Source organism: Gorilla gorilla, chromosome 1 (genome assembly GCF_029281585.2).
Source record: "Gorilla gorilla gorilla isolate KB3781 chromosome 1, NHGRI_mGorGor1-v2.1_pri, whole genome shotgun sequence".
Lineage (NCBI taxonomy): Eukaryota > Metazoa > Chordata > Mammalia > Primates > Hominidae > Gorilla > Gorilla gorilla.
Window position 1 is genome coordinate 153,472,572 of NC_073224.2, and position 60,948 is coordinate 153,533,519.

The window sequence follows — 60,948 nt, forward strand, 5'->3', positions numbered from 1 at the left end:
CCTCTCCATGATACTGTCTCCTTTATACTCCTATATTTATATGACATTATATTACACCACATTACATTACTTTGTTGCTTTATCTGTATCCCCTACTAAATTGTAAACTACTGGAAAACAGGGATCACCTGGTCCCAGCCTCCAGCACAGTGCTTGCCATGTGGTACAGATTGTTCTCCATGAATAGATGAATCCGAGACAACAAATACTATGTCTCAGGTGCTAGACGGTGTTAGACTCAGACCAAGAGGTAAGAAACAAAAATTTAGGAAATAGGTTCTGCATACAAAGGTTACAATAAATGATGTAGTTAGCTCAAAAAGGAAATTAACATAAACAAGTTATTTTCTGAAATTTAATTGTACTGTATGAGTATTATACTTAGGCAGCACTCTCATGGTGGCATGTGAAAGAAAACCAACTCAAATGAGTTAGTTAAATGTACGGTATATGTAAAAAATATTGGGCTTGTCTCAAATAGCATTGTAAAGGTGAGGCTGCCCCTACAGCTCAGGTTCAAAGGGAACCGGGAAAACTGGGGACATGAATGTAGCCAGCGTTCTGACCGTCTCTTGGTCTACTGGCCTCACCTCTTATATCAGCTTCCCTCTTTCAGCGGGAAAAATGGGCAGAGAGGAGCCCCGAGCCTTACAACACATAGTTTTTCTGTCAGAGACATTGATCATCTTCACTGGTTCCTGTTTAATAAGTCTTGGAGAAGAGCTCTGATAAGTCTTCTGAGTCAGGTACCCACCCAGGGTGAATCGGTGATAGCTAGGAGGGAAGGGGCAGATAGCCAAAGTTATGAGAAGTGGAGCAGTCTCAATTCTTGACATGCAAAATGAGGTCCTCCAGCATCATCTGGAGCTTATTAGACATAAAGAATCTTGGGCTCCTGAACTTACTGAACCAAAATCTGCATTTTAACTAGCTCCCAAGTGATTCATGTACACACTCAAGTTTAAGAGGCATAGAACACATTAACCAGGAATGACAGTTCTCTATTTTTTCTGAGACTGGGAAAATTAGTACTGGTTTTAAGTTGTAGCAAGAGGTGTTTCAAGGAAATGTTTGCGAGATAATCTTGTGTTTAAAACAGAATACAACAGTATCTTGAAAAGTTTTGGAATTTTCTTTTGGTAGAAATTTTACAGAGAAATATTCACTATTTTTCTCTGGAATAGTTTGTCATATATGCAAAGAAATAGACATTCAAACTTACTTTACTCTCCCATCATTTCTATAATAAATTTTATCTATTTTTTTTTAAACAAATTCACCCCAGAGACTAAATACTGGCACCTGGAAATACCTATTTCCATACCAGTGACTTATTTCCTCTTTGGGCCTCACACTAATTACGTTTTCTCCACATGATATTGAGACTCCATCTCAAATAAATAAATAAATAAATAAATAAATAAATAAATAAAGAAATAAAGTTAGTAACAGGTTTCTTAAATTTACCAATCCTTTTTTCTAGCTTATTCCAGGTGAAGTCTAGAAAATGCTTTTTGACAGTAAAGAATTTGTTCTTTGGTTGAGTGGAGCAAAAAACATTTTCAAGAATCAACCATTCTTTTTATCTTCTCTGCATATCAGAGCTTTAAAAAATCAGATTATGTCTTTGCTATTAGTCAAAACGAAGGTTGATTACAACATATTCCCAAAGGATTAAAGGACAGTTCCAAAGAATATTGACTTTTTACACAGAATTGTTTATGTCACTTATTGTTGATGAATTAAATTAAAACACGATAGATATTTTTTCTATAGTAGCTTTTTTGTGGTTAATGGTTTAAATCATTTCAGGTGGTGATTTTTTTTTTTCTTTTCAAACAGAGAACGGGCTGGGTAAGGTGGCTTACACTTGTAGTCACAGCATTTTGGGAAGCTGAGGTGGGAGAATCACTTGAGGCCAGGAGTTTGAGACCAGCCTGGGGCAACATAGCAAGATCCCTGTCTCTGTTATTTAAAAAAAAGAAAAAAGATAGAAAAGTGGTAAGAATTTAAAGCATCTAAAACCACTTTTGGGATTCTGATTCAAAGTCTCACTAGGTTCTCAAACCATCTAGCCCACAGTGACAAAGATTAGCAAGATGTCAGTTCTCCTGATTTAAGAATCTATTCAGCAGTAAAACAGAACAACAAAACAAAAAACTCCAACTAACTAGACAACTATGTTATGTTAAATTGGCAAATTTGGTTGACACACATTATCCAATGTTAAAACAGAAAAACAAAACAGACAAGCAAGCTAGGCCATTTAACTACATACTTTAAGTTAGTAAATGTGATGGACGCACAGTCATAAAAATTCCAAAGTCAATAGCTATGTTGAGAATAGTCCCTTGTAATAGTTCTTCCCTGAATCCATAGGAATTTCCCCTTATTTCCTGGTTAGTGGAAATATAGATAAGGAAGGCACACAGGACATTGAATTAAATACAAAATATTTCCTGCATATGGGACCTTGACTACACAATAAAAAATTAGACCTATAATGAAAGCATTTAAAATTCCTTTCTGAAAAGTACAATGCAAGAAAAAAATGGCTAATGTTAGATGTTCATCAGATAAACTAAAATGTTCCTGAAGTTACTTGTACTATTACTCTAGAAATATTTACGGATTATCTTGTCTGGGTCAATTGCTTTAGTTCTACCTGCCTGCAAATAGAGCTCACTAACACAGTATGACCTTACTCAACTTGTTGAACCACTCTTTGCCTCAGCTTCCTGATTTGTAAATATGGATAATAATGTTATTGACCTAGGGTTTCTGTGAAGAAAAATGAGATAATATAGCAGAAGCTCTTAGAGTAGTGCTTGACACATGGAAAGTGCTTAGTAAATAGTAGCAGTTCTTAGTATTATTACTAAGCTATAATAAGTATTTTGTTATTCTAATTTTGTTATTATTATTCTTGGTTTTAATAAGTATTCTGTTACTGCTATGAGGAAAGTAGTTTTCCACTTCTTTCTTCGTCCAGCAAATAATGTCTTGTGAATAGCATTAATATAATTGCGATTGTATTTCTGGAGTGAGCCTGCCAATGAATTAACCCGAAAATGCTTCTTGGCTATAGGGACTAAAGCTGTTGAACATCTGAGGCTTGTACAGTGTTGGCTCAGTTCATGCAACTAAGCTTCTTTCAAAAGGAAATATAATAAACTGATGAAAGAGATTGGCTTCCAGAGTCAGACTAACTGTGATTTACATACTGCTTAAGTCACTTACCAAGTGAGGTTGCAGGCAGATCATTTAGCTCTCAGTCTTAGTTGTCCATCTACACAGCCTTTTGATAAGACATTTCTTCCCCTTAGTGGGCCCAGGGTGAGTTTCAAGGGCATGAGAGACCTGTGTAGTCACTTATGGCCCTGCACTCAAGGGGTCCTGTGCTTGGTTTAATCCTCTGCTTCAGTTGTCTTAAAATTCTTCATAATTTTATCTTTGAACTTATGTTTTATAAGGGAAGCCTGACGGGACAATAGAGAACGTGTGTAACTAGTGGAGATAGGTGTGATTACGTGTATCTGCCATTCCTTACTGTGCCATTTGCATACAGGTTCCTGATGGCTCATGCACAAAGAATTTGGGTAGGCCTAGAATGCTTGGAAAGTCAGTGAGACTCAAAATGCCAGATAAGCATGCCATTTCTAGGACTGAGTAAGCAGGTGCCCTGACATCTTGAGACCACACTTGTAGTTCAAACCAGAACTTTCTTCAAACACAGAAGGCAAAGACATTCTAAGAAACATAAAAGACCACGCGATTCTGCCTATCCTTTTTTATTTGTGTTACTTGCCTGTATTTGCCAATTACTTGTGCTGAAAATGATGACATAGAAGGAGGAGAAAGATGAGGCAGCCCATAGTTCCTTTTCCTTTCAGTCTTTTCTTATTCATCAGTTAGCTGAAGGTAGAGGGTGTTGGTAGAATGTGAACATATTAAGTGAAATAAAAACACTTGAGCCAGTTTTATGCAGTATTTTCATTGTTTTGACAAAACAAAGTACGTATGCATGTACAAGCTACAAAATACAAATTGTGTATTCAATATACAAGTTAAAAGTTCTTACATTTGTGTTTAAAACTGGCACCACAAAATGTAGGTGCATTATGTGGTGAAATTCATGTGGTGAAATTCATATGAATACTTTAGAATTATAATTTTTCTGTACTTAGAACATTAAATGACAAAAAACAAACAAACAAAAAAACACCGTGACAAGCTGAGATGCACTATGGAAGAAAGAAAAAAGCTTTATATTTTAGTGACTTTAAATACACTTTTTTCCTGATGTTTGAATAAGGCCTTGGTCCTGCATTTTCATTTTGTACTGGGTCCCCAAAATTATGTAATGTGTCCTGTCCTCTTCCGATGGAGTGTAGAGTCCACAGGACCAAGGGGTTGTGACACCCAGTGTGTGTCCTCCCACAGCCCCACATTTCTAGAACATGCATAACATACCCAACATGAAATTCCCTGACAAATGACTCATCCTCCTTCCATGGTCTGTGTGTGCCACAACTGACTTGGAGTTCTTCCTAGGGAAGATTGTGACAAAGATATGTATACTTCCAGGTTGGAAAGATGGACAAAGGGTAGCTATTGATGTGGTGTATGGGCTGATGAGGCCACACCCATATGCATGAGGCCTGTTGGGGTTTGGACTGTGGAGTGGAGAAAGATAGGAAGATGGTGAATCATGGCCCATCTGTTCCTGAGGTGTCATGTCCCACCATCACACTAAGAGGTTTCCAAGAATTTTAAATTTGAACCTGGACTTCCAAATCCTTATGAAGGTATATTTGTGAAGACCAGAGATAACACATTGTAACAGCTTGTAGGCCTGATTTATAATGTTTACATATTTAGACACATGGTGTCTGGATCTACATTTGTCCTCTTGCCTCAGGACACTCAAATATTAGTGGAGGACCTAGACGTGAAGGTGTGAAGCACTTAGTGCCTGGCACTCAGTAAAACAAGACAAAACAAAACAAAAAACCCAGGAAACAGTAGCTGTTATCATTATCAGATAAAATAATTAATGATAATGATAATAATATCACACCATTTTCTTCTCTGTCAAGGTCCTGAGTTTGCTCACCTCTACCTCCCCCTGCACTTTCCCCCCCGAGTTGGTGTGATGATGGTGGTAGTATTTTGCTTTCCAAACCTCAGATTAGTGTCTGAGGAGGGAGACTTTTCTCTACATGGACTGGTTGCCTTGATCCTTAAAGTGCTGCCTGGGGTCCCACTTCCATGCCCTACCAGTAGAAGTAGTGCATTCCTGTGCCTGCCTGAATCACACGTGAACTCAGTGCGCCCTCTGGAGTTTGATTTGTGCTGTCCATTGTACAGGTCATCACTAATTTTTAGTCTCCCCTCCCCCTTAAGAATTCTGAGCTTCTTTGAAATTCAGGAAAAGCTTTATCTCTAGAAACAGCTAAAATAGGTTAGGAAGAACCATTTAACATGTTTTCCTTTTGGCATGTGGGTTCAGGAACTGAGTTAAATAGATTTTTCTCAATTACAATAACTTTGCATTGCTTGGGCTTTTTTAAATTGAATGACTTTCTTGTCCTCTTTATTTAGTTCTTACCTGGGTTGTTAGATTTGACTGTCTATGTGAAATTTTACTGTAAGTCTCCTTGAACACTGCTTTGTTGATTTGTCTTCTCTTTCTTAGTTTAATGAATCACTCTAACAGATTTTTTTGGGAAAGATTTTGGCGTTTCTTTAAAAGTCTGAAACCATGTAGAATTACTTGGAGGCAATGAAAATCTATTGAGGCCATATGTCAGGTGTATTTTTAAAGTATAATTTAAAGATTATAGTGTTTATATTTTCTTTATTTTTGATATTGTTCTGGGCAATGATTTTTTTGGATTCAACTCCAAACCTCAGGCAACAAAACCAAAAATAGACAAATGGTATTACATCAAACAAAAAAGCTCCTGCACAGCAAAGGAAACAAATAACAGAGTGAACAGGCAACCTGTGAAATGGGAGGAAATATTTGCAAGGCGATACATCCAATAAAGAGGGAATATCTAAAATATTTAAGGAACTCAAACAACTCAATAACAAGGAAACGACCTGATTAAAAAATAAGCAAAGGGCCTAAACAGACATTTCTCAAAAGAGGATGTATTAGTCAGGGTTCTCTAGAGGGACAGAATTAATGGAATATATAAAGGGGAATTTTTTAAGTATTAACTCACATGATCACAAGGTCCCACAATAGGCCATCTGCAGGCTGAGTAGCAAGGAGAGCCAGTCTGATTTCCAAAACTGAAGAACTTTGAGTCTGATGTTCAAGGGCAGGAAGCATCCAGCACGGGAGAAAGATGTAGGCTGGGAGGCTAGGCCAGTCTTTCTTTTTACATTTTTCTGCCTGTTTATATTCTAGCTGCACTGAGAGCTGATTAGATTGTGCCCACCCAGATTAAGGGTGGGTCTGCCTTTCCCAGCCCACTGACTCAAATGTTAATTCCCTTTGGCAACACCCTCAAGGGGGGCACACCCAGGATCAATACTTTGTATCCTTCAACTGAATCAAGTTGACCCTCAGTATTAGCCATCCCTTGTCAACTTGAAGCCATACACATCTCCTAAGATCACACATAATCTTCAAATAAAGACAATAATAAGGTCATAATTACGCTTAACATAATACAACTATCCTTCATACAACCAAAGTGCACCAATCCCCAACCCAAATACATAAAGTTAACGATACTTAAATGCTAATGTGAAGTCAATAAATCTTATGTCACATGATAAAGGAGAAAGGAAAAAAATGAAGATATTTTCTTGGTACAAGTGTGTACATGTACAAACATGTTTTTAACAAAAGAAGGAGGAAATACTCATGACAATTACAGTCCTCGTTTCTACAGCTGGTCCTGTCGTGGTTGCTGATACCAATGACTACCTTGTTCTACTACCCATTTTGTATCCCATTCGCCTTCAGCAAGCACCTCAGGCGGCCATGTTTTTCCCTGTTGGAGTGACCCAACCCTTCATTCCTGAAGGGCCTAGATCATTCGTAGTCCTGCCTGGATTGGGCTGTTGTAGTTTCCCATTACCTTAATCACAGGGCACGGTAATACTAAGAGACACCCTAATGGATCTCCTGTATTCCATTCATATTCTTCCTTACCACCATTGTGGAGTAGTAGACTAATTTTATCTTGATAGTCCGGGTCAATCACCCCAGCCAACACTGTAATTCTGTTCTTAGCCTGTTGACTTAAAGGGAGGAGAAGCCCAAAGTGTCCAGGTGGCAATCTTAACTTCCAGTATAATGGATCGTTGTGTCTCCTGGTGGCAGCATTCCTCCCTCTGGAACTAAGACCTCCAGGCAAGCAGAACATAATGTCATGGGACGAGGAAGCAAAAATTTTGCTAGTGAATCACTAGGGGTGATGGTGAGTGGTGCTACTTCTACTTCCACCCCTTGATTCCTGGACCCATGAATCCTGGCTATGGGAGAAACAGTGCCATACACTGGACGCTGATTCAGAGCATCCATGGCCTTCTGGAGAACTGTGCCTCAGCCCTGCAAAGTATTGTCACCTAGTTGGCTTTGTAATTGTGACTTCAAAAGGCCATTCCACCGTTCTATCAATCCAGCTGCTTCAGAATGTTGGGGAACATGGTAAGACCAGTGAATTTCATGAGCATGAGCCCACTGCCACACTTCTTTGGCCATAAAATGAGTGCCTTCGTCAGAGGCAATGCTGTGTGGAATCCATGATGGTAAATAAGGCATTCTGTGAGTCCACGGATGTAGTCTTGGCAAAAGCAGTTCGTGTAGGATAGGCAAACCCATATCCAGAGTAAGTGTCTATTCCGGATAGACACTTATTCTATCCAGTGAGGAAAAACCTCTGCTCTTTCCATGATAAAAGAGGTCCAATATAATCAATCTGCCACCAGGTAGCTGGCTGATCACCCCAAGGAATGGTGCCATATGGAGGGCTCAGTGTGGGTCTCTTCTGCTGGCAAATTGGGCACTCAGCCATGGCCATAGCCAGGTCAGCCTTGGTGAATGGAAGTCCATGTTGCTGAGCCCATGAGTAACCTCCATCCCTGCCACCATGGCCACTTTGTTCATGGATCCATTGGGCAATGACAGGTGGCTGGGGAAAGAGGCTGAGTGGTGTCCACAGAATGGGTCACCTGGTCCATTCGATTATTAAAATCCTCCTCTGCAGAGGTCACCCGTTGGTGAGCACTCACATGGGATACAAATACCTTCACAGTTTTTGACCACTCAGCTCCATCCACATGCCTCTTCCCCAAATTTCTTTGTCACCAATTTTCCAATCATGCTTCTTCCAAGTCCCTGACCATCCAGCCAAACCACTGGCTACAGCCCATGAATCAGTATATAATTGCACATCTGGCCATTTCTAATTTCATGCAAAGTGCACAACCAGGTGCACTGCCGGAAGTTCTGCCTGCTGGGAAGATTTCCCTTCATTGCTGTCTTTCAAGGATGTCCTAGAAAGGGGCTGTATTGCTGCAGCTGTCCACTTTTGGGTGGTTTCTGTGTATCGTGCAGAACCATCTGTGAACCAGGCCCTAGTCTTCTCTTCCTCTGTAAGTTGACCATAGGGAACTCCCCATGAGGCCATCAGTGCAGGCTGAAGAAGAGAAGGCAGGGTGGCAGGAGCAGAGACCATGGGCATTTGAGCCACTTCCTCATGTAACTTACTTGTGCCTTCAGGACCTGCTTGAGCCAGATCACATTATATACCACTTCCATTTGATGATGGAATGCTGCTGTGCACAACCCACTTTATAACTAGATGGATCAGAAAGCACCCAGGTCATGATAGGCAGTTCAGGGAGCATGGTGACTTCATGACCCATAGTCAAATATTCAGTTTCCACCAAAGCCCAGTAACAGGCCAAGAGCTGTCTCTCAAAAGGAGAGTAGTTATCTGCAGAAGATGGCAGGGCCTTGCTCCAAAATCCTAGCTGTGATTCACCTATGGGGACCTGCCAAAGGCTCCAAACAGTATCCCTATCTGCCACTGACACCTCAGGCACCATTGGATTTGCTGGGTCATATGGCCCAAGTGGCAGAGCAGCTTGCACAGCAACCTGGATTTGTTGCAGAGCCTTCTGTTCTGGACCCCCCTCAAAACTGGCAGTCCTTTGGGTCACTCGATAAATGGGCTGGAGCAACACAGAAGACATACAAATAGTCAATAATACATGAAAAAAATGTTCAACATTACTAATTACTGGGGAAATGCAAATTAAAACCACAATGAGATATAACTTAACACCTATCAGAATGGCAATTATAATAAAGACAAAAAATAGTTGTTGGCAAGGATGTAGAGAACAGGGAACCTAGTATACTGTTGGTGGGAATGTAAGCTAAGACAGCCATTATGGAAAACAGTATAGAGGTCTCTCAAAAGACTAAATTACCATATAATCCACAAATCCTCTTCTGGGTATATATCCAAAAGTTTTAAAATCACTATGTTGAAGAAATATTTGTACTTCCATGTTCATTACAGCATCAGTCACAATAGCCAAGTTATGGAATCAATCTTAGTGTCCATCCATATATGGAACATTTTCTTTATCCATCTGTTTGGATGAATGTATGTGCATCTGTATATGCATACATATACAGGTGTGTGTATATATATATATAATATACACACACACACACACACACACACACCCCACGTATCTATATATTCACACAATAGAATACTATTCAGCCTTAAAAAAATAGATTATGTTGTGACATGGATGAACCAGAAGGACATTTTTCTAAGTGAAATAAGCCAGATACAAAAGACAAATGCCATATGTTCTCACTTATATGTGGAAGCTAAAAAAATTGAATACATAGAAGCAGAGAGTAGAATGGGGACTAACAGAGGCTGGAGAGTTAGGGGAATGGGGAGATGTTGGTCAAAGTATATAATGTTTCAGCCAGACAGGAGGCATAAATGATAAGAATTTGAGGTGATGGATTTCTTAATTAACTGGATTCAATCATTCCATATTGTGTGTAAATATATATATATAAGAATCATTTTGTACCTCATAAAATATATACAATTATAACTTGCCAATATCCAACAAAAAATTAATTAAAAATAATTCAATCCCTAGAGGAATTCCAGAGTATACCTGGAAGTAGATTTTGCCCAGCATGACTAATTCTGAGATGTAGTAATATTTGGAGAAACAGAGGTTCGATTAGGGTTATTTTGCTTCATTTCTTTCTCTGGCTTTTCTCTTCTCTTCTTATTTTATACATATACCCAGACATCATGAAAGTAAAAGGATCACTTTCTCTGGCAGATACCACATGTGGATTAGGTATGCAAAGCGTGAGTTCCTATAATATGTGCTTCCCCTGAAATAGACCCTACATACTGTGCATTGCTTTGTTTGTTTGTTTGTTTTTAACTTTTATTTTAGGTTTGGGGGTACATGTGAAGGTTTGTTACATAGGTAAACTTGTGTCATGAGGATTTGTTGTACAGATTATTTCATCACCCAGGTATAAAGACCAGAGGACAATAGTTATTTTTTCTTCTCCTCTCCCTCCTCCCACCCTCCATCCTCAAGTAGACCACAGTGTTTGTTGTTCTCTACTTTATGTTCATGAGTTCTCATCATTTAGCTCCCACTTATAAGTGGGAGCATGTGGTCTTTGGTTTTCTGTTCCTGCATTAGTTTGCTAAGGATAATAGCCTCCAACTCCATCCATGTTCCCACAAAAGACAGGATCTTGTTCTTTTTTATGGCTGCATAGTATTCCATGGTGTATATGCACCACATTTTCTTTATCCAATCTATAATTGATGGGAATTTAGGTGGATTCCATGTCTTTGGTATTGTGAATAGTGATGCAGTTAACATTCATATGCGTGTGTCTCTATGGTAGAATGATTTCTATTTCTCTGAGTAAATACCCAGTAATGGGTTTGCTGGGTCAAATGTAGTTCTGCTTTTAGCTCTTTGAGGAATCACCATACTGCTTTCCACAATGGTTGAACTAATTTACACTCCCACCAACAGTGTGTAAGTGTCCCCTTTCCTCTGCAACTTTGCCAGCATCTGTTATTTTTTGACTTTTTAAAAATAGCCATTCTGACTGGTGTGAGGTGGTATCTCATTGTGGTTTTGATTTACGTTTCTCTAATAATTAGTGATGTTGGACATTTTTTCATGTGCTTGTTGGCTGCATGTATGTCTTCTTTTGAGAAGTGTCTGTTTATGTTCTTTGCCCTCTTTTTAATGGGGTTGTTTTTGTCTTGTAAATTTAAGTTCCTTATAGATCTGCGCATTGTTAAGTGCCTGTTTGCTTGATTGTACTTTAGTTGGCAGAAACCATGTAGCTCATTACCCATTGTAATCTTAGTGTCTAACATGGAACTTGGGATACAATGTGGGTACTTTAAAAATACTTGCTGAATAGATAAATGAATGTCTCAAGCACACAGACAACATGCTTAATGCAAAGCTAAAGGATTTCAGGGCAGGTGTGTTAAGAGGTGGAAGTTGAAGGAATTGTCAAAGGAGGACTTGAAGTGACATCCCAAGGCATATAGGGGCCATATAAAGAAAAAGATAATGGACCAGGTAAAAAGAAACAATCAAGTGATGAGAGTCATCATGAAATTACAACGTCAGTTCAGTGGGATAGGAAGTGAACAGCACAGAGGGTTAGGAAGTTGTGTCCAGAATAGGATACTGGATTTTAAGATTTCACGGGTGCGGTTGTTTCAGGTCATTACTAGGTCAAAATGTGGCCTTAGCAAGACTTGCTCAAACCATATGCAATTGCCAATATTCGAATTTTTTACTTATAAAAATACACTTTTATTATTCAAACCAATAGTTTGCTAAATTTTAGTGGAGGTGGGGTGACGATCAAGGAATTTTGAGGCTGAGATATGAATTGACTCATTCATATAGATTCTGAGACCACTCAGAGTGATTTTAAGAGGTGAGGGGGGAAGAGTGTTGTGCCTAACTTGGGTGAGGGTGGTAGATAACAGTGAAGAGAAGGGATAAAAAACAGCATAGATCAATGACATAGGATGGAAGCTTTAAACAAACCACATTAGATCATAGGGGTAACAGCCTAGTTTGGAAGTTGCAAAGGGGAGCTTGGAGAATATTTCTCCCTACCCTCTTTTGATGCTGGATACTTGGATATTAAGAGAAGTACCAACATCTGGAACAGATTTACCAGATTTACTCACTCACTTAATTGACTTATCAGAAGCTAAGGCCATTGTGGGTCAATGATGGCATAAGGCAAAAATTTGGCTGATTTTCTCACCTATGACAATACAGATCCATTTCGCAATAAACTTTCCTATAACCCAGAGTACATAAGAATGTTTTTTCTTTGTTGCTGTCTACTTTCTATCTTATCTACATGTTAACATTTACCTCTTCTTCTCCAAAGTCACATGGTATGCATCTCTGGTTTACTACCATATCCCATGCTACATTTTACTGAGTTCACCCAAATGGGAAATTAAAATCTCAGTGAGTGACTTATTGAAAAATTTCCAGGCGAAATCCATGGCAACCATGTTCTACGAAGTTGGGACCTCAGTCTCATTTGTCACAAAGCGGCCTTCTCATCAGCTAAGTGCTTGGTTTGGTTTTGTAACATTCAGAAAAGGACTCCAAACTGACCCTTGCAGAGCTTATAGCTTGCAGTGAACGCCAAGAATGAGTTCTCAGACGATTCTAGCTGAGCGGAGCGGGGGACCACTCTTCTGAGAGAGAGTGTCACCCCAGAATCCATCCGCCAAGTATTTATTGAAAGGGCTTGTTAAACTACAAACATCCACTAGATGGCCTCTTGAGGTCGGGTCGTGAGGCACTTACGGCCTTGTAAAAGCACTCAAACCACATTCTCAGGAGGCTGTTTTCAGCCTTCGTTATGACACACTCCACTCCTTGTCCTGTTTTCAGGGTCAAGGAGTTACATTTCCATGCACAAATAACATACACACAGTGCCTCCGTCTTTTTCCATGCCCCTACCTCAAATGCCTTGTACACAAGCTTGAATGTGTTGCCATGCACCCCCGACGTCTCCCCCTTCTTTAATTCTTAGAGCGTGCTGGTCATCCAATGCAAGGTAAACTTCTATCGTTCTTCCCTGGTCGTCGATGCGCTGGGTAGCAGCACAGAGCCATCTGCAGATGTCTAGCAAACAGATACAAGAAAGAATAACTATAGCGGCCATCACCCAGATGCGCATGTTTAACCCAGACAACCAAATGTTTGGGTTTAACCATTGAAAGCCTTCTTGAAATTGCTGAAGGGTACTTGTTTGTGATTGCTGTGACCATTCTTCAAGCTGTTTCTTCAACTCACACTTAGGAGTAGAAACTTGAGAAGACAAATGGTCGCGATAAGCCCCTTGCAGATGTGTGTTCACTCTCTCCCAAGCATATTGGGAGCTATTATACGGCAGAAGTGTGACACAGATAGAATTATATTGCCAATCAGAATGTAAATTTTGGCAGGTAATGAATGCCTGCTGCTGATTCCCTAGCTATTTAACAGTGGCTTTAAGAGCCTCCAGGTGAGACAGAATAGTTTTATCAATATTTACCTGTTCTTGAAATTCATGGGTTATATTATATACAATGTGGTTCACCACTGAGGCTGTGTGAATAGATTCTGTCAAAGAAACAGCCACAGTAGTGGCAGTTGCTAATATAATAATAGCTGAGACTAAAAAGGCAATTAAAGTGGCCAGAAATCTTTTTTTCTGAGTATGAGACAGTGCTTTTCTAAATAGCTGCAGAGTGGAATCTCCTTCCCAGCTCCTGGTTAAATTTATGGGCAGCCACAATTCTGCACGTCATTTTACAATCATGACATAGGTTATATTCAACTGTGTAATGTTTTGATGAGACAAGCATGTAGCATACCAACTACTGGAAGAGACTTTAATACTATAAAAGGATTGATTCTGCTCTATGTTAGGAACACCTTGCCCAAACAAAAGTATATAGGGGTGCATAGTACAAATCAGGACTGTGTCAGTAACATTATTATGCAAAGAGAGGGTATAGTTGCCACCACTAGTAATATACTCACCATGTGAAAGAACCCATTCAATAAAAGGAAGTCCTAGTCTCCAAATTTCGGTATGAGCAGGGCTTAAAGCCTGTTTCCCTGTTAGTTATAATATTGGTTCTGAAAGCCCATACTCTGACCAGGTGACAAAACTATTGGAAGGACTCCAAATCCAATAGTCTGATTGGCACACATAAGATTACCATGGGGACCCCATTATCAAACAGAGGCCCTTGATGTGGCGCAGGCTGTCTGCGCAGCGAATACTGGACGACATCAAACTTACGTTGCCAGTCTCTACTCAGACGGCATATAGGAAGATCAGGCCCTTGTGTAGCTTCATTAGAGACCTCAGTAAGATTAGTGGTAACAGCAGAAATAAAGGTCAAGTTTGCAAGCTCAGTATCCCTTTTGGACTGATGGTAAAGATACTCCTGAAGATTGAGAATGACACACTTATCATGTGCTATTGTGGAAAAACAAACAGGGGGATTGCTAGACAATAAAATCAAGGAGTAATTAAGTTTAATCCATCCTAAATTTTCAGTTAAGGGGTAAGACAAGAGCATCCATCGACCTCCTATCCAAGAAGTGTCATTAGATGACAAAGGCGGGTCAGCATCCCACCATGTAATAACATTAAAAACACAGGGATTTAGAACATGACTCCAATAAACATGTTCTTGAGTTGATCCCACTTGGCAAAGTATAAGAATTAGCAGCCACCCCAACATCCATGTCTGTCTTACTTTCTCAGAAGTTTCCCCAGTTGCCACAGATACATAAGAAACCGATTCTCTGCAGTTGCATGGGCTTCCATGGCTGCAAGCAGGATAGATGCCTGTTGATCCAATCTCTAGCTGTCCCCAGGTAATGTTAGGTGACTTCTGAGTCATCATTGTCATTATTGGTTGATTCTCCGACAGGTCCTAGTCTCGAGAACAGAGCCCCATATTCCCCTTTTTTGTTTATTAAGATATATTTTAAGAGTTTGATGAGCTTATTTAACAATGGCCTCACTGGCTGAGTTAGAAGGAATACCAGTTTTGTGTTGTATGTGCCAAAGTTGCAATGCATATGCAAATTGAGCACTAAGATAGTAAGGTCCATTATCAGTTATTATAGTGTGTGGAAAGCTTAGAGTCATAATAGAATTAAACAAATTAGCAAATGCATCTTTAGTTTTTTTCTCCCGTCTGGGGGGTAGCATGTATCAGGCCTGTATAAGTGTCCATGGTAACGTGGAGAAATTTAAAACTTCCAAAGGATGGATACTGAGTAACATCAGTTTGCCAGATAGTATTAGGCACCAGACCTCGTAGGTTGGCACCAAGCCCTAAGGAAAAAGGGGAAAGAGAATGCTGTTGGCAATCAGGACAGTTTTAATAATCATGTGAGCTTAAGCAAGTGTCAAATGAAACTTGTTTAAGACTGCAGGCGTTCTGATGAAAAACAGCATGATCAGCTTGAGCTCGCAAAAAAGCAGGAGAATCTGCAAACCACATCTGTGGTCGTACCAGAGCATCAGCTCAAGCATTCCTTTCTGACAAGGGACCAGATAGCCCAGAATGAGAGCGAATATGTGTGATGTAAAGAGGGTGATGACTGGCAAGGAGGAGTCTTGCGCTGCAAGAGACAAAGCTAGTAGGGGTTCATTAGTAATGCCCTTCACATGTGCAAGATCTAAATGAGTAATACTATACACCACATAAGTGGAATCACTAAGTATATTTATGTCTTGGTGAGGAAAATTTGTAAGGCCAATATCAAGGCACCTAACTCTGCCTGTTGTGTAGTTTTTAAAATGCTCCTGGATTCTGTACTGCCAGTTTTGCATGGCATCTTGCCACACTATAGCTGCTTTTCCAGTTTTTCCTGAACCATCTGTAAAGAGAGTGATGGCATGAAGTAAAGGCTCAGAGACAACAATAGATACAAATTTCACAGGCATAGTTTGTAAAAAGTTCAGGAGCTTACAGGCTGGTAAATTGAAGCTGATATTACGAATAAAGTCAGCCATTGCTACTTGCCAATCAAGATCACGAGCTAAGAGAGTATGAAATTGTTCCTTGCTTAAAGGTAGGAAAGAGTAGCAGGGTCATATCCTGACAGCTGGACGCAACGTTGGCGTCCCTTTATGAGAAGAGAAGCTATTAAATCTGTTGTCTTTTGTGTATGTTTAGAGGGATTATGAGACAGGTACATAACAGATGTAAAATACAGAAATGGCAAAAGATAAAGCCTACCTGTTAAACTAAGGCATGGAAGCGATGGATATTTTAAATGATTTTTACTATATTTTGGCCCTTGAAAGTCATTAGAATGTGACTGCAAGTCGCCAGGATAATAAACCTGCATTGAGTTAGCTTAAGTATGTAAAAAAAAAAAAAAAAAAAAACCCCAAAAAACTTTTTAAAATGTCCTTTGGTGTTGGCCATTTTCCTGCATCAGCCTTTAGATGGAATGTCTTAGAAGTGAGCTTGGGAAAGTAGGGCTGTGGCCAGTTTCTTTTATTCGGTCTGGGCTCCTTAGGCAGCTTATGTTTTTAACAGCTTGCCACTTGTTGCTGCCCTTACTCTGAAAGAAAGGAAGGAAGACTACAAGTGGCAGTAAGAGGCCAAAGAATGACCGGGTGGTAAAGTGCGTGTGTAAGCGCAGAGGCTGGAGGGAAGAAGGTAACCGGCTGGGAGAAAACCACTCCGCTTATCTTCTAGGCCACCTACGCCTGAAGCCAACCCTGTTAGGTAAGGTACTGAAAATAGACTGCGCTTTTTATTATTTTTACCACCCTCAAGCAGAGAGGCTCAGGGGAGGAGCAGACAGGCAGCGCAGCGTCTGCTTTGAAGTTTCTTAGCCCCAGTGTTTTTAAACATTTTATAAAAAAGCGAAACAAACATTCCTTACTGCTGCGTCTATCTTCTGACGATGACAGCAGCTGGCAGAGCTCATCCGCCTCAGCCTAGGTAGCATTGAGCATATGGCTACCAGAGAGCGTCCCTTATTAGCGGGCTCCTCCCCCAGGGCTCTGTACTCTAGGCTCCTCCGCCCTACTTTGCTCACCTTAGGCTAGTAAGGTCGGGATGCACATGGACTGTTTCTTAGCCCTTTCCCTAGGGGGCCAGGGAAGACAAGGAATTGCTTGTCAACTGAGACATGCGAGGGGTGGCAGGGAAGGGCAGAAGTAGGAAAAGCAGCAGCACAGCAAGCAGCAGGCCACTTCCCGGGCACGGTTACTAAGGCACGTGACCATGGTGAGGCGGATCCTCAGGACCCGGCTGAAGCTGCCTGCAGCCACCCGGGGACTCGGTCTGTGCCTCTTGACCTGCCCTCCATCACCACAAACCCAGAAAGGGGCAACCTGCCCAGACTGCAAGTGACTAAATGGGCACTCCATGGCATCTTAGCAACTCTCCTGCCCCAGGCCTCTGTGGGCAGCAAGAAAGCAGAGCTATCTAGGATAAAACCCGGGAGGCAGCATGTATGTTCCCCTTATACTCCAGGGAAACAGAAAACCGACAAGGCCAGAAAGGCTGATGCTGGAAGTAGGAAATGAGAACTTGCGTATTAGGAAGACAATCATACTCAGCCACTTTCCTTTCCTCTTGGAGGCACCCCTCCAGCAGGGAAGTTTGTCAAGGAGAAGCGGACACCCGATCATACAGATGTTCGCTGACCGGGGGTCTTATCCAAGAACCGTCCCTTGGGCAGTCTCCAGTCTCCTTAAGGGGGATGGGAGGCGCTGTTGGCTGAACGGGGCCAACAAATGCAGGTCCCTTTAAGGGTGGAGAAAAGGAGGGCAATGGCTTTTCTATAGGGGGAGGAAGAGGCTCTGGTCCGTCCTTATCCTCACTAGAAAAAATATCCTGCTCATGTCCTGCGGAAGGGAATGAAGTAGAGAGAGGAGCACCCGCCTGCTGCTCTGGTTCCTGTTTTTCCTCACTGGAAAAAATCTCTTCTTTATTCCCCATAGAAGGGAATGAAGAGGGGAGAGGAATCTCTCCCTTTAAGTCTTCTGAATTCCTTTCAGGTGGAGATAATGGGCCGTCTGACTCACCGCAATCTGGCAGATAAAGAGGGTACAATGCAGAGCGTACCAGCGCCCAGGTGGTCAAAATAGTAACATTTGCTCATATCCTCTTTTCAGGCAGCGACCTACCTGCTCCCATAACTCTAAATCTAAGGTTCCTTGATCAGGAAACCAAGGGCATCCCTGCCGAATTAAAAGCATAAGCTTGTGTAGAGCTCCAGGCGCTACAGTGCACTGGATAGCCTTAAGTAGCTGTTGCACTGTTTTAAAAAATACTTTCTGTTCTTTGGTCATTTCCTGACCCATGATGACCCAACCCCTGGTATTTTACGCGTGGGTCCCGTCCTCCTAATGGGAATCAGGACTGTCCCTTACTGGGATTCCCCAAAAATTAAGGAGTTTTCCTCCTTCACCTGCAACTTCAAGGCGATCACTTCGGGCGCACCACTTGTAGAGTTTATAGCTTGCAGTGAACGCCAAGAATGAGTTCTCAGACAATTCCAGCTGAGCGGAGCGGCGGACCACTCTTCTGAGAGAGAGTGTCACTCCAGAATCCATCCGCCAAGTATTTATTGAAAGGGCTTGTTAAACTACAAACATCCACTAGATGGCCTCTTGAGGTCGGGTCGTGACACACCTGTGGCCTTGTAAAAGCATTCAAACCACATTCTCAGGAGGCTGTTTTCAGCGTTCCTCATGACACACTCCACTCCTTGTCCTGTTTTCAGGGTCAAGGAGTTACATTTCCATGCACAAATAACATACACACAGTGCCTCCGTCTTTTTCCATGCCCCGACCTCAAATGCCTTGTACACAAGCTTGAATTTGTTGCCACGCACCCCCAACAATCCTCTGCCCATTTGGCTGGCAAAGCAACTGGTTGTGCCCTCAATAAACAGTACTGACTTTGGGAACATCAGGGTCTTCCTACTGAACTCTCTACTGTTCAGTTTTTATAACAAATTTATATGTAAGAAATACGGGTCCTAGGAAACAGCCTGAAGGACATGCAATCCATTCACTCCAAATTTTACCTCTGGGGCAAGCTCAAGAGCTAATTGCTAGGCCCGGATTTTTTGGGTCCCTGTATAATTACCTTTCCTGAACAATGCTGTGGTGTTACTCCTTTGGCTTACAGTGAAGGAAGTAATTAGCCCTATATTAAACTTGTTGTTACGATTACCATACCGTTGCTGCTTTGGCTGCAGCCCTTAACATCACAGTGCCCTAATAAACTGAGGATCCACAGATAAAACTACTTGTGGGTCTCACGACTAGGAAAAGCCATGCTTCTCCTGAGCATGCTTGCTTTTCACTATAGACTCTGTTAATCGTGTTACTATATACACTTCATTTGTCCTACCTACTTGTCACAAAGTGAAATATGTGACTTGGCTGTAGCAATTGTACAGAACATTATATTATGCATTTGATGTGGTGGTTTTCCCTCTAGTTTTTTTTTCCCCCCATGTATTCTTTATAGGTTTATACCTGAGCACTTCTTCTAGTTTTTATTATATACTTTATTTCTTTATTTTTATGTTTATTGCATGTATCACTAAGATGGCTCAAATCTGGTTTTGAAATAAGAAAGGTCTACAAATAAAGAAATTTTGGGTCTACACAGAAATGATATGCTAGATATTTTGTTTTCAATCATAAAGAGAGCCACCCACATCTTGAACTCATTGTACTAATAAGTGGGAACTCGAAACAATTTTCACAGGAATATCTACACCTGCAGGCACTGGAAACTGTGACTAGTCCTTCACGAGGACCGCCATAGTGCTAGGCCTACACTTGCAACCCTTTTTCCTCTTCTTCTCCTTCCCCTTTCATTTGTTATGCTGCTGGTCTTTCTCACACTTATTAAGGCCTTCGTGTGGTTCTTAAAGACCCCCTTCTCAAGCATATCTCTGAGCATATCTGCCTCCTGATTTCAAAAATAAATCCTCAAATGCTCTTTTTAGTGTACAGGAAAAAGGCCAATGCTTACTCATCTTTCTATCCTTAGAACCTAGCATTGGCCTGGAAAATAATAAGCAGCTGGTGAACATTTGTTGAAAGAACTGAATTACATTAAATAAACTAATGCATATAAGGCATTAGTTGGGCCCTTGGACAAAGTACACAATAAATGTTTATTTCTCAATCACTTTCCCTTCACACCTGGCCTGAAGCTACCTTTCCCACCTTATCCCCACTGCCATGGCTTAAAGCATCACTAACTCTTGTAATTTCATGCACATAACGTTCATTTCTGTGCCTAGGGAATTTTCATTGTGCTGTTCTTTCTTTCTTCAATGCCATTTCTTCCTTAAATGCACCATCATTGCTCAAATTTAGAGAAAATAAGACATATTCCTAGTGATGCTGGTCCAAAACTCCTATAAAACAAGTCGTGTCTTTTATATTTAAATAATTTAGATTGGCTTTTCTTCACCAAAAGAAATCAAACAACTTTTAGCAACTCTGTTAGATTTCTACAATTGCATGTTGTTTGTAACTGGCAAAGCTCCTTAAAACAAATAAAAACATACTTCCATTTATTGATGCAAGCCCTGTTTCTTTCTAGTATTCAAATTCATTAATAAAAAACTCAATGATTATTAAATTTTTGGATTTGAATGGATAGTTTTGATGCATGTATACCCAGTTGTTTAGCATTTTATTTTATCGCCCCCTACAGGAAGTCTAAAATACATTTAGTATATCGCCCCCTACAGGAATACATTTAGTATAAATGTACTATATACATTTGGTATATCGCCCCCTACAGGAAGTCTAAAATACATTTTAGAAAATTTTATAATCAAAAAAAAAGGATGAATGATTTATTTTATTTATCTCACAAAAATTCAGCCCTAGGCTATTGACAGCTGCAGTTCTCCTATCCACTTCCACATAATTTTTAAAATGTGAATGCCAGGAATGGTGCTGTTGATGTGAATATTAGGACAAGGAGCAGACGTTTCATCAGGACTAGGTGTCTCTGGCGGAGTCTGTGGAGGAATAAACAGAGATACTCGTGCAATGTTGGATATTTCTGATTTCAGATCGACCTTATCAACAGCCTGAATAGCAATGAAAAGATCTGTGCCATTTTCAAAAGTAATGTTTTCTGGTTTAAACAAAAAGACTTCCTCAGAGTTGGCTTCCTTTGGGATGAGAGCAGTAGTATTCACTTGAAGAGATTCATTGAACTTGTCTCTGAGATCAAGAATACTTGTACTTATTCGAATGATATACTTGTGAGCTAAAAAGAAAAAAGAAGAATGTGACTTTAATTCTGAAATCTTAAAGAAACTTCTTAAGCAGTAGAGCTTTAAAAAATATTTAAAAAGCTTTAAAAGTCTATGAGAAATTATATCATCACCCCATAAGGTTCCCAAATAAATGAACTGATGGTCCTATTTACAAGGGTTACTATCTCTTTTACATTCTTGTTTGTATATAATGACACAGTGATAAGCGTAAAACTGGATTGGGCATGACGTAAAGCCTTGGTCAGCATTTCTAGGCATAGTGCCCGGCAGAAAGAAGAGACTGTTTAACAACTGTTTATTGTTTTATTATTTATAGAGGCAGTTTGCACCAATGCTTCTCAAACTGTAATGTGTGTACAAATCACCCAGGGATCTGAAAATGCAGATCTGAAAACACTTTCTAACAAGTGTTCATGGTATCTACATGCTGCAGTCCACAGACCTCACTTTAAGAGAGAAAGTCTGGTAGGACCTGAGGTTCCTTCCAAAAGAGCTCTGCTCTGCAGACATCTATGCTCTATTTCCAGTTCTTCCCCAGGAGTCACTGCTACCCAGAAAATGGAGTTCGTCAAAGGACAGTTTGGCAAGATTTCAGAAACCTTTCCTGGCTGAAACCTCTTACTCCCAAAGTATACCAGTTTTTCAGGTTTTAAATCTCTCTTCTTTAAATACATTTATCCCTCATTTCAAAGGACCAGCAAGATCCCTCCTGCCTTCTGCCCCCTAAGTATCAGAACACGGCTGCCTGCCTCACCCGCTTCTGCTCTTCTACTTGGCTGGTAAACTCCTTTACAGGGTCCACACCAGGTTCAGCTTACCTGTTCCATGGTCATAATCATCCCCAGGAGCTGTCCAAGTCAGATTAATGAGACTGCCCCCGTGAATTTCCGCCTTCAGGTCGGTGATTTGGCCAGGTGGGAAGAGATCAGGTATGGGAGCATTTGGGACATCAGAAGCCACAAATGAGCCTCCCGAGGATGTTCTGCTGAAACACACTTGCTTGTGTTGAACATCATCCTTATTAATTTCAGGTCTTGGTGGATTCCATTGTATTTCATCTGCATTAAAAAAAAATACTCAAAATATGGTAAGCAACACCACTAAATGGTGATACCTCCGTCTGTTTTCTTATCAGATCATCCTCTTCCTGTTCCCCACTTCTGCTTCTTTCCTTCCACACACACAATTAATTTTAAATATTTGGAGACAAGACTGCAAATACGGTTTCATCAGAGGGAAAAGAGAAAACAGAGAATCACAGTTTTTTTTTTTTATCTCTTAGATATTTCCTGGATATTTAGTGGAATAACCTTTTGGAATTTATTTTCATGACATTTGTCCTGAAATTGCTTATTTTCCCATCTTTTTGCCCATCCTGATCTTGTCTTTCCACAAGGTCAGTTTAAATACTACATCTTTTTTTTCCTTCCTTCCTTCCTTCCTTCCTTCCTTCCTTCCTTTCTTTGTTTTTGTTTTTGAGATGGAGTTTCGCTCTTGTCATCCAGGCTGGTGTGGCGCGATCTTGGCTCACTACAACCTCCGCCTCCTGGGTTCAGGTGATTCTCCTGCCTCAGCCTCCCGAGTAGCTGGGATTACAGGCATGTGCCACCACACCGAGCTAATTTTTGTATTTTTAGTAGAGATGGGGTTTCACCATGTTGGCCAGCCTGGTCTCGCACTCCTAACCTCAGGTGATCCACCTGCCTCAGCCTCCCAAAGTGCTGGGATTACAGGAGTGAGCCACTGTGCCGGGCCTAAAGACTAACTCTGTTTTAAACCTCAGACTGCCTGAAGAAATGTATTCCTCCTAAATAATAGTGTGAGTTTCATTATCTTTCCTATTTATTTGGCAACTAATCAACTGGACCTTCAAGAATGCCTTGATTGTTTATGCATATTTCTTTCACTTTCTCGATGTTTGTATTTCATTTTTCTTATTAAATTTCAGTTTTTAATGAAATGTTTTATGTTAGGGTTCCAAAATTTTGTGCTTTTGAAAGACTTCTCATTTTCTCAGTGAATGCATGGGAATCTAGTTCTTGTAGTGATCCCAATTTCATTCACATTCTTGTTGAAGACATGTATAAAAGTAATCCTGGAATTTAAAAAATACCCTGGTCTGTTCAATCTGCAGAGTTCTCAGGTTCTCTTTTCTTCAATAAAAATATCTCATAAGATCCTAACATGGCATTACTTAGAATTTGTTTTCTCATAAACTCTACCTCTTTATAGAATTTTTATCTGTTAAAGACCGTTTAATCTTCATAGCCATTAATCTGGTCTTGGCAAAGATGAAGTGAATGCTCTAGCAGGTTCAGGGTTCATGTTGAAAGCACCGGTAGAGACTGCCATTAAGGCTTATCGAGGGATAGAGGGAAGAACATGGCCTTCTACTGTTATGCCAGGCACTAACACTATTAGTTATATGAACCCATAAGCTCTCTAGCTTCTGTTTCCCCATCTTTAAAAAGGGATACTTGGCCGGGCGCGGTGGCTCACGCCTGTAATCCCAGCACTTTGGGAGGCCAAGGCGGGCGGATCACGAGGTCAGGAGATCGAGACCATCCTGGCTAACATGGTGAAACCCCGTCTCTACTAAAAATACAAAAAATTAGCCGGGCGTGGTGGCGGGCGCCTGTAGTCCCAGCTACTCGGGAGGCTGAGGCAGGAGAATGGCGTGAATCCGGGAGGCGGAGCTTGCAGTGAGCTGAGATTGCGCCACTGCACTCCAGCCTGGGCGACAGAGCCAGACTCCGTCTCAAAAAAAAATAAAATAAAAAAAAAAAAATAAAAAGGGATACTTACAAGAATGAAATATATTACTGTAAGTAAAATGCTGCGATAAGGCTAGACTTAGCCACTAAACCAGTCCTCTTCTGCCTCCTTCCCCTAACTCAAAAAGCAGTGGCATGGGCTGGGCACGGTGGCTCACGCCTGTAATCCCAGCACTTTGGGAGGCCGAGGCGGGCAGATCACAAGGTCAAGAGATCGAGACCATCCTGGCCAACATGGTGAAACCCTGTCTCTACTAAAAATACAAAACTTAGCTGGGCATGGTGGCACGTGCCTGTAGTCCCAGCTACTCCGGAGGCTGAGGCAGGAGAATCACTTGAACCCGGGAGGTGGAGGTTGCAGTGAGCTGAGATTGCGCCACTGCACTCCAGACTGGTGACAGAGCAAGACTGTCTAAAAAAAAAAAGAAATGCAGTGGCATCTTTTAAAACATTTCCCTCTATTATCACCTTTGCATGAGGGACACCATGTGTCTCTGAATCCTCTCTTCACTAAGCACACACCCAAGTAAAGATGACAGTGGGAAGGTTCTCAAAGGAGCTCTTCTCCTTCCCGCCCACCAACCTCAGGAAAAAGCCTGCCCAGGACAGGGTGGAGATTGATGGAAAACTAGTCCTGGAACCCATTGGGACACAAACTTGGTCTCAATTCCTTCTCTAGTCCAGGGCAAGTGTTTGTAACCAAAAGTGGTATGGGACTGTCTGTTTCATGGACATAATTTTCCCACCTGCTTACACGTGGGCTCAGTGTGCTGACCCGCATGAAATTCATCTACTGTGCTCCCTGGCCTGAGCAGGAGGAGAAAAGAGGAAAGACAGACAGTGGACTTGGATAATGATATTGATGTAGATAACAAACCCTAAATTATTACTTTTTTATTTTGTGGAACAGATTCATTAGGATAAATTAGAAATGCTTCAATGGAAAGAACTTCATTAGAAGTGTTTTTAAAATAATGATAAAACCTTTATTAAGCACTATTTACCAGGAACAGTTTGTTAGATGTGTTTAGTTATTTATTCTGTGTGACCATCCTATGAGGTAGCTGCCATTATTATCCTTATTTTACAACAGAGGAGAGTGAAGTACAAAAAGATTACACAAAATACTGTATTTGATAGAGGCCTGGGCTTTGAAGTAAGGCAGTCAAAAGCTATGTTCTATCCAGTGATTTTCAGCTGGAGGCTAGTTTGCCCCCCTAAGGGATAGTGGACCACATATGGAGACATTTTTGATTGCCATGACTAGGGAATTGCTATTGACAAATAATGGATAGAGGTTAAGGATGCTGCTAAACATGCCACAATGTGCAGGATAGCCCTCCACAACAAAGGATTGTCTGGCTCAAAATCTTAATAGTGCCAAGGTTGAGAAACCCTGATTTAATCATGCACCATTCTGCCCCACAGGCTTAATAGTTTCCTCTTGAAACCAATGCTTTTGCACAAGCCAGGTGTGTTATTACAAATTACTTACCATTCTCAATCCAGCCAGGTATGTACAGTGCTCCACTCTGCTGGGGTATCACTCTCTGTCTGGCTGCGTTAACTCCTCCCAGAGCCCGCACTTTTACACTGTATCTACCATTCGTGTCATAAGTTGTGAAATACCTTGAGTAGACACCGTCATCCTTAGTAGCATCAGCACCTTGATAAAGAATGAAGGAATTAATAAATATCCTAAAGGTAACGGGGAGGGTATTTGTATATTTCCAACTCACATGTAGGCTATGAATTTTCAAAGCAACAAGAAATTCAGCATTAGCTCCAAGAGACCTTAAGATTTTGGTGTGTTGAGGGTAAGGCTTACTTCTTTTATCACTGTGTGTGGTTTTATGTATACATTCTGTCTTCTTGAATTGTTGACTTTCTTTTTGAAATCTAAGATGGTATCGCTTCTGTGTTACACCCAATGTAGCACAAGGTAACTACTCAATAAGTAGCTGTTGAACTAAATTAAACTGCTATATGCAACTGTGGAAGAAAAAAATGTTGTATGATTATTTAATAAAATTCATGACTTCTCCCCAGGATAGATTTAGGTGGGAAATTCATTCACAGGATTCATTCTATTAAGGTTACTTGCTTCACAGTAAGCAGACATGTTTTGTTTTTTTTTTTTTAAACTGTAGAATTCTCTTTCTCTCTCTCCCTGATAGACTTCTTAAAGACAAGAATAATGGGCAGAATTTTCACTTTTGGGGCAAGCTAATATAGAGTCTGCATAGATACAGGAATCATATAGGACTGTGCTTGAATCTATCTCTGCTGCTTTCTAAATGTGAAAGCCTCAGTGAAGATATTATAAAAACAAAGGTTATATATGTCTTTGTATATATGTATTTGTGTATACACACACACTCATATGTGTGTATGTATGTATGTGTATATACAAAGCACCTAACACAATATTGTTATTAATTTTCCTCTTTTCCTTTTTTGGGGGTTGTGGAATACCCTACGGCAACTCCCCAGAGACTGAATCTATTGAGCTTGAGCTGTTAATGTGTTTTGGGCCTTGCAGAAGCCTTCATGTTTTCCAGCATTTTGAAATGTAGGAATTGTGGGGAAATGGAGAACTCTCCCAACCAGATCTCAGTGCTGTGCTGCCTTGCCTGTCTAACTGCCCTCACCAGACCATGCGCTCTTGGCATTCCCTGGTTGCTTCTTGGAAAAAGAAATAAATATATTCCAATTTCTTGGGTTATTACCTGCTCCATTATCCAGTAGTTCCAAGGTAACTGTTTTTCCATTCACTGATTCAATCAGGGCTGTGACACTGGCCCTGAGAATTGGGGAGGCTCCTTGGCGAATATTTGCATAAATTATCAGAGGGCTGGGGAATTTGCTGGTGTCCTTGTTCGTTTTGGAAGTCACTGTAATTGGAGGCAGGGTAGCATTGGACGCACGGGACGTGACAGTCAGAGTCAAGGTTTGTGAGCTTGCTTGCAGACTGTATTTCCAAATGCCAACCTGACCAAAACACATGTAAACATTTCCAATGAATAACTTCAGGTGACACAGACCTGATTTCAATGTCACGTACAGGAAAAGCCTCTGATACAAGCATGTTGGAAGCATATCTAAGAAGAGGTGTGCATGTTTGATACTCTGTCAGCCACGGGGAGCTTCAGTGTGTTTGAACTAACTATATCATTCCCATTGTCAAGAAAATTCCACGGCGGGTGGGAGGGGGATGGTGAGGTCTGAAAGCTATATGCTTATTGTTGCCTTGGTTTTATAAGAGACAAGTCTCTGAGATAAAGGAAATAACTTTTATGATCCCAAAATGTCGAGGATCATTTTGCATCTTGATTACTATGTAATTTGAAGGTTCTCCATTTAGTACCTGGACAAAATATCACCTATTTCCTTTGTCTTTACTTGCTGGCATACTGAGTGATTTTCATTGGATGGAGATTTTTTTTCCTCGTTCTCTCTTTGATTCAATACTGACTCTCCTTTTAGCAACCACCAACATTTAAAATGCTACAATTATTCTGTAAAAACTTTATTTTATCTTGTTGAATTATGAGAAAGAAAAAAAGCTGACTCCATACCTTAGCAATGCCTTGGATTTGGAGGTAGGCCATTTTGGTGTTTTTGTCCACTACAAAGCCACCTTGCTTCTGTCCACTGGGATCCCAGAGAAGGATTTGGGGAGGCTGCGTTGTCCAGGTGATAAGAAACAAAGTGTCCTTTCCCACGGTGCTGTCCACGATCACTGTGCCATTCATCCACTGGCTGTTCTGGAGGGTTAATCCCTTACTCTCAAGCTGTTAAGAAAAACAGCTCTTACTTTCTGGAGAATACAGCTCCCATCACATGGTCTTTTCCCTTCTGCCCCTGTCTCCCCAGTGCCCCATTAAAAAGACTTCAGTGATGCCTGAATCCTTGATTTGGTGTTAGGAGCAATTATGATGCAGTTCTAAGTTACCTTTCTAGCCTTAGCTTCCACAATTTTCCTTCCTCCACCCAAACAAGACCACTCCCCAAAAGGTCCTTGTGAATCCCTGAGTCTTTGACTTTATTATCATACTCTTTACTTTTCCTAGAAGGCTTTACATTTGTCGTCTCCATTTATCTAAGCCTTCTTAGTCTTCTCTGTTTGTCTAAGCCTTACCCATCCTTCAAAATTCAAATATTACTTTCTCCATGAAGGTTTCTCTGCTGTCCATCTCATTTACCAGTTGTAAAAAATCTCCCCTTCCTCTGATCTCCTATAGGATTTTATTTCTATCAATCCTTCGACATTCATCATATTGTGCTTCACCCTATATTTATTGGTATATGCAGCTCATCTTATTTATTAGACTATGAACCCTTAAGGGGACTCACTGTGACTTATTTTTTACCCATGCATGGATTGTCTGAATTACCTAATTGCTAAGTCAGGTAGTATTGCAGGCCCTGTGGAGATAAATGACATAAGCCAAGGCCAGCTTGTTTGGAATAGAATGAGGGAGCTGCAGAGTGGGAGTGAGGTAAGGAAGGATTAACAAGGCTTTTTTAGAAAATGTGATTTTGAGGATTATCTCCTAGGTAGTTATTGTCTCAAAGTTAGCACCTATTAGAAGACAGAGTGGGCTGGTCATGGAGGCAGATTTCCTAGTTCCACAAGTAGATTACAAGCTGGCATGTGGAGAAAGCGAAGGGCTATTAGATCTGGTTCTTGTGGCACACTGGTGAATGAGTCTTGCTCATTTCTCCATCTCTCCCTCTCTCTCTGTTAGGTTTCTTAAATACAAAAATCATAGGCAGAAATTTCCTAAATGTGAACTTGTCCTTTTATCACTTTAATTACTTTTCTAGGAGACATTCCTCCCTTTTCCAAAGCAGGCCCTTGCATTTAATTTTCTAAATCTGAACCAGAATAACCCAGATGGGTATAATTGCTGTCTTCCTAGATTGAATAAATGCTGCATTGGTAAGCCAGAAAGCCTATGGTTTCAAAATCTCTCATTATTAGGCTTTGACATTACAGTTTTCCTTTACCTTTATCTGAACTTTCATCATAAAAATTATAATTCACACCAGTGTGAATGCTGATTGTTCACTCTCTCTAGTTTAAAAATTAATGTGAATAATTTCTGCAATTACTAAAAAAGAGCATTGAAAAAATACATTTTTTCTTTTTTCTTAATAGTTTCAAGACTTTTAAAAGGCAATTTGGTTTTCTTGAAATTTTAGAACCAGATGGGCCATTGGAAGTTTTCTGTCTATACCTGGTGGAGAAATGAAGGTCCACAGAGGTGAAGATCTTTGCCTAGGTCACATAGTTAATGGCAGACCTAGGACCAAGATCCAGGGGTCTGGACTCACACCACTGGCTTTTTACAGTACAAAGCACTTTCTGTCCATTATATGTAAATCTTGGCAAACAACAGAAATTTGATGTAATGGAAAAATAAAGCAAGTAATCCCTGGACACTTGTCCCAGAAAATTTGTAATTGAGATGATCTACTCTGAAGAAAATTCTGAGCCAATTATATTGCTCTAGTTGCTTGTTCAGAGATGTTAAAAAAGAATTCTTGGACATATGACATTTTATCTGCTGATTTCTGTGAGGAAGTCACTTGGTATTGCTTCCAAACAAGTAGACACTAATTGCCTTGTTTAAATGAGTAGTGTTGCATTTTAGGAATAATGTTTAATATCAAGCTGGACCTTCTATTTTCATTTTAATTCAGTACCAGAAGAGTGGAAAACTTAAAACTTTTAGCCATTAAATTGTCCATCTTGGCTATGATTATGTGTAAATATGAAAAACCAAAGATTAAGAACTCCAACCTGGATGGAGCGCTGAGAGACAGCTCCATTTCCTGATGAAAGGGCCCCAAAAGCATCAATGAGGCCATTGTTCTGAACTTGATCTGAAGCATATGTCTGTAAACCTCCTAAAATGCAATTACATTTTCAGAAATTATTTTCCAGAAAGCAACTATTTGCAACATTTTAGCTGTTGTTTAGAGAGCATACAATATAAATATCCCTTTGTGTTATTAAAGTATAAATAGATCAACATCAAATAGGTGCCTACATTAACTCAGAATTTGATACTGTTTTTTTAACTTATTATTTTTTTCTAAGACAGGCTCTCACTCTGTTGCCCAGGGTGGAGTACAGTGGCACGATCCTGGCTCACTGCAACCTCCACCTTCCAGGCTCAAGCGATCTTCCTACCTCAGCTCCCAAGTAGCTGGGATTACAGGCATATGCCAACATGTCTAATTTTTGTATTTTTTTTTTTTTTTTTTTTTTTAGAGATGGGTTTTGCCATGTTGCTCAGGCTGGTCTTGAACTCCTGGGCTCAATCAATCCACCTGCCTTGGCCTCCTAAAATTCTGGGATTACAGGAGTGAGCCACCACACCCAGCCACTAATTTTTAAATCTTAGTAAATAATAGCTTCAGCAACATCTCAGTCACCTGGCTACTTCAACTATCTGCAAAGCAGCCATGAATCTCTGATATGATTTTATATTAATTTATGATATAAATTGATGTCATAAAATCTACATATTAAAGGTCCTGCACTTTTACATGAGAGAAGTCATTAAGCAGTACTCCAGGACTATCGATTTACTCTTATTTGAAACATAATTCCAACAAACGTGGCTTTAGAGTTTTCTTCTAAATGAGGAAAGGCACATATGTGACAGCAGCAAGAAATAACAGTGGACAAAGGGACAGTTACAGAATAGTATATTGTAAAAACAGGATTTTACACCAGGCCAGGCAGTCCTGGGCTATTTAGAACAGGTGTCACTAAGTTAGTTGATGTGAAAGCACTTTTTAACTATTATAATTCCATCTGAACTTAAGGAAATAATTTCAGTAAGGCTGTTGATGCCCCACCCACATCCCCTTACCCAGCCAAGTGCATCTCTTCCCAGCTGCTCTAGGCATTGGCTTATAGCTGCCTACCTCTTCCAGGGAATTATCTTACCAAAAGGGGCAACCCGACCTAGAGAAATAACATGCCCCTCTCCTCTGCCCTGTTCTGACAGTCCACAGCCAAAGACTGATAGACACAATGGTGCAAAAGGCCACCCTCCTGTCTCAAGGTGAGACAAGTCTGTGATGTACTTTCCATTCCAGAGTCCCCTGTGGGCACAGCTAGACTCCGACTAGGTCTGCATCAGTGCTTAGCTCCTTCCCCGGCTCTATCCTTTCCTCCTTCTTTTTCTCCTAAGAGCTCTCTCTCCTATAAATTGCATGGACCCAAATCCCTGTCTCAGGCTCTGCTTCTAAGAAACCCAGCCTAGGACAGGTAGTATTAGGAATAAACAGCTCTGGCATTTTAGTGGCCTCAGAAGGCAACTCAGTATAATAATTGAGATCCACAATATTATCCCTAAGTTAAAAAAGAAAAATATGTGTTCACCTACTCTGCTAAAGAAGCTGGTGACATATGGAATCTATTTTTACCATCTGTCTGTGTATGGGAGTTAGACACACAATACATGAAGGTTTTATGGAGAAACTGCATTGTATTCCATTTTGGGAGTGATCTTTTGCCTTGTTTAACATGCCCTTTGCGCTTCCCTGCTACTTCTCCTGTTTCTTGAATGCTTCTTCTCCAGGTAAAGTTAAAGCCTCCCTTATTTGTGCTTTATTGTACTTTCTGTTGCTAATATAGCACTTGTGCCATGGTGTTATGTAGTTAGTGGCTTGTCATCTGTCTCCCCTAGGTCTCTTGGCCAGCTGCCACTGGAAAGGAGTGGTTCCTGGCCCAGGAAGAAGGTCCTGAGTCCTCACTAGAGTGCTGTGCTAGTTCCATCTTCTCCAGGCTGCCTTAGTCCTAGACACAAAGCTTTAAAATAAATGGGCAGAGTCCATTCAAACAGTCATTCAGGGGTAAGGGTGGCTAGTTAGCCAATTAGGTTATCCTATCTCTCTCCATCCCATCTTTCCCCCACTCCCCAGTTCACTGGAGCTCACAGTCCAGTAGGAGAGACAATACCGGGGGTCTCAGCAAATCATCCCTCACCTGTCATTTTGGACAGCTCCTCTAGTTCTTGAGCTGCAGAGGGCCCCAAAGCGACTGTGTGGATGATGGCACCACTTTGTTTGACCTCGTTAAAGCACCCACTTATAGTGTTGTCTTCCCCATCCGTCAGCAGCACGATTTCAGATCCATCGGTTGGATATTTCTTCCTAATCACCTAAGGACAGAATTTAGGGCACAAGTTATCACACTTAGGGTGGCCAAAGTGTTTATGAAAATTCTGCTTACAGGAAAGGAGAAAAGAAATTCTAGAGGGAATAACCAAAATTGTCTGGGAATGACCAAATATCTGTCTGTCTTGAAATGATACAATCTTAACCCAGCAGCATTCATGGAACTTGACCGCTGTCTTTCCCCTTGGCTAGTCTGCTGCAGAGAGGGATGGTGTGGGATGCAGGGCAACTCTAGGGGTGGACAGCACTGGGGAAACAGCAAAGAAGGTGTTCCTAGTTTTCTTCATGTGGTCTCTCCTTGATAGGCTTTCAGAGCTTCCAATATGCCTTCAGAAACCATCTCATTTAACAGGGATTATATTGGGGGGATATTAGACCCAGGGCAGACTTTAACTTGCATGATATTCACCAGTCTGACAATACCAGCTATTTATGGCTGGCATTGGTTCTGATTGGTCATTACCTAGGTCACATGAGTTGTCAATATTTTTAACAGCCTTTCTGATTAAAGCAAAACATTTCGTTTCTGTTAATCCTCAGTTCCTAGTTGTTCTGTGACACCTATGTCTCAACTATTCCTGGTATATTTGGATTATTTATTTATTTTTTTACATGGTATAGAGAGGATACTCCTTCTGCCAATGTTGAATAAGATTAGGACGGGAGGAAAATTAGATAAAAGAATAATGCTATCTATTTAAGAAGAGAAAGCAAGAGTCCACGCTTCCCCTAAACAGAGTGGAAGGAGAGACCCAGAATTAGGGGAAACAAGAAATCAAGCCTAAGCATCTCTCTGGCCTAGAATCTCAGATAAGAAGGCATCTTCCAAAGGCCTAGAATCTCAGAAAAGAAGGCGTCCTCTGAAGGTGGAAGGGAAAGCTGAGGGCAGAGGAGGCTTCCACCTCACTCACTGTTTCAGCTATTAGAGGAGGCTACCTTGACTCCCTAGAAAAGAACAGAACAGTGACTGTTGCTGTTGCTGTGTCAAAGAGCCCAGAGCCCAGAAGCCTGTCAGCTGTGATCACGGTCTTGGCCTTACTAAGCTGCAGGCCAGAGAAGCCCAATTTGGATTTTCTTGTCATACTCCCCATAACTGCTGTGTGTCATGGAAAACAGGCAAATGTTTCCACATATCCTAAAGAGGAGACAGAAGACAGCTGAGTTGAATGTTGGCAGCTGAGAGAAGGATAATCCTACCACAGAGGCTGAGGAGTATACAGTATGGCTAGAGGCTGGATGGAGGATAGGGTTGTGCTCAGGGCTCTGCTCCAACAGGGAGAGCCAGGGTGGTGCTGAGTCAGGGGAGGAGGACTACTGGGCCCTGAGCAAGCCAAGAGAACAAGCCAAACTCATATGGCCACAGCAGACACCACTGCAAGGAGCCCAGGGCAGACCTGATCAGGGCCTGCAGCAGGGACTAGCAGGGATCTTGAAGACAGTATAAGATCCAAGGTCCTTTGCCTCATCACCCTGAAGCCACATGAGCTTCTCCCACCCCATACCCAGACTCCACTCCAGGGGGCATCCTAAATTCCACTGGTGTACCGCACACTCTCTCTCACTCATCTGAATGGAAGATGCAGAATCAGAAGTTCTCTCTTCACCACCATGCCATCTGGCATTAGTCATCTCCCCTAGGGTCTTGCACAGCAAGGGTTTGGTACAGCACATCAGTGATTTTATTGTCTGTTTTCCTCCCTTATTTGCTCCCTTAGTCAAAGCTTGGGTGGGTGACAGGGGTAATAAAACACAGATGCATGCAGGCATCTGGAGAAGTGTTTCATAGCTGACTATGTATGCAATAGAAACCACTTTCAGGGAACTGATTTTCAAAGTGGACCAAAATGGTCAGAGAGACAGAAAGCACTTGAGGAAACGGTCAAGCCCATTGTCCACATCAAGCCATGTGAGCTGGAAACTACATATTCCTGCTGCCACATGGGAAACTGGAACAGCACTATTGGGTGTGATGTGCCCAACTAGCAGGCTTAGGGCAAACCTGCCAAAGACACTGCAAGGTTCTGAGACCTTATGCCTGCCAGCCCCTTTCAACCTCCTATTCTGTTTCATGTGGCTAAATAGTCTTCAAGTAAATATGGAATATTGCTCCTTGGTTATCTCATCCAGTTGGACCCTAGGCATGTATGGAAACACTGGAAATGGAAGTTTGTTAAGCAACATAAATTGCAAACATTCCAAACTACAATAGAAAAACACATCTCACAGTAAATGCCGATTGAAGCCCGCTGCAGATGGACGTCCCTCCTGAAGCTGCTGCAGGTAATCTTTTGGCGAGTGTGTCCCTGTCACTGCCACTGTTTATCTGTATGAGTTCACTTTGTACATGGGCAGCACTGTCAAATGTCACCATCCCAACCCAGGAGCCCAGCTCAACTGTCTGCAGCAGGAAAAGCTGGCCTGCTTGATTCAGTCGATTGAGGCGCTTACCAGTCTAAATGGAGAAGCAAAAGAAAAACAGGTTACGTTTAGATGGAAAGACTAATAACAGAAAAGGCCATAGGGAATTTGGAAGTGGCTGCCTTAATGTAGAGTAAATGACCATAAGCTTACTTGAGGCATATCCTATGCGGAAAAATTTCTTATTTATATTTAGCAGCACCTTTGGGTAGAATTTTAGGGCCAGTGTATAAATAGTAAAAGATAAAAACAGATTACATAATCATTAAAGTTGAATGCATTAGTAATAATTCTAGATAAGTTCTGTATCAGGTGATAGGGTTTGGCTCTGTGTCCTCAACCAAATCTCATCTCAAATTGTAATCCCCATAATCCTCACATGTCGAGGGAGGGACCTGGTGGGAGGTGGGAGGAACATGGGGGCGGTTTCTTCCAGGATGTTCTCGTTATAGTGAGTGAGTTCTGACGAGATCTGATGGTTTTATAAGGGGCTAAGGGGCTCTTCCCACTTTGTGCTCTCTCTCTCTCTCTCCTGCTGCCATGTAAGACATGCCTGCTTCCCCTTCCACCATGATTGTAAATTTCCGGAGGCCTCCCCAGCCGTGTGGAACTGTGAGTCGATTAAACCTCTTTCCTTTATAAATTACCCAGTCTTGGGTATTTCTTTATAGCAGTATGAGAACAGACTAATACATAAGACTATGGACCTATAGACATATATTGTCAGTGAAACATTAAAAATGTTAAGCTCATATAATTCATCAAATCTTGGCTCATAAATTGAAAATTAATTCAATTTGGCAAATGAGATAGTTGATGCTGAATCTTTGTTGAACAAAGTTGAAGTGGGCATTTCTGAAGACAGTGTTACAGTTATAAGTATTCTGGCCCTCGGGTTATGTTTATTCCCAACTAGTTCCGAGTCAGGGTCCAGAACATGCATATCTGTGACCAGCATCCAGAAGACCAAGACTCATTGAACATACCGCCATGCTTCCAGATTTGTCAAGGACTAAACACACAATTCTTTGTCCAATCTGCAGCAATGAGAAGGTGGGATTTGGTGGCTGTGTTGTCATAGGAGTGGTTTTCTTAAAGTCCTCAGAATCACGGATCACTTCCCATGTGCTTCGGAGATTGCATTTTTGATTTTGCTTGTTTGGAGCTTCTTTGTTGTGGTTTTGTTCTGTACAGAATTCAACTATCTGAAATTATCAATGAAATTATATAGATAATGGTAAACTATGTGGTAAAATATTTAATAATTTGTTAGACGTGTCTGCTCTGCTAATGCATAACCTTGGCTCAATTGCACAATCACTGTAGAACAGTGCTGGGGAAAATCACAGTAATAACGTAGATTTCCTACCTTAAACCAGGCCTTCAATCTCATTGGACCCTTAGTGCTCCTCAGCAATCCATTTACCTCCTCTTTTTGGTTTCCTTCCTACTCCTCAAATTTACCATTTCAAGCCATCACTACTCTCTCCATAGCACCCTCTCCAGCATTCCTCTCTTGGAACCATCTTATCTCTCCACCCTTATACCACCAAACTCCACCTCCTTACTTCTCACTCATTTACCAACACACTATATTCCAACCTTCAACTCCCAATGTTCCAGCTCTCTCCAAAATCTACTTGGATGTCTCACATGCTCCTCAAACTCCACATGTTCATTATTGACCTTATCACTTTTCTCCCATCTGCTTCTCCTCCTCAGGTATTTCCTAACTTGATGTCACCACTATGCACCCCATCACCAAAATTAGGAAACTGGAAGTTTTCCTACCTTTTCCCTCCTAAAAAGTACCCAAGACCAATACATTTCACTATATCTCAATTTCATCATCTTTTCTCCATCTCCAATGAAATATCCATCACCCAAGCCATCACAGTCCCTCCCTCAGACAATTGCAGTTTCCTTTGTGACTTTTCCATCTTGTTTCCTCTCTGTTTGGTCCACCTCACAGCTGCCTGAGAGTCTTTCCTCTTACTCCTCTGCTTTAATTGTTCATACATTACAATCCGCTCTTCATATACCAATGGCAAACTCTATGACTTGGAGCTTTGCTTCATTCTCCATTCTCATTCTGGCTGTGTATTCCATGTCTCTAATTTACCCCACTATAGCCTGTCAGTTCCCAAACTTGCCAGCCTTTGGCATCTCTATTGCTCCTCCTCTGTCTTCTACGTTGTAAACTCTACCTTCATGTTCAGCCAAAAAGTCACTTCCGAAATGTTTCTCCATTTTCTACTCTTCCTCCTGAGAATTTCCATTCCACCCTTTATAGCTTCACGGTATCTTGTAGAAATTTCAATAAGGCCCCTTTAACATTGCAGTGCACTTACTGGACTGTAAATCCATCTAATATGGTTTGGCTCTGTGTCCCACCCAAATCTCATCTTGATTTGTAATCCCCACGTGTTGAGGGAGGGATCTGGTGGGAGGTGATTGGATCATCGAGATGGTTTCCTCCATGCTGTTCTTGTGATATTGAGTGAGTTCCCACGTAATCTGATGATTTTGTAAGCGGCAATTTCCCCTGCATTCTCTCTCTCCTGCCACCTCGTAAGGTGTGCCTTGCTTCTCCTTCGCCTTCCACCATGATGGTAAGTTTCCTGAGGCCCCCCTAGCCATGTGGAACTGTGAGTCAATGAAACCTCTTTCATTTATAAATTATCCAGTCTTAGATATAGTTTATAGAGGTGTGAAAATGAATTAATACACCATCTATTACATAAACCTGCTTACTAAATTTTGCTTCCTCAAAATTTAGCTCTAGTGCCTGACACATAACAAAAACTCAATATAACTTTGTTATTTTTTGAGTAACCTTAACCTCTCTGCACCTGAATTATTAAATCTACAAAATAGTGATAGTTATTATGCAGGGAATAAATGAGAATATATGCACTAAGGTCAATACTAACACAGCCAATAAATGATGGTTCCTTTACCTTTCTTATGTCATATAACACTTGCTAGTATTTATATCTCTGGCATGTGGGGGATTTTTTTTTAAGGCATAGTATACAAAGAAAAGTAACATGATTCCTCCTCTCAGTGACTTTACAATATTATCATTCAATTACAAATCCTAATATCTGGGATCCTATTAATTTAGAAAGTAATCATTAGTTGTACAACATTTTTCTCTTTATGTGCATTTTTCAGGTCATGTGTTTCAGTAATGTTTTTATGTTATCAATATGGATACTTTTTAGGAAGCAGACCTGAAAAACTTTTGTGTAAACCCCAGGCAGAGGCTTCCACACCTGACTAGGCATCAGATTTAACTCTGTGGCTAATTTAAAATATATAATCTGGGCCTCCTCCTGGAAGTTTCTGAATAGGCCTGGGAATGGACTGCAATGCCAAATTGAAGGACGATGGGCCTGGTGAGCCATGGTGCATCACATTTTAAAAACTTATGCTCCATTCCTGTTGATAGACTCTTGCAATTTATTGCACCCTCTATTCCAAAAGGAAAATGTAATTTTATATGAGACTGGAAGATAAGAGAGACTTCCCACTGAAGTCAGTTAATTGATGCCTTCAATCTCATTTTGCGCAAAATTTCTGATTTATATATTTAGCAGTAATATCAATAACTGGCCAAGTTCATTTTATGACCAGTCAGTCATTAAAAAAATTAAGAATTTTAAAACTAATTAAAGCTATTTAAACTATGTGTAAACTCCCTAATGTAACCAACACTCTTAAAAAGATAGAAAATTTCAGTTAACAATCAAAAGCAAACATGCAGTCTGAAAAGAGCTCTCTGAAAGTTAAATCAAGAGCCTACTGATCATGTCTTTATTAACTAATAAAAGGAACTGCCTAATCCCCCTGGGTAAGTCCTTATTTAAGTAAGAATGTGTGTGCTTGTATGCCTTTGTGAATATTTAAAGTAATCCTAAGCACTTGAACTAAAAACTAGTGGGAGGGAGATGATGGAGAAGAAAGCGTGGACACGAGGAGGGTGAGGGGAAGGAAGACAGGACTTTATCCTTGACTTGCACGCCCAGCTTGTCCCAGAGATAATCCACTGCTCACTGATGATTTCTCTAAACTTTGATTCTCCCTTGGAGCACTTGGAGTAAAAGCCTCACTAAATTCATAAGAATCTGGGGGAGGGAGTGAGAACAAGGTACTTACAGAATCAACATGTTGTGCAAACATTATGGAAGCCTTCTCCGTCTGGCGGGATTGGAGTACAAACTCACATCCTTTTTCATAGAGTCCTGTTACTTTATTGAATGTGCATCTTTTGGTGTAACAGCTGCCTCCCTGACACTTCTTTACTACATTTGTACCAGTAATACCTGCTGAACATCTGAAAATATAGGAAGGTTAGATGTTTAGGTGATGTCATCATTTCAAAGGGTCAGAGTCTATGCTCAGTTTCTGACAGACTGCCTTTCTGTGATTTTCCTCTCATGATCCAAGAAACAAGGACATCCCATCATAGCAAAATTGTTAAATTGTCATATGAGTCATTTCTGTTTGCCAGAAAGTATCTGAGGGGATTGCAAAAATGGTATCAGAATGTATTTCTATGCAGCAGAAAAGCCAAGTCTGGCTTAGGGCTGTTGTTAGCATTAATACAGATTAAGTCCTCAGGCACCTTTGAATCTATTCCCTTCATCCCTAGCAGGTCAAGAGCCCTCTTTTATTTCCCACAAAAGATTTGCTGACATTTCTTGTTTGTTTGTTTTCTGATTAGTTTATTTCACGTGGTTTTTGTAGAGTTCTGGTATGTTCATAGGTATTTTAAATGTTTCCATGTATTAGGTATTTATGACTTTTATTGCTATTATAGTTGGAATGCCTTCCCCCTACATCTTATTGTTTAATTGTATTTTTTAAGTATATAACCATGCATGACCGGTATAGAAAATCTGGAAAATGGCAAAAAGCATGAAGAAAAGAAAAAAACATGTCTCACCATCAGAAATGAGCTACTGTTACCATGTTGAAGCATTTTTCACTTTGTATATATCAACGTAACACTCACTGCACAGATAGCTTTGTTTCCTGCTTTAAAAAAAACTTAGCATATTTAATTTTTTAATATTATTATTTAATATTTTTCAAAATGTGGCTGGGTGTGGTGACTCACACCTGTAATCCCAGCACTTTGGGAGGCTGAGGCGGGTGGATTGCTTGAGGCCAGAAATTTGAGACCAGCCTGGGCAACATGGCGAAACCCAACTCTACCAGAAATACAATGAAAATTAGGTGGGCATGGTGTTGCGCACCTGTAATCCCAGCTACTTGGGAAGCTAAGGCACGAGAATTGCTTGAACCTGAGAGGCAGAGGTTGCAGTGAGCTCAGATCGTGCCACTGCACTCCAGCCTGGGAGACACAACTGGGACTGTCTCCAAAAAAAAAGAAAAAAAAAATTCAAAATGTGATCTTAATAATTTTATATCTTTTAATACTATCATATGTATTCAGACTAACTTGTTGAACTTAGTTTCCCCTCCCAATTTGTCAGTACTAAAATAAAACATCAATGAATAAACAAAATTTCATATCCAATTTTGACTGTATTTCCAAGTTTGCCCTGTGATTGATTCCCTGAGTAATTACTATATCCAAAAGTTTGAACATTTTAAAGCCCGTTGATACAGCTGCTATATCATTTCCTTACAATGCATTTTTAAACATGAAATCACAGGATCAAGACTTTTTTTAATTCGATATGTGTCACCCAAATTGCTTTCCAGAAAAGTTGCATGAATTAATGCCTCTAACAACCATCTGTGAGAGCTTTCATCCTGCTGACAGTAACTTACTAGACAATAAATGAATCTCATCCCTATCAAATTTACATCTCTCATTACTAGTAAGTATGAACATTTTTATTATTGGACATTTTTATTTCATTTCTTTAATTTTCTTTTTCTTGAGACAGGGTCTCACTCTTGTTGCTCAGGCTAGAATGCAGTGGTGTGATCATGGCTCACTGCAGCTTCAACCTCACCCCCAGGCTCAGGTGATCCTTCCACCTCAGCCTCTCAAGTAGCTGGGACCACAGGCATGTGCCACCATGCCAGGCCAATTTTTGTATTTTTTGTAGAGAAGGGGTTTCACCATGTTGCCCAGGCTGGTCTCAAACTCCTGGGCATTTTAATTTCTTCTTTTGTAAATTATCTATTCTTCTCCTTTGTCTATTTTTCTATTTGGATGTTACTGTTTTACTGATTTTTCAAAAGCTCTTTATGTGCTACAATACTAAGCTTCTAAAGGCTTTCTTTTTTGTTTTTGCAAATATCTTTTTCTGTTTTTTCCTTTTAATGTAGTTTATGTTTGGTTTGTGTGCAACAAAATTTTTAATTTATATGTAGCCACATTTATTATTCTCTTAGTTATATTTTTCAATGATTGAATGCATTGAAAGAGTTTTGTTATCTAGGGATTTGATACTTATTAACATTCTTCTAGTTTTCATTATCATTTTGCTTTTTATCTTTTAAGAGTCCATCCAATTGGAAGAGTCTGTTAATTTTTTCCCCACACAGTTAAAAAATTGTCTATCTCAAGAAATCCTATCTTTCTTCACAGACTTGTAATTCTACCTATAATAACTAAATTATCATATGTGTAAATGTCTGCCCAGATTGTTTGTTTGTTTGTTTGTTTGTTTGTTTGTTTTTTGAGATGGAGTCTCACTCTGTTGCCCAGGCTGGAGTGCAGTGGCATGATCTCGGCTCACTGCAAGCTCCGCCTCCCGGGTTCATGCCATTCTCCTGCCTCAGCCTCCCAAGTAGCTGGGACTACAGGCACCCGCCACCACGCCCGGCTAATTTTTTGTATTTTTAGTAGAGACAGGGTTTCACTGTGTTAGCCAGGTTGGTCTCGATCTCCTGACCTCGTGATCTGCCTGCCTCGGCCTCCTAAAGTGCTGGGATTACAGACGTGAGCCACTGTGCCCTGGGTCACATTGTTTTAATTAATGTAGTTTTATAGCATATTTAAAATTTGAAAAGTAAGAATTCCCTTTATTACTTTCTTGTTCCCAAAATGATCTTAGCTACTATCTACTCAACGAACTCTTGGATTTTTTTAATAAGGTAAAAATTGATGTACTTTTGATTAGAATTTCATAAACCCTATATATGAATTTTGTTTGAGCTTATATCTTCCATGAATTGAATGTTTCCCAATTTACCTTGGTTTTCTTTCAACCCCTTGAGAAGGATTTTATAGTTTTCTTTAAATACATCTTCCACATTTCTTAGCATTGTTTCTACTTTTATTATACCTTTCATTGCTGTCTTGAAGTATTGTTCTATTATATTTTTGAACTGGTTATTGCTAATATATGGAAAAGTAATTTGAATATTTATTTTATATTTGGTCACCTTATTGGCTTCCCTTGTCAATTTTAATTTCAATTTATTTCCTTGTGTTTTCTAAGTGGATCACAGATCATCTGCATAACAATGATTTTCTCTCTTCCTTTCCATCTTTTTACCTCACCAGTTTTATTACCTTGGCCACAATTTCCTAAGCAAGATTGAATAATTGTGATAATAGTGGCTATTCTTAGTCCTGGCAGTGTCTCTAGTGTTTCCCTATTAAATATGAGGTAGATTGTTGGCTTTGAACAGATGTTCTGTATCATATGAATGAAGTAACCTCCTGTCCTGGGCAGTGCTGTTATTTGTGTGATTGCTTCTAAGCCTTAAAAATAATTTAAAATTTTGGAAGATAATGAGCAATACATATTATTAATATATTGAAATTAAAAGTTTTAAAGAGGACATGGCGATCATGTCTTATCTGTGGAAAGAAAAATGTGTTGTATATGTACTCATTTCTAGAATATCTCTAGAAGGAAATACTACTAATCACCCTTTCTGCCAAGGCAATATATGGTGTCTAACTGGCTGGAAGCTTAGGAAAGAGAACTGGGAAAGAGATATCAGGTTTGGAATGGTGCCCACTGGGTTTGAAAAGTCAAAGCAACGTATGATTGCATCAGAGAAGCCCCTCTGGGCTGTGGTCCATGTAGTGCAGAGTGTACAGGCTGAAGGCATCAGGAAGGCTGTGCATGGCTCTAGGAGGCAGCAGTGCACTTGATGTCTCTCTCTCTCTCTCTCTTTTTTGGGCGGGGATGGAGTCTTCCTCTGTTGCCTAGGCTGGAGTGCAGTGGTGTGATCTTGGCTCAATGCAACCTCCACCTCCCGGGTTCAAGCAATTCTCCTGCCTCAGCCTCCTGAGTAGCTGGGATTATAGATGTGTGCCATCACACGCGGCCAATTTTTTTGTATTTTTAGTAGAGACGAAATTTTCCATGTTGGCCAAGCTGGTCTTGAACTCCTGACCTCGGGTGATCCTGCCTCAGCCTCCCAAAGTACTGGGATTACAGATGTGAGCCACCATGCCCGGCCCACTTGATGTCTCTTTATGCCTGAAGAGATCCAACAATGAGGCATAATATAATGGAAATGGGCCAAATGTACAGAGTCTGACTGTTATAAAGAAAGAGAAAAGTAAAGAGCAGTAATGGTCCTGTGGGAGAAATGGAAGCCAAAACTGTGTTCTGAGCCCCTTTTGAAAAAATTGTACTAGGTCAAGACAGTTAGGAATCAAAGCCGAGTGCATCTCCTTAAAGGGCCATCAGGCAAGCAAGACCGGAAGCAGACATGGAGAGGGTGTTGTACCAACTTCTACTTAAAAAGAGGGTGTTGTTTTTAAATGCAGGAATAAGTGTGTGTTTTTATCAAGTTTCTTTTGAGAATCTATTGGAACAATCATATATTTTCTTCTTTTCTTCATATACTATATTCATTACTTACTATTACAACATTTTTGGATTTCTGGAAGACATTCTTACTTGGCTTTAATATGTTTGTTTTTCCCTTAATTTTGCCAGATGTAATTAACTATCCTTTTATTTGAAATCTTTGCCTCTATCTTTTTAGAGAGCCTGTAGCTACAGAATTTTTTTCATTCCATTTGTCAGGTTTTAGTATCTGAGTTATACTAACTCTTTAAAATAAATTAGGAAGTTCCCTATCACTTCTGTTTGCACTAAAGCAGTTTTTGTGCACTGAGACTGCTGGTTGCAAGAATTAGCCCATAAATTCATGGCAGCCAAGCGTTCTTTCCAAGTGTTGTGCTTGATTTCTACTGACATCGCGCAAGGTTTAATTCAAACTGGGAGGAGTTTCTGTTTTGCTTTGATATTTGGATTGTTCTTCAGATAAGTTTCACAGTCCCTCCCAAGCCCATTCATACTGACAGAGTCCACACAGATACCATTCTGGGCCGGGCATGGTGGCTCACGCCACCATGATGTCAGAGGTAGTCCCAGCACTTTGGCAGGTCGAAGTGGGAGGATCTCTTGAGTCCAGAAGTTCAACACTAGCCTGGGCAACATAAGGACACCCTGCCTGTATGAAAACTTAAGATCAGCCTGGCAACATGGTGAGACTCCATCTCTACAGAAAATATAAAAATTAGTCTGATGTGGTAATGTGTGCCTGCAGTCCCGGCTACTCAGGGGGCTGAGGTGAGAGGATTGCTTGAGCCCGGGAGGCTGAGGCTGGAGTGAGCTGTAATTGCATCACTGCGCTTCAGCCTGGGTGACAGAGTAAGACCCTTTCTCAAAAAAAAAAAAAAAAAAAAGAAGATATTATTATTCTGCCCTGAAGGCACTGAAGCGCCTCATTAGCTCTGCTTATGTCACTGATGCTGGTATGGGATGATGGAGACACTAAACACAGCAACTGTAGATTTTTTATAGCTGGTACAGTTAAAAAAAAAAAAAAGGAGGCAAATGACTTCTAGCTGCAGAGTGAAGAATTCAATTAACTGAAGCACTTGTAAAGTAAACAAAATGGTAGTTTTGTGGAAATCTGAAAAAGAAGGCACTAAGAATTAATTTGAATTAGAAAATAAGCCAAGACACACATTTTTTAAAGTAATCAATTCAAGAAAAAAAGGTTGCAATTTAAAATAGTTTGGAACAAGTTAAATCAAAATATACATACCTTACTGCTTGGATTCTTCCATTGGATAAATAAAATTTCTCATCATTATTGTACTCGTCAAATACTCCCCATCGTAGATGAGCCCACTCATGGACAAATGCCCTACCTGTGAGAAAGTATTTTAAAAAACTGATTACAATAAGAATGGCAAAATTACCTTCTCACACTGGAAGAAAGCAATGTTTGGAATATTTATGCTTTGCTGTGTTAATTTTTTAAATTAAAGACTTGATTTCTTTAGATCTAATATAACTGTACATTTTCTTAAAATATAAATACTTATTTTGGCTTATCAAATGTTAATCAGGCACCTAGTAAGTGCCAAGCCATTATTCAGACACAGAGAAACAGCTGCCCTATCCTCACATAGCTCCTGGTGTAGTGGAGGGCATGTGTGATTAGAAGCTAAAATGCCTGGTGGTACAGGTATGATGACAGAGGTCAGCAAAGGCGGCTATGGGAGCCCAGGCATTCCTACAGCAGCCAGGGCAGCATCCTCAACCAATTCTCCTCCCTCATGGCTCCTATCCCATCAGACCTCAAGGTCTGCTTACTCCATCTCTGTCTTTTTTATTCATTCTCACCTTTCCAGGCCCATTGCCACTTACTCCTGAATTGCTGCAATAGTCACCAGATTGGCCTCCATGTCTCCATCCTTCAGGGTAAGTCCAACTTCTCAACATGGTGTACAAGGTCCCTGATGCCTCAGGCCTGCTCTTCTCTGCAGCCTTATTTCTTGCTGTTCTCCACTCACTTCCCAAACTCTAGAATTAGGATGAATTCCTGAACTCCTTTTTTTCCTAGGTCATATCATGCTCTTGTTCAACTCTGGTCTTTTTTTTTTTACCTATGTTTCCTTAGCTTGGAATACTTCCTTCCCATCTTTGTCTGGATAACTCTTATTCTTCTTTGAAAATCAAGCTTCTGTGTGCCTAGAAACCTGCCCTGAAATCCTCATCCTAGGCCCAGTACTCCGCGTTTGCATTTCACCATCTCCCATTAGGCACTTACAATGATAAACAGTCATTGCTACTTACTTGCCAGTCTCCCACAATAGAAAATTGTCTCCATGAGGACAGACAATATGACTTCTTCACTGTCATATCTGGGCACATAGTGTCTAGAACTTAGCAGGCATTCAGTGATATTTGTTAAACTTGAGTGAATGACTTATGTACAGCTCAGTTTTTCTGGAACGTAAATTCCAAGGAAGCTGAATTTGGAGGGTTATGTGAGGTGGGGCATTCTGTGGAAACTCAGTATCCCACACTAAGGATTGGGACTTTATTCTGTAGGTATTGGTGGTCTCTTTAAAGATGATTGTGAGAGAGTTGGAGTGGAGTCACAATACAGAAAGGAGACACTATTAAGGAATGATTTTATATATGATCATGATGGCTGGAGTGGGCTCAGGAGTGGGATGGGGCAGTCAGGTCAATCAATTCAACACTTATTTGTTGAGTCATACATTGAGAATGTTCTGTTCCTGTTATGGAGGTGAAATGTGTTGTAGAACAACAAAGAGGTACGCTTGACACATCCTTTTTGACCAGGTCTTTAAGCGCTCTGGTGTGTTTGGGGGTGGGGCTTGGATAGCGTTCTTTTGTTTGCTTGTTTTCTCTGCCTTATATGTTAAAAAAAATCAAGCTGGTTCTAGGGGATCCAAATCTTTTTTGAGGTAAAGAAATCTAATGCTAGTTATTTAGTAAAGAGTCACATTTGATTCTTGGAAAGTACATTTTATATATATGTCATTACTTGTTTAATATTTCCTCCAATAATTGTTATATGTACCTCATATACAAATGATAAAGTTTATTTATCATTGGAGTTTTTTTTTTAGTTACATGTTTTTGAGAGATGAATTGCAAAGGTATTCTGTCTGCTACTCAAAGTGTGATCCACAGACCGGTAGAATCAACATCTCCTGTGAGCTTGTTAAAAATGCAGATTCTTGAGTCCCACCCCACACCTAATGAATGAGAATCCACTTTTTTTTTTTTTTTTTTTTTTGAGACGGAGTCTCGCTCTGTCGCCCAGGCTGGAGTGCAGTGGCGCGATCTTGGCTCACTACAACCTCCACCTCCCGGGTTCACGCCATTCTCCTGCCTCAGCCTCCCAAATAGCTGGGACTACAGGCGTCCGCCACCACGCCCGGCTAATTTTTTGTATTTTTAGTAGAGACGGGGTTTCACTGTGTTAGCCAGGATGGTCTTGATCTCCTGACCTCGTGATCCGCCCGCCTCGGCCTCCTAAAGGAGAATCCACATTTTAACAAGATTCATATATAATTTGAATGCACGTCTGAGAGCACTGCACATATGCGCCATCTGGTGGCTATTGTATGAATTGCAGGTAGAAGATTTAATTCCGTTGTCTCCTTACATATCCATAGAAACTTAATACAAATTAAATTCTTTTACAGTTATAGTATGATGCTATAATAATAATTTACGAGAATTCAAAATACCATATTTATACATGTATCTAAAGTAAATTAAATTCATAGCTGAGAAATGCTGGAAATTCTAAGTGAAATGCATGTTCTATTTTAAGTGAAAAATGCTATGATGTTTTATCTCTAATTGTTTGGCTTACACGTGCTTACTCACAAAGATAATGCTAGTGTTGATACACTTTGAATATAAAATAGTTAAATTGTATGAGAAGTATGGTAGAATATTTCATACCTTGTGGTCCATATTCACCTAACTTTTTTCCTGCTATGAAATCAGGAGTGAGGTGGATCCTTTCACCCTTCTCTCCACAGTTGCCCATCTGCTCAGTGTAGGGTTCATCATTACCTGGAGGAGTAGACTCAGCAACCAGAACATCAGCCTGAAATTTAAGAAAAAGTTTTTATCATCACCAAGTTTCAGCAAATGAATTAACCATATTCGTACTGGAGTAAGTTTCAAACAATCACATTTGATTCTAGAGTATTTTGATTTTAAAAAATCTTGGTTACAGGAGAAAGTGGAATTTTAAAGAAGAACTTGATATTCTCACATTTTTGTAGGTCTCAAGTTTTGGTCTCACATAGTCAGCCTTTGTCTTCCATGTTTCAGGAATCAAAATGGCAACATTTTTGAAATAAAATCGTTTTCCTGTAGCTTCAAACAGATACGGAGATGCCTGGGTCACCATGTCCTGGGAAGAAAAAGAAAACATGCTTAACAATTGACTGAAAATAAATTAAATTATCAGTCATTCAAATTCACATCTGGATTTCACATTTTCAAAAACTTTTTATTTGTTAAGATGGGAAGAAGAAATATAGAAATACCTTTTAATAATAATAGCTAAGCTTTGAGAGCATTTACCAAATATTCTGTGTCACCGAGTAATCAGTAACAATGCAGACTCTGGAGACAGACTCTAATCCTGGCTGCACCACTTTTTGTGGGACATTCGGCAATTTCTAATTCTGAGCCTCGGTTTTCCCATTAACAAAATGGAATATTATATTATAGTGACTGGCTGATAAGGTTGTGGTGAGGAACAAAGTGAAACATGTGATGTGCTAGGAACAGTGTTTACTTCGCACAAGCAAGTATAAAATATTAGCTATGCATTTCACTTGCTTCTTTGAGAATCCACAGATCTTTGAGGGTGAAACTGAGACTTAGTATAATTCTCAAGGTCTCACAGCAAGTAGTAATGAAGAGAAAAAGTGAATGTGATTTTAACACCTGCTGACTCTTGTAATAATTTTGGGATTATATACTAAGTCAAATTAAATGTAATACCAAATGTTGTGGTATTATTTATTTATTTATTCATTTTTCTTTTTTAAACTTTGCCAAGTGCTGATAGAAGTATTTATTTTTTGTGCAGTGTGGTACTAAGAGATATAAGAAAATAGCATAATTATATATTTTCAAATTACACCTAATTTTACTTCTCTAAAATGAAATAGCTGCAGCGTTAAATTATAAATGTGTCTGCAGATTCCCTGTGATATGTTATGACGAGAGAGTAGGGAGAGTGATAGAAGATACTGTTATAGAAAGGGGGCAGTGTATCTGTTAGGACTGAAAACCATTTGCTTCGAAAGTGACCATAGACAGAGGAAAGAAGAGGCTGAAGACTGAGCCCAGGGAATGTGGGGGACCCCAGCATTCAGAGGTAGAAAGAGGAGGAGCCAATACAAGGGCCTCAGAAGGGCAGTCAGTGCCTGCCGAGGAAATGCGGAGCTGTGGGATGAGAGTGCTATAGGGAGGAGGGCGTGATCATCGGTGTCAAGCACTGCTGAGCCATCACTTCATATGAGGACTAAGAACTGATCACTGGACTTGGCAGCATGGTGAGCCCTAGTAGCGGAATAAATACAGCAGCTCCATAAGAGTGGTTTCAAGAAAGTGGGAGGTGAGGCAGTGGAGACAGTAAATACAGACAACAACAGGTTCAGAAGTTTTTCTGTGAACTAAAGGGGAATGGAGAAATAGGCAGCAGCTGGAAGTGGACTTCAGGACAAGACAGTTTTGTTTGTTTTAATGGGAACTATTATAAAATATTGCTATGCTAATGAAAAAAAAACAAAAATGTAAAAGAAAAAGGGGTCATTGCAGGAGCAAAGTCCTTGTGGGAACAGACCAGAGTGGCTAGACTCCATTGCCTAGTGGGGGTCGTGTTAGGAGCAGAAATGCTTCACCATTTTATGGGGAAGCAGCACTTGGGTGTTACTGCATGGGTAAGTCCTGCTGTGCCTCTGCCTAAGGGGTAAACTTGAAGAACTTATTTTACCTCTCTGAGCCTCAGTTTCTCCCTTTCAAATAGTGATAATAATGGTTGCCTCTATTTTTTTAAGTGTTCTTAATGATTTACATTTTCTCCTTCTAAAACTCCCAGATTTTTAACACTCACTAGGAGAGTTTAATATTATGTCACTTTAAAAAATAAAATTAAAAAATGAGCCAAGATCACCAAAAACTTGAAAAGTAGGTATAAAACTTCATATATTAGAGTATTGTTTTACCATTTGACTTGTGAAATGTGAATTTCCAATGTCTCCCAGGAAGAATAAGTACCATGAAATGCTCTTTTCTTCCACATTGTAATAGAAACAATAATAAGGGATCTTTGTTTTGGCATCTGTTTCAGATTTTCAGAAAATGACCTCATATCCTAATACACACTTAGACTCTTAGGCTGAGAGAAGGTTGGGGGTGACAGTTTATAGAATGGGCTAGAAATTCCTTCAGGACAGGGACAGTATATTGACCACTGGAATTCTAGTACCTGACATAATTTAGATGCTCTGTAAATATTTGTTGAATGAATAAACAAACAAATGGATAAATAAAGTGGGTTTAGTAAATGGCAAAGTGGTATAGAACTGCCAAGACAGGCACAGTGCCTGGGGTGCTGAGCATTGCAGAGACTCCAAAATAACCCTACTGTGTACCTTCTGACGTGCGTGTGTGTGTGTATGTCTGCGTGTGTGCATGGGCGTGTGTGTGTGCACACAAGCTTGTGCGTGTGGTGTATGTGTATGTATATTTGACGGGGGAAGAGAGAGTTTCTCTCTGACTCTCCCTTCCTCATCTTGTGACGTGTACTTCCCCTGCTAATATTAGCAAGAATGCAGTGGATGGAAGTGGTGCAGAGCCATTAACTGCTCTTGTAGGTGGGGGAATCTGGGGACTGTCCTGCTGAAGCAAATATTTTAAAAGCTGAGTTAGGGGCTTCTGTCCCCACAGGGGCACCAGGGGAGAGTCTCTCATCAGCAAGAAGGTTGTTGGAGTAGAGGGAGGAATGGTTGGGAAAGGTGGCCAAGCCCTCAACGAGGTCCCTCAACTCTGCAGATCTGGAACATCAAATAGGAAGGAGTTAGGGACTCTGAGCATTCTATTCACTAAAGTGTTCTTGTTACAGAGAAGGAAATGATGGAAGCCAACTTATCTCACCCCCAACTTTAGGATCCATACTGGAAAGACAATTTAATAATTGTAGTGAGAAGTACGTATCTCGGGAGGAAAACCTCCAAGGACAATGAAGTGGAAGCACTTTGAAAGCTCTAGTCACTATATACTGTAGATACAAATTACCACGGTCACTGAAGATGAATACGGCATCTACATTCTCCTTCTGGCATATTGCTGAACCCCACTGTCTAGCCAGAGACTGAAACACACTGGTCACATGTTTGCTGATGCCACTTCCAAATTTAGAAACGATCAAAAACTCACTCAACATTTTAGATGATTGAGAGATTCAAGAGGTCTGAATCTCCGTTTTACCACAGACAGCCTGATCCTCTTTGGGTTAAGTAGGTAAGCTTTATGGTGAGTGACACCCTCCACTCTGTTCCCCATCCCCTACTGCTGCAATTCTCTAACCACACACTGTAGAGATGGTTTTCTTTCCAAACATTATCTTTCTATATTTGCCTCTGCTTAGAGCAGTGGATCTCTGGGGAAATCCCTCTGGGCCCTTGTTCTATTAATTTTCCATCTAGAGAGAGCCAATGACTATATCCACCATTTGTTGAGCTCTTACTATGTACCAGGCACTATGCATGCATTTTTAAAGTTATTTTTTAAAGTTCTGAGATAAATTTAGATGAACAGAAGACATGCAAAGTATTGCACCGTATTCTTACATACTCCACCCAGCTTCCCTTTATATGCATGCATTTTAAACTTTGATCCTCACAAAATCTGATAAGGGAGATATTCATTATTATTATTCCCATTTTACAGACTAATACTGTTACTAGTACAGTACTGCCTCTGGATGTGTTACAGCCAGATTCCAGGGCGGTCTTTTATAAAGCATTTCCCTCTTAGTTTTAGCTGTTTGTTGTCGTACAAGACCTTCTTCAATGGTATAGATACCCCTGCCAGGACAGGAAGTCTTCTTCCTTTCCCTTCTGCTACATAAGAGGTAGCAAGAAATCTCTGAAAGGATCCCTTGAATTGGGACTGATAAAATGCAAGGTTTTCTCCCATCAGAGGGTCAGGGTTGTTCTTACATCAGAGATTTGCATCTGGGGCTCCTTTTAGGATCACAGGGAAGGGGGTTCCAATTAGGAGAATAAAACGAGAGTCTGACTCGTGCCAAGAGTAAAATCAGGCAAAGGATCTGTGCATCTCACAATATCTGTCAAATGTAGCTGACTCTGCCTTACTATAGAACTAAATAATTTTCAGTGACATAATCCACAGCAGTACATATCAATTTATCATTTATCAGTTGCCAACAATGTATCAATCTGAGTTATGTGCATCGCATTCATTATCTTATCTGACACAAGAATCCTAATGGTTAACTTGTTATTATTTCCATTTTACAGATGGAGAAACTGAGACTTAGACATAAAAATACATGCCAGTGTCGTGCAGCTGGAATAGGGCACTCATGTTCTCTCTATCACAACATTATGCTATTTTTTAAAAAGCATGGATAATTACTATGAACTAACCTTTATTTGTTGAATGAGTGTTTCATCTTCTGGCACATTGGGGTCGATTGCAACGACAATGCCTTCATAGCCATTGTTGTTCAGCTGAATGAGTGAATTACTCAGGGCCCCTTCTAGAAGGTGAAGAATCAAGATGAACACAGAACTCTTAAATGGCCCCATTGCTGTACATCTCCCTGTGATTTCTCTCTTTGGAAAATGCGGGTTACGAAGGTGTCTTTCTTTACCATTATATATATACAGATATGAAAATATAGACACACGTTTCCAACTTATCAGAAGTGGCTTATCACAGGTCTTTAACCCCCTAACCTGAATGTGTTTTACTATTGCTCTTGTCTTCAATAGGAGAATGATAACAATATCTTAGTCTCAAATTGCGTACTTGTAAATATTTCCATTTGCCTTCAGCTGTGCCAGATGCTGGGGTAAGGGTGGGGGAGCCCACATCCGGTTTCTTGGAAGCACTCACAGGTGACAAGCAGCTTGGCCGTTGATAGGTTTGTTTACTTCTTGGAAATGTTTACCAAGCCATGGACACCAACATACCCAAAGCCACCCCAACCCCCTCCTGCCCAGGAAAATCCAGACTGTTCTGCATATTCAGTAAACATTTTGTAAGCCATATATTCAGTTATCCCTCATGGTGGTCTTTACCACAATGGCGGTTTTGTTTACCTTGACATAACCTCAACACCTCTTCATGCTCCCCTTAAACAAGAAAATATTCAATTATATTCCACATCCATTTGTACCAAAAGCATTAGCAAGTGATATAGATATTATTGACTATTTTATAATGGAGAGTAAAGATAAAATGTTTATCTTACTTTGCAAAGCATACTCCAAGTTCCTCATCAGATTTCTGCTTTCTCTATTGCATAGCTTCTACCAGTCAATAAAATTCCAATTAACATCATTAAATTATTTTGCTGAAACTAAATGTCCCTAGGAACATGAATTATGGGCTGTCAGTGGCTGTATATATTCTTTCAATTTGCCAAACCTCAGGTGGAACCTCAAATTAGCCCCCCACTTTCTTGTATTGAAATACTTGAAATATCTCTTCGTTCATAAATTCATTTGGTCTTCAGATGGTGGTAAGCATCAATTTCATCTTGTCCATATGAACTTTAAAGTAGTTTTTTCCAATTTTGTGAAGAAAGGCATTGGTAGCTTGATGGGGATGGCATTGAATCTGTAAATTACCTTGGGCAGTATGGCCATTTTCACGATATTGATTCTTCCTACCCATGAGCATGGAATGTTCTTCCATTTGTTTGTATCCTCTTTTATTTCCTTGAGCAGTGGTTTGTAGTTCTCCTTGAAGAGGTCCTTCACATCCCTTGTAAATTGGATTCCTAGGTATTTTATTCTCTTTGAAGCAATTGTGAATGGGAGTTCACTCATGATTTAGCTCTCTGTTTGTCTGTTGTTGGTGTATAAGAATGCTTGTGATTTTTGTACATTGATTTTGTATCCTGAGACTTTGCTGAAGTTGCTTATCAGCTTAAGGAGATTTTGGGCTGAGACAATGGGGTTTTCTAGATATACAATCATGTCATCTGCAAACAGGGACAATTTGACTTCCTCTTTTCCTAATTGAATACCCTTTATATCTAGCATAATCTTAAGCAGTTAAAAGGGAAACACTGAAATAGAGTGGAAATGCTCAATTATAATGTGGTTGTCCAGATGATCCAAAATATGCTTTTATATCAAAATACATATATATTTATTATTCATACAAAATTTAAAAATGTAGATTCCAAGATATCTCAGACCCCAAATGTATGTGTCTTTGCCTGGGTTCCCTAAAAAACAGAGCCTAAGGCAGGCATATGTGCTAAGAGTTTGAGAGTTTAATCCCAGAGCAGTGAGAATGAGGGAATGGGGAAATGAGTCAGGGAAGGCTGGGAAGCAACTAAAGGAGGAGCATTACTAAGCCCTGCAATGGAGACACCCAGCAGGCCAGCCCACAGGCGCCCTTGCCTTCCTGTGTGGGTTGTCTCCTAAGGGGCTGTGCAAAGAAACCACGCCTTGGAGCAGCCCTTTGGAGAGAGGAAGGAAAAGCGTTTGGCTCCTTCTCATCTTCTACAGGTGATCATCTCTCCCCAGACTTCCTGGTTGTGTCATCCAGCCCTTTTGGCAGTCACTTAGAAAGAGAGACCCCCATGCCTTGTGGTATGTGAGGAGTCACGGGTTACAAGAGGTGGCAGCTTGACCTCAGGCAATGGAACTGCTTGGACCTGCAAGGAGTGGATAGTGACTGAGGTGGAGCAAATGACTGAGTGCCCGGTAGACAGATGGAACCAAGCAAATCTGAGGAGGTTCAATAAGAAGAGTCTGATACAGTTCACTCTGAGCTGCTCAGATTCACTCTAGTACTTTCATCATATCAAGCTCCAATGTTATAATGTAGGATTTGTGTTTCTGTGTGTGTGAGCACTAGCTGTCTCACTTTTCCCCTGAGAGAAGGTACAAGTTTAATCATTTACAGAATCTCCTTCAAAGTGGTGGTCAATTGCAATCTGCTCAAATGCATAAGGCAAGAGGGTTATTGAAATAAATTGCAATGCCCACTGTTACAGCTGGTCTCAAGGCTTTTATAATCTCCCTCCTTTATCACCTATTTCCCTCACTTTTACTCAGCATTTTGGCTGATTTGTATTGTTTGTTCTCTTGTTGGGGTAATCCTACCCTTCATCCCTGAGTGGGGTCTTTAGTTGTCCTGCCCTTGTTGGCTGCAGCTGCTGCATTTCGCTATGACAGAGGTCATCTGGTGTGACAGACTCAGTTTAAGTGCTCTCCAAATTTGCTTGGCATTCCCTGCAAGCTGGGTCTTGGCTGCTTGCTTAGTGGAGAGTCCTGGCTGCTGCTAAAATTCACACATCTCCTAATACCAGTGTTTCTTCTTAGCTTTCCCCAGCAAGAGGGCCTAGTTTAGCATGGCCTTCACTGTGCAGATTGTGTGGGCAGCTCCTCCATTCTCTCCCATTCCCAAGTCTGGATTGAATGGACGTGTGGAGGCTTTGGCTCAGATAAAGCACTGTGCCATGGTACTGGGATCTGGCTTTGTCAGAGGCAGCCCAAATGGGCCAAATAACAGAAACCAGAGATGCAGGGAGTTAGCACCCTAAGGGACAACCTTTCACCAAAGAATATTTCCAGCATTCTAGAAGTTTCCTTTGCATTCCCTTCCAGTCAATCCCCCCAAAAGATAATTGCTATTCTGACTTCTATTGCCACATAGGTTAATTTTGCCTGTTTTTGAACTTCATATAAACAGAAATATGCTGTATGTACTCTTGCATTTCGCTATTGTGACATAACATTTTCTATATGAGATTCAGCCAAGTTGTTGAATGTAGCAGTAATATGTTCTTTTTCCATTCCATTCCACTGTAAAAAATACTGCAATTTACTTACCACCCGCTCTTGATGAACATTTGGACTATTTCCAGTTTGGGACTATTATGAATGAAGATGCCATAGATGTAAGCATTGATTTCAGTTGCAAATATACAAAGAGTGACATTGCTGGGTGACAGGGTATACATCTATCTAGTGACAAAGACCCCCTCCTTTGACCAAAACTTAAGTCAGGATCCTGAGTCTTCTCTGACTAAGTCTGACCTTGGGCTTCCCTCTCTGTCCTTGCAGAATCCAGTTTGAGCAAGAATCCTGCTAAGTCAGTTTAGGGAAAATCCCCACGTTTGGTATCTGACCATTCTCAGCATCTTTCCACCATGGCCTGCCTTCAGCAATAACCCTATCAAGTCAGTTTAGCCAGATATTCCTTATCCTTGATGTTTCCTCGTAGGCATTTTTCATCCACTGACCCCACCCCTCTCCTTGGTTATAAATTCCCACTTGTCCTTATTGGAGTTGGAGTTAATCTGCTCTCTCTCCCCAACTGCAAGACCTCCTTGCAATGGTCCTTGTACCTATCGCCATGCCTCCCACCCCTTACCATCTTTAACAAGTGTTTGCATGTAGTTTTTCTTTGATACTAGATTATGTTGGATCTCCCAAATACTTTTCAAGTGGTTGTACAAGTTATTCCACATTTCCACCAGTACATTGTACTGTCAGTCTTTCTAACTATCCATTTTCTTGGGAGTGTAGTCATATTGTTCTGTGGTTTTGATTTGCATTTTCCCTAATGACTAATGTTGTTAAAGACCTTTTTATATACATATTGGTCTTTTGTGAAGTATCTCTTCAAGTTTTTTTTTGCACAATTTTTAATTAAATTGTCTTTTCTTATTGATTTATGGGAGTTCTTTATATGTTCTGGATACTGAGTCTTTTGTATTGAAAGATATATTGAAAATATTTTCTCTTAGTTTGCAGCTTGCCTTAATAGTATCATTAGATGAATAGAGATTTTTAATTTTAGTACAGTCCAATTTAATCTTTTATGTATAATGTTTTTGTGTCATATTTAAGACAGCTTTCCCAAATTCATGAAGATATTATACAATATATGATTCTAGAAGCCTTGCTGCTTGACCTTTAACATTTAGGTATACTGATTGATCTCAAAATATTTTTGTGTATGGTGTGAGGAAAGGTTCAAGGTTTTTGTTTTGTTTTGTTTTCCTCTGTGATAGCCAGTAAGTTGAGAGTATTTATTGAAAAGACCATAATTTCCCCTACTGAATTACAGTTGTGCTTTTGTTGTGCATGAGGTGACTACAGATGTGCAGGTCTGCTTCTGAACTCTCTGTTCTGTTCCTTGTTCCATTGGTCTGTGTGACTATCCTTACCTTGATTATCTGGTAGTGTAAACAGTCCAGATTTGTTTTTATTCAAGACTATTTTGGCTACATTAGGTGCATTTCAACGTAAAATTTAAAAGCAGCTTGTCAATTTCATATACAAAAAATCTGGGTTTTATAGGAGTGCATTAAGTTTATAGATCAATTTTGGAAAAATTGACATCTTTATTATATTGTGTATTTCAAACCATGGAGATGGTATGGCTCTTCATTTTAAGTTTTATTTAATTTTTCTCAACTGTGGTTTATAGTTTTCAGGATAGAGATCTTGTGCATCTTTCATTAGATTTATTCTTAGGGGTTTTTCTTGGTGCTATTGTAAATGGTATTTTTATAAAATTCCATTTTCTAATTGCTTATTGCTGGTATATAAAAATATAATAAATTTTTATGTGTGGACCTTAAATTTAGTGAATTTGTTTAATTCACTTATTTCTAGTATTTGTAGATTCTTCTGGATTTTATATGTATATAATTATGTCATTTGTGAGTAATTACATATTGATTCTTCCTTTCCAATATTTTTGTTTCTTTCTCTTATTGGACTAGCTAGGACCTTGAGTACAATATTGAATAGTGAAAAGAATGGATATCTTTTTTCTTGTTCCCAACCTCAGGGAGAAAAACATTCTAAAGAATTCTATATTTTACCATTAAGTATGCTGTTACCTAGAGATATTTTGTAGATACCTTTATCAGATTAAGAAAGTCTCTTTGGACCAGGTGCAGTAGCTCACACCTGTAATCCCAGAACTTTGAGAGGCCAAGGCAGGAGGACTGCTTGAGTTTGAGACCAGACTGGGCAACATGGTGAAATCCCACCTTTGCAAAAAATACAAAAATTAGCCAGGTGTGGTGCCATATCCCTGTAGTCCCAGCTACTTGGGAGGCTGAGGTGGGAGGATTGCTTAAGCCCAGGAGAGCCACTGTACTCCTGCAATCCTGCCCCTCACTCTCACTTTGAACAGAGTGAGACCTTGAGACCCTGTCTTTAAAACAAACAAACAAAAAAAAGTCTTTTTCTATTCCTATTTTTTTGAGAGGTGTTTTTTTGTTGTTGTTAAATCATGAACAGGTGTTGAATCTTATCAAATGCTCTTTATATATCTATTAAGATGAGTATATAGTTTTTCTTCTTTGTTCTGATAACGTAATGAGTTACAATGATTGATTCTTCAATGTTAAATCACTCTTACATTCCTAGAGTAAATCTTAGTTGATCATGATGTAGCATCCTTTTCAATTTGCTAATATGTTGCTTAGGATTTTTGCATATTTGTTCATAAGACTGGTGTGTACTTTTCCATTCCTGTAGTGTCCTTGCCAAGTATCAGTATCAAGGATATTCTGAGGCTGGGCGTGGTGACTCACGCCTGTAATGTCAGTACTTTGGGAGGCTGAGGCAGGCAGATGACTTGGGGTCAAGAGTTTAAGACCTGCCGGGCCAACATGGTGAAACCCTATCTCTACAAAAAAATACTAAAATTAGCTGGACATGGTGGTGCAGACCTGTAGTCCCAGCTACTCGGGAGGCTGAGGCAGGAGAATTGCTTGAAACTGGGAGGTGGATGTTGCAGTGAGCCGAGATCACACCACCTGCGCTCTAGCATGGGTGACAGAGTGAGACCTTGTCTCAAAATACACACACACACACACACACACACAAATTAGAAAATATTTGGAACTAAATGATAATTAAAATATGGCATATCAAAATTTATACGACAAAGCTAAAGCAATAGTCAGGAGGAAATTTAAGAAACTAAGAAATAGTCTTATAAAAACTGTTTCAGAGTGTATACAGACAGAATATAAATGTGCTTTTTTTTTTTTTTTTTGAGACAGTGTCTTGCTTTGTCACCCAGGCTGGAGTGTGCTGACACAATCTCTGCTCACTTCAACCTCCACCTCCAGGTTTCAAGTGATTCTTGTGCCTCAACCTACTGAGTAGCTGAGATTACAGGCCCATGCCTCCACGCCTGATAAATTTTTGATTTTTTGGAGAGATGGGGTTTTGCCATGTTGGCCAGGCTGGTCTTGAACTACCTGCCTCAAGTGATTTGCCTGCCTCAGCCTCCCAAAGTGGTGGGATTACAAACTGTTTTCTAATTTTCATTGTGAGTTATTTCTTCACATATGAGTTATGTGGAAATATGTTGCTTAATTTCCAGACATTTGGGGATTCTCTAGTTGATTTATTTTTGATTTCTAATTTAATTTCCCTGTAGTATTAATATGTACTAATATAAATATTATATATATACATATATATATACACTAATATATTATATTCCTCTTTCCCCTGTCTCATAATCTGTTTTGCCAGGGTGGTAGACAAGCTTCTGAACTCTGTTCGAGGGTGGGCAATCACTCTGTGATTCTCTCCATGTGCACATTATAAATTTGTATGCCATTTCTCCAACTAATCTGCCTTTTGTGAGTTGATTTTTCAGCCAAGCTTCAGAGGGCAATGGGGATGTTTTGAGAGAGAAGGAAGACACCAGTCAAGCAGGCAGTTAGGGTGGGTCTTTGGTTGAATTCTTTCAAACAAAAGAACAACTGGCAGACATAGATAAGGGAGCTTGCACAGAGGGGCTTGTCTAAGACATGCCCACAACCGCACAGATAAAAAAGGCTACACAGGTGACTTACCCAGACATGCCTGCAATGGAAAAGTCTGTCCACTAACACATGTGCAGTAAGAGGAACAAAGCAATATGGAGTAACTCAAGCTAAGGGCCCACATGCACACTAGGAGGACAGGGCGGAGCTACCAGAAATTCATGCCTTATGCAAATGAGACACCCAGCCCCCATTGGTTTCTTATAAAAGCCTGTGCTTTCAACAATGGCAATCTTCTTCTGGGGTCCCTCTCCACGGTCCCCTCTCCACCTTTTATCTTCTTCATTTTCTTGCTCCTTCTTTCCTATGTTGGTGTGAAGTAAGATCATGCCAATTTAAAACATACTCCTTTTAGATGTTTGTTCTTTTATATTGCTTTTGTTACACAGAGCTAGGGAAATAGAAAGTAATTGGCCACTGTACTGGATAGCTTCCTCCTTCCTGGGTCTTTGAGGCAACAGTTGTCAGAAAGCAGCTTTTTGATAAGACTCAGCAGCTTGTAGCTGAGAGGGACTGGGAAATAAAGTGGCCACCATCTGGGTCACTCTCCACCCATTTCAGGAACCATCTTGCTGATAAGAGCTACTCATTCTAAGGGCAGGAGGGATGTTTGGACCAAGGCATGGCTTTTGATCTTTGGGAGCAAGCTCTAATCACCTCCATGCCTGTGTGTCTATGTCTTTGTGTGTTTCTCTATCACTGTGTACTCTGTGATGTGTCCCTTTCATACCTTATTTCACCTCTCTTTTTTGTGCCAGGTCTGTGCATTAAACTTCCTATAATATATACACAAGAAATTGGATTTTTCTTTCTTTCAGAGCCTGCTACTCATCTGACTTCCCTCTGCCTCTACTTCCTGTTTCCCTGCATTTTGCATTTGCAGATCTTAACACATAATGCAGCATCCACCCAACTTTATATACATTCCATCTTTATTTTTCATGAGTTGGATTTTCTACCAGTCTTACACATCCAATCCTCCATTATAGATCATCTTAATTTTGTTTTAAATGTATTCTTTCTTCTCTTTCATCTTATCAGCTTTATTTAGATCTGATTCACACTCTTGTCCCGTTTTTCCCTTCAGTAAGGCCACTTTTTCTTTTCTTTATGTATCAAATATCCTTGCCTCTTTCTCTTCCTCCTTAGAAAGCAAGGTTTCTCACCCTCAACATTATTGACATTTTTGGCTGAATAATTCTTTGTTGTAGGGGTATTAGAGTAGGTAGCCAGGCAGACATGAGTAGGAGTGGAGACAGACCCCCCCACCCTCCACCAGGAATGTCAGGCAGCCATCAGGTGAT

The 60,948-nt window shown here is 40.2% G+C and overlaps 1 protein-coding gene across 2 annotated transcripts; it reads right to left on the reverse strand.

The window, feature by feature from the left end:
* Positions 1 to 20,246: 20,246 nt before the first annotated feature.
* Positions 20,247 to 59,769, reverse strand: CLCA1 (chloride channel accessory 1). 2 transcript variants are annotated; one of them, XM_055371503.2, is made up of 15 exons: positions 59,675 to 59,769; positions 52,239 to 52,351; positions 47,822 to 47,962; positions 47,503 to 47,650; positions 44,813 to 44,918; positions 38,963 to 39,140; positions 35,788 to 36,006; positions 34,608 to 34,835; positions 32,193 to 32,367; positions 29,991 to 30,097; positions 27,760 to 27,975; positions 26,911 to 27,172; positions 25,677 to 25,847; positions 22,226 to 22,465; positions 20,247 to 21,397 (listed from the first exon to the last, which is right to left on the reverse strand). In XM_055371503.2, the coding sequence occupies exons 1-15, from the start codon at positions 59,766 to 59,768 to the stop codon at positions 21,006 to 21,008; spliced, it is 2,790 nt and encodes a 929-aa protein (XP_055227478.2). In that variant the 5' UTR covers position 59,769; the 3' UTR covers positions 20,247 to 21,005. The 2 variants fall into 2 exon arrangements, with proteins under 2 accessions (XP_055227478.2, XP_004026127.3); XM_004026078.5 differs by lacking the exon at positions 59,675 to 59,769 and having other exon boundaries at positions 52,239 to 52,400.
* Between the last annotated feature and the right edge of the window lie 1,179 nt (positions 59,770 to 60,948).

Excerpts from the sequence above, each read along its gene's own strand:
- CLCA1 (XM_055371503.2), bottom strand. The coding sequence starts at position 59,768 with ATGTGGGCCCTTAGCTTGAGTTACTCCATATTGCTTTGTTCCTCTTAC. Across the intron at positions 27,173-27,759 it reads AAATCCAAGGCATTGCTAAG|GTTGGCATTTGGAAATACAG; the intron begins GTATGGAGTCAG and ends TGTTTTGGTCAG. Across the intron at positions 22,466-25,676 it reads ACCTGGCTGGATTGAGAATG|ATGAAATACAATGGAATCCA; the intron begins GTAAGTAATTTG and ends TTTTTAATGCAG.